At 44.1% G+C, this 60,828-nt stretch overlaps 1 protein-coding gene across 2 annotated transcripts; it reads left to right on the forward strand.

Moving 5' to 3' along the window:
- Positions 1-21,236: 21,236 nt before the first annotated feature.
- On the forward strand, positions 21,237-46,128 carry lrrc3 (leucine rich repeat containing 3). 2 transcript variants are annotated; one of them, XM_043694557.1, is made up of 2 exons: positions 21,237-21,382; positions 45,066-46,128. In XM_043694557.1, exon 2 carries the CDS (start codon positions 45,165-45,167, stop codon positions 45,948-45,950), a length of 786 nt encoding a protein of 261 aa, XP_043550492.1. In that variant the 5' UTR covers positions 21,237-21,382; positions 45,066-45,164; the 3' UTR covers positions 45,951-46,128. The 2 variants fall into 2 exon arrangements, with proteins under 2 accessions (XP_043550492.1, XP_043550491.1); XM_043694556.1 differs by lacking the exon at positions 21,237-21,382 and adding an exon at positions 32,988-33,045.
- Positions 46,129-60,828: the final 14,700 nt, after the last annotated feature.

A 60,828-nucleotide genomic window follows, 5' to 3' on the forward strand; every position in this document is an offset into this window, starting at 1 on the left:
TCTAAAAGTAACCTTTTTTTTAAAAAAAACTAGGTCTAAAGAATAGAACAAGCAAAATGCAGCACTTACCTACTTACCACAACGGGTCTTATTATTAGGTTAGAGGAGGAGGGCGGGTGGGAGGCACTACCTCTGTAGTGCCTCGGGTTCCTCTCCTGCGCGCTTTTATAGGGAAAAAAAACCTACCCAGGTAAGCTTGCGCTACACCAGCTTCCAGGTCCGCTCTGCGCTTTTTTAAAAAAAAAACTTTCAAATTTAAACCGTTAAACAAACATCACCGAGCCTTCAAGCAGCCACTGCCAAACACCCCTTACCTGCTCCGCTTCTTCCCACTTTTATCCTAGATCTCTTGTTACCATGGATTCCCAACAGTGAGGAAGCAGGGCATTCAGCCCATTGACCCTCTGAAGGGCATCCCACCCAGACCACACCCCTGCATTGCCCATGGCCAGCCCACTGAATCTACACATCCCTGGACAGTATGGGCAACTTAGCATGGCTGATGAACCTAACCTGCACATCTTTGAACTATGGGAGGAAATTCGAGCACCCAGAGGAAACCAATGCAGACATGGGGAGAATGTGCAAACTCCACACAGACAGGATGGAATCAAACTCAGATGCCTGGTGGTCTGAGGCAGCACTGCTAATCATTGACCCACTGTGCTACCCATAGAGGACATGAGTTCTTTTTTTGATTATCTTCTGTGAATGACATTTTAATTATATACGTAACTGCACCTCCAGGTTTTTTTTTTGGACTGCACTGTTTCAAACTAACTAATAGTTTCTAACTAGTCAGAAAGACTCTTTCAGAAAAAGTTTACATTTGTTCACACTGAAATAAACTCATTTACCAGTTTAGCCCATTTGCTTCACCAATAGATATTCCTACAAATGCTATCTTTAATTTACACTGCCAGCAATGAGATTATTAGCCTCATGGAACAAGAGGAAATAGTTGCAGAGGAGCAACAAATCACACCTGGAGGATGGCAGATGAAGGAGGAGACCTCCGGCTGCAGCTGCAGCAACACCAAGATAGGCCAGACACGGCTGCAACCCAGCTCGGGGTGAGTGAGGAGCAGCAGTTCCTAGGCAGACACCCCTGGCCCGGACCTGCAGGCCAAGCTGAGGCTCCAGGCCTGCGGCTAGGCCCAGGCGTCTGAAGGAGCGAGCGGGTTGGTGGAAGGGATTGAGGAGCCTTATGTCCAATGGCAGTGTCTGCAGGAGTGTCAGATGGGGGACACGAGGTACGGAACTCGCGCACCCCCAAGCCGAGAGCACATTACAGACACCCCAGCTGGTGTCAAGCAGTGACTGGAAGAGCACTGGAGGAAGAATGAGAAGAAGAGAGAAAGATGGGCTCTATTGCTGTAAAATCTTACATTGTATTCAGTGTTTCAAGATGGCACCAGTGCATGGCGACACATTGACACATGAAAGAAAACATTTGTCATTGTATTTTTATATAACATGACAATAAATCTAATTCCAAAATGCTGTCTATTTGGAACAAATTCTCTGCAGACACCACTTGTCATTTACTGCCAATTATAAAGTATCTGCTTATCATCCTTATTCTCTGTCTCCTTCCACACAGCCAGTTTTCCAACCAGTTCAATAATTTGCCTTTAATTCATCTGTAACAGTCTGATGGACCTTATTAAATGCAATTTGAATATACATGTTCCTACTATTCATCGATATTTCTCTCTCCACTAGCTCAGCCATCACCTCAGCAAGTGCAATCAGGTTTGTAAGGTAGAATCCATCCTTTGCAAATCAAACCTGCTCTCTCGACTCAGCTGAAAATCCAATTGTCTCTCTATCCTTAATTATAGACGCTAGCAGTCTCTTGACAACAGTGTTATAACTTGCCAGCCTTTTATTCTTTTGAAACTTGAAAGTTAGGGCATCTGGAATGTTCTCATATATGTTTTTTTGGAAACCCTGGATGGAAACTGTCTGGACCTGAGGATTTGTCACTCCTTTGTGTATTGTTTTCTTCATTACTGTGTTTGTTTGTACAAGTCTTGATGATTGCTGTGTGATTCAATCCCTTTGGGATGTCTGGTAAGCTGATCTCTTCACCAAATGTAAATACTGACTCTAAGTAATTATTCACATTTACATTGACGACACAAACTGTGATCAGTTGTTAAGGGACATACATTGCTTTGAGCTATTGCATTTATTGAGTGTAATTTTAAAACTTTCAGTGTCAATTTTGTTATTGCTTTGCCGATTTCTCTTCATCCCTCTTTAATTGTGACATCCCAATGGCTCAGCTTCCCCACCCCAGCTCACAACACCCAGCACATTACCTGATATAACAGCAGCTGAGTAATGTGAGAGTGGCCATTTGATTATATTTTGGTCAGTGCAGTGATGACATACAATGGAGTTGAGTATAGTGTGTGATGAAATTGAGGGGTGGGATTGAAATTCGAGTTGGACATCCTCCAAGTGCAAGGCTCCTAATCAAAGGGTAAAGCCACCGTTGTCCTACAAGACCATAGGGCTGGTGTCTCATTACAGAGAGACAACTGGTGGTGGTTTAACCTGAGGCGAAGGGAGAGGTTAAGGAGAGTTCTTCATGGTAACTGTCATGATTGTAATGAGGTCATCCATCTGTTCCTCATAGAATATGAGTTCCCTGATTGGGGCTGTTAACATGGTCCAATCAGAGAGCCCTGGCTGACATTTTAAAAAGGGCATTTCAGAGATACTGCCTTTCTGATAGGTGCTTCTGAAGAGGCAGGACTAAAGTGAAGGACTGGTAATGTATAACTAAAGGGTGACTTGGTGAGGGGATACCGGCCTGTCTGTGGTTATTTCAGTAACCCCAGCCAGTGCAAGAGTTGAACCCACACTGTTGGTGTTACTCTGCATTGCAAACCAGGAGGAGAATATTTTTAAGGCAGAGGCAGATAGATTCTTGATAGGCAAGGTTATCTGGGGTAGTTGGGAATGTGGTGTTATCAGATTAACCATGATCGTATTGAATGGTGATGCAGGCTGGAGGGGCTGAGTGGTCTACTCCTGCTCCTGATTTGTAAGTATGTTATAATCTTGCAGTAGGGTTAGTGTTAGGGTTATGGATGAAAGAATGAACCAATTATTCCCTCTATCCTGTTCTTTCCACCAAGTCTTGCAAATTCCTTTTTTCAAATCTACAGCCTTTTCGAAAGTTACTCTTGAATCTGTTCCCACTCCCCCTGTAGACAGCTCATTACTGTATAAAAAGAACCCTCTCCTTTTCCTCTCTTAAATGTTAATATTTTATTATTGACTGCCAAGCTCTAAGACAGAGTACATGACAACGTCAAATTTCAAAGTAAATTGAACAATAAGCTGCAATGGGATTATGGAAAGTAACTGCAGCAGCAGGATATGTGCTTGCTCATTAATGGATTGGGCTCGACAAGTCATTAAATAACTTTAGCTGAGTACTGTTGGAGAAGGACATGGCTTGAGGGCATGCAACATCGCCAGTATCATTTCTGGATCATTAGTCGACACTTAAAAATAAATCATCAGTCACAAATGATATAGTGACACTGATCCCTCAAGTCTGGATGGTACAAAGTAATGTAGACTCTAAGGAGTAGCTGTGCACCAAGCGCAGAAAGAGCTTATTAATGCTAATGCCACGGAATACAAAGGATCTAGTCGTAGCAATCTCATCGCTGAGTCAGCTGCTGAAGTTCACAGTCCCAATGCAAAGTTGTAAGCACAAAATGTCGGCTGTAACTTCCAGTGCAGTACTGAGGGGGTGCTACATTGTTAGAGGTGCCATCTTTATAAGGTGAGACAAAGTCTAACCCTTTAACACCCCACAACACAATTCAACAATAAATATTGGAATCTTACCTGGTGCCCTGGCTAGTATTTGTCCCTAAAACAATGTCACAAAAATGATTTTATCTGGTAATTTTCACTTTGCTGTTTGTGGAGCATTGCTCTGCACAAATTGATGTTCTCTATGTTATGGCAATGAGTGTATGTCAGCAGTATCTAAATGTTTGTGATGTTTTCTGGATGGTTCTCACGTTGTTTCTGTACTGGCTGCTTATGTTTCAGTAGTGCCATTGGATCTTTTGCAACAACCTGCAAAAGTCGAAAAGGCATTGGTTCAAGCTATTATATGAAAGTGACATTTCTAACAATGCTTACTTTAGCACTAATGTCAACAGCAACTGTGTACGCAACCCTCTGGGCTGGAGACTGATCCACTTACACTATGGAGAGGGTGGCAGCCCAAACGGGAACCTGGACATTGCTCAAGTGAGCTTTGCAAAAGCTTTTTCAGCTTAGGCAGGTATTGGTATTTAACTTCTGAGTTTCCTGAGAAATCCACACTGAATAGTTAAAGGCTGTCCGAAGGGTGGGTGGGTGTTGGAATGGATCTGTTATAGAACTGTGAAGACAGATGAACAATGCTTCCGTTAACATGGTGGTGGAGTGGGGTTTTTGACCCCAGCTTGTCTGCTTTTCTTTTAATTTCTTTTCCTTTCTCTCCTCTCTTCTCATTTCTTTTTATCGTTTTACTTACCTCTTGGTGAAGTGCTCGGTCACGGTGACAGCATCGGCGATGGTGGGTGGGCCTAGCAGCACAGAGTTGAGTCAGCGAGTTTGGGTTCCCAGTGGCGTCTGCTTCCAAAGCAGAATCATGGAGGACGCGAACTTGGGCCCACTACGAGATCTGGAGGCATCAGCTGCAGCTGGATCGGTGAGATGTGCCCAAAGCAGACTCATGCCGGAGGAGCCAAGTTTGGCCAGTGTGATACCCGGTAATGCTTCAATGGCATTTGCATTGGTGAGGTCCTGTGGGGATTCACAGTGGTGAGGGTGTTGGTGGAGATGAGGTAGCACTGAAGAGTGACGACATTTGTTCCAGCGATGGCGGTATGGCGAAGGAGTCTCGTGCCCGCTACCAGGACATTGGCCCATGACGGAGCACTTTATGCATAGGAATGTAAAGTTGCACACTTTCTTTACTTCTTCATTTTTCTGCCTTTATGTTGTACGCTTTGGTTTACTTTTCTATGTTTTAAGATGACGCTGGGTAACAAGATACACGTGGCAACAAATAAATCAAGTTCAAGTAGAGTATCAGTGCAGGAAATCTCTTCTTCCCTGTCCCCAGCTCTTAGGTATCCCAGAAGGCCATGCTGGTAGACAGAAAGAACACACAAACAAAAATTCTTCCCAACAGGCAACAGGAAAAGACCATTCAAGCACACAAGTGACTCAGAAGGTCAGCAAGAAGAGTGTGGTACCCCACACAGGGAGAGTATCAGTTAGATTCAATGGCTATATCAAGGATGAAAGATAAGTTGCATCCCACTCTTCACACTCTGACTTTCACATCCTTCTCCCACACATTACTCCTCAGAGCAACATACCTTCCTTCCTCTCTTTCTCTCTCAAGATGCCTCCTTACATACCTATCTGAACAGTCACCCACTGACTGTCACCTTCCCCTAAGCAGACTGCCCATGCCCTGCACAAACACTCACCCTCCACACACGTTGTCTTTGATTCGCCACCGGTGGCTCAGTGGTTAGCACCGCTGCCTCACAGCGCCAGGGACCCAAGTTTGATTACAGCCTTGGGCACTGTCTGTGTGGAGTTTGAACATTCTCCCCATATCTGTACAGATTTCTTATGGGTACTCCGGTTTCCTCCCACAATCCAAAGATGTGCAGCTTAGTTGAATTGGTCATGCTAAATTGCCCACGTTGTTCAGGGATGTGTAGATTAGGTGCATTACTCAGGGGTAATGTAGAGTAATAAGGTAGGGGAATGAGTCTGGGTGAACCTCATCCCTGATGAAAGACTTATGCCCAAAACGTCAATTCTCCTGCTCCTCAGAGACTGCCTGACCCACTGTGCTTTTCCAGCGCCAATGCATGACCATTGGAGATGGACAGACAAGCCTGGAGGCAGAATCAGAAATCCCAGTCACGGGGCACACAGCACACGCCCATGTTGAGGCTACATCAGCAGAAACTGAAAAATGATCATCTGCAGAATATTGTCTATTAATTTTTTTCTGCTTGTCAGTTTGAATTGGTGCCTTTCATCTCCCAAAGGGCTTTTACACAAATGCACAAGCTGAGGCTGAGGATCCATAAGGAGAGGCCAGGTATTTGAAGGACACATGCTTGTTTAACTCATGCATTCCTTCCAGGTGACAGCTCCATCACACAAAAGTCTAAGACTGATATCCACATTGGCACAGGATCAGCCATGTTGAAATCCAACAGTGTCAAAGCGGGCCAATCAGCCTATCGAGTCCACACCAATCCTCCAAAGTGCATCCCACCCAGACCCAACCTCACCACCCTATCCCTGTAGCCCTGCATTTCCCATGGCTAACCCACCTAATCTGCACATCCCTGGACATTATGGGTAGTTTATCATGGTGAATCCACCTAACCTGCACACCTTTGGACTGTGAGAGGAAACCAGAGCACCCAGAGGAAACCCACACAGATACAGGGAGAATATGCAACTCCACACACAGTCCCCCAAGGCTGGAATTGAACCTAGGTGCTGTGAGGCAGCAATGCCAACCACTGAGCCACCCATTATCTTCTTCGAAATAATTGATGCATTTACAGGTAATCTGACACAATCCTTTTCGTAAGGACGTTGTAGCATTTAATCATTCAGCTATTGTTTCTTAGATGTTTATGCACTTTACTTAAAAAGGTGATTCAAATCTCACAAGAGAGCAGGAGCTGGGGTTGGAGGCTGTGTCTGCAGTGGGTAAGAGTTACCATCAGAGGGAACAGGAACCTCCAAGCTCTGCTCAGCTCAATATGGATGTTGAGCCTCAGGGCTGGTACTCCAGGGGGCCAGTGATCCATGAACTATTAGAGTCACAGAGGGCTGCAGCACAGAGAATGACCTTTCATCTTACTGAGTCTGCCCTGGTCAAAAACAGTGACAATACTGCTCCTTTAACCAGGTTATGTTGTCCTTGAATTTTTTTCAGAAGGGGTTGTAAAAGGCAAACGTTCTGATTTGTCTGGGCTTAGGACACTTTGCTAATGGCAATTAGATACTGCCAAAGGCAACAATCAGGGAAAAGGCTTTTAGATTTATTTTAAATCACTTGTACAATGAAAGGAGAGTGGCTAGTTCTCAGTTCAGGAATCTTTCTAGTTTGGTTTAGATTTTAGCTGGGGACCTAGAGAAAAAGCTGCTGGAGTAAAAAGAGTTTCCATTCAGCAATGATCCTTAGCTGATTCTCTCTCTCTTGTAAGAACCTGGGTTTGAATTTACCTTTTTGCCAAGGAGTGAGTTTAGATTAGATTCCCTACAATATGGAAACAGGCCCTTCAACACAACCTTCAACACCAACCCTCTGAAGAGTAACCCAGCCAGACCCAGTTCCCTCTGAATGATATACCTAACACTATGGGCAATTTAACATGGCTCATTCACCTGACCAGCACATCTTTGGACTGTGGAACGAAACCAAGCACCTGGAGAAAACCCACAGAGACACTCGGAGAATGTGCAAACTCCACACAGACAGTGGCCCGAGGCCGGAATTGAACCTGGGACTTTGGCGCTGTGAGACAGCAGTGCTAACCACTGTCCCATTGAGTTAACGGGATGTTGCAAAAATTCGGAACAAGTCTTTGTTAAGTTGCAGGGGGATATCATGTCAGTCGGGTTTTCAAATCATTATTATTCTAAATTCTGTTTTCTTTTGTTTGTGTTTCATTCGGTGGGATGTAAATAAATGCTGTTTTACTTGAAGCCGAGTGGTTTGATCATCCACATCACTCCTAGGATATCCACCTTACAGCTACCTGAAACAATTGGAACAGTTAGGGTCTGGGCTATCTTCTTAAAATGTTTTGAGGGGGTCTAGCCTGGTCCATAACAACAAGCACATAACTATTAAGAGCAAAGAAGAACAAAGAACAGTACAGCGCAGGAACAGGCCCTTTGGCCCACCAAGACTGCGCCGACACATGATGCCTTTCTAACTAAACATCTCTTGCCTCTATACAGTCTGAATCTATTCCTCTACTCTCTGTGTTTTCACATATCTGTCATGATGCCTCTCATTGCTACTGTATCTGCCTCCACCACCACCTCTGGCAGCACATCCAGGCACTGACTACCCTCTTCTGGATTAGTGGTGCTGGAAGAGCATAGCAGTTCAGGCAGCATCCAAGGAGCTTCGAAATCACTACCAAAAAACCTACCTCTCATATCTCATTTAAACTTACCTCCTTTTACCTTAAACCTCTGTCTCCTGTTAATTGACATTTCTACCCTGGGAAAAAGACTCTGACTATCTATTCTATCCATGCCTCTCATAATTTTGTAAACTTCTATCAGGTCGCCCCTTATCATTTGATGTTCAAATAAAAACAAACCACATTTGTCCAATCTCGCCTCATAGCTAATACCATCTAAACCAGGCAACATCCTGTACTCTCCTAACTCTCATCATCTTTCTGGTAGTTGTGACCAGAGAACATGCAATATTCCAAATGTGGCCTAACTAAAGTTCTGTACAGTTGCATCATGAGTTGCCGATTTCCTGACCAATGAAGAAAAGCATGCCAAATGCCTTCTTGACCACCTTATCGACTTGTGTTGCCACTTTCGGGGAACTGTGGATCTGTAAGCCTCAGCTGCTCTGCATGTTAATGGTTCTGCCACAAGAAGGATTCTGCCATTTGCTGCATACTTTGCTCTTGCATTAGATCTTCCAAAATGCAGCACCTTGCATATGTCTGGATTAAATTCCATCTGCCACTTCTCCACTCATGTCTCCAGCCTATCTGTATCCTGCTGTACCCTCTGACAATCCTCCTCACCATCTGCAGCTCCTCTAATGTTTGTGTTGTCCACAAACTTACTAATCAGACCATCTACATTCTTTTCCAAATCATTTATATATACATATAAGCACTGATCCCTGTGAACCACCACTGGTCACAGATCTCCAGTCAGAAAAACACCCTTCCACTACTATTCTGTCTTTAATGACTAAGCCAGTTCAGTATCTATCCCATGCAAATTCACGTTTGTATCTGCCTGCCATGAAGGACCCTATCAAAGGCCTTATTAAAGTCTGTTGCAACAATATCCACTGCCCTGCCCTCACCAATCATCTTTGTAGCTTCCTCAAAGAACTCAATAAAGTTTGTGAGACATGACCTTCCCAGCACAAAACCATGCTCCCTATTGCCTCTAAGTTCCATATTTTTCCAAAAGTGAGAAAATCCTGTCCCTAAAAATCTTTACCAGTAATTTCCCTATCACTCCATGACAAAGGAGGGAATTTATGTGTGGAGCCGGAGGAAGTGGACGAGATCCATAACGAATACTTTGCATTGGTATTCACAAAGGATATGACGGGTGGTGAATTGAGAGGGGTTCATTGAGATTCTAGGGCATGTCAAAATAAAAAAGGTGTTAGGTGTTTTGAAAAGCATTAAGGTAGACAAGTTCCGAGGACTTGTTGGAATCTATCCCAGGATGCTGAGGGAGGTGAGGGAGGCAATTGTTGAAGCCTTGTCCAAAATCTTTGCGTCATCTTTGGAGACAGGAGAGGTCCCAAAGAACTAGAGAATAGTCAATGTTGTTCCTTTGTTTAAGAAGGGAACCAGGGATAATCTGGGAAATTACAGACCAGTGAGCCTTACGTTTAACTTTTACCCCAGTCCAACAATGGCATCTCCAAATCAAAAATACAGAAATTTGGTCACTGTTCCCAAGATGCTTCTCCTCTGAAACTTTGATCACCTGGCCAGGCTCATTCCTCAATACCAGATCTGGTATGGCCTCTTCCCTAGTTGGGTTATTTGCATATTGTTTAAAAAAAAACCTGTACACACCTATCAAATTGCCCCCACCCAAGCCTCTGGCACGAAGCAAGTCCCAGTCGATATAGGGCAAGTTAAAATGACCCACCACAACAAACCTGTTGTTCTTACATTTTTCCATAATCTGTCTACACACCTGTTCCTCCATCATCTGCTGGCTGTTGGGAGGCCTGTAGTGATTGCACCCTTCCTAATCCTGAACTCTACCCATAAAGCCTCACTGGATGAGCCCTCCAATGTACTCTCGCTCAGTATAGCTGTGAAATTCTCTCTATTCAGTAATACAACTCTCTTATGTTTTTACATCCCTCCTCTTTCTCTCCTGAAACATCTAAGTCCCGGAATGTTAAGCTGCCAATCTTGTCCCTCTCTCAAGCAGGTCTCTATAACAGCAATAGCATCATAGTTTTATGTATTAATCCAAACTCTAAGTTTATCTGCCTTACCTGTCTTTCTACTTGCACTAAAACAAATACACCTCAAACAGCCAGTCCCACGGTGTTCAGTAAACTCCCTTGTCTGTTCTTCCTTGTAGTCTTTACTGGCCTTAGTCTCTGACTCCTCCTCAGTCAATTTATGTTGTGACATATTGCTCTGGTTCCCATCTCCCTGCCACACTAGTTTAAACTCTCTTGAGTGGCACTAGCAAACCTGTCAGGTTATTGGTGACTCTCCAATTTAGGTGTAACCTGTCCTTCTTGTATAGGTCTCACCTACCGCGGAAGACATCCCAATGAAGCCTTCCCTCCTACACCAGCTCTTTAACAATGTATTTAACTGTACAGGTCATTCTGCTATAACGTGTGTTTCAGTAACGTGAATTCACTATAACACGATTCACAAATTGGGGACACTATTTCTCATTTTGAGAAGATTTGTATTCAGGTTGAGGTTCTGGATGTAAACTTGTTCACTGAGCTGGAAGGTTTGTTTACAGATGTTTTGTCATTATACTAGGTAACATCATCAGTGAGCCTCCGGTGAAGCACTGGTGGTATGGCCCACTTTTTTTATTTATGTGTTTAGGTTTCCTTGGGTTGGTGATATCATTTCCTGTGGTGATGTCATTTCCTGTTTTTGTGTTATCATGATGGCATGATGATACCTCTTGGCATCATGGTAGCCCACAAACCCACAAATACACTAAAACAGCAACTAATGAACTTGAAAGACTCTGTACAGACAACAAGCAAAACTAACGACATTTACAAAATACCTTTCAAACTTAACAAACACTACATTGGACAAACAGGCAGAGAACTAGCCACCGGGATACATGAACATCAACTAGCCACAAAAAGACATGATCCACTCTCACTAGTATCTTTACATACAAATGAGGAAGGACACCACTTCGAGTGGGACAACACATCCATCCGAGGACAAGCCAAACAGAAACATGCACCAGAATTCCTAGAAGCTTAGCACACCGACCAGAACTCTATCAACAATCATATTGACTTGGATCCTATTTACCACACCCCCAAAAAAAAGAACAGGAAATGATTTCACCACAGGAATGGACATCACCAACCCAATCCTTCCTGAAGAAGGACTTATGCCTGAAACGTCGATTCTCCTGTTCCTCGGATGCTGCCTGGCCTGCTGTGTTTTTCCAGCACTACACTTTTCAACTCTGGTCTCCAGCATCTGCAGTCCTCACTATCACCAACCCAAGGAAAGCCAAACACATAAATAAAAAGTGGGCCCATACCACCAGTGCTTCACCAGAGGCTCACTGATGAGGTTACCTAGTATGGTGATGAAACGTCTGAAAACGAACCTTCAAACTCACTGAGCAAACTTACATCCAGAACTGTTTCTAATGGCAAACTTTTAAAACATGTGTTGACTGTAACACGATTACATCATCAACCCTTTAAGCACTGTTTCTAAAGCACAATCTTTCTATAATGTGGTGGTTGCACAAGAACGCAACCATCACATTATAGAAGAACTACCTGTAGTATCTTCGTATTCCTAGCCTTACTGGCACATGGCACAGGGAGTAATCCTGCTTTTCAACTTCCTACCTAACTCCTTGAGCTCCCTTTATAGGACGTCATCTCTTTTCCTGCCCATGTTATTAGTACCAAGGTGTACCCCAACCTCTGGCTGCTCACCCTCCCTTTTGAGCATATCCAGTGGCTGCTCAGAGACATCCCAGGAAGGCAACTCACCATTGCTCACAACCACAGAGATGCCTATCTGAGTCCCTTACTGTCAAATCCCCAATTGCTACTACTCTCCTGCACTTTGACCTTCTCTGCTGGACAACAGAGCCAGCTGTGACCCCACTTGCCCTATCTGTGCTGTCGCCGACAGGTGATCCCCTCCAATGGTATCCAAAACGGCGTACTTGTTAGAGAGGGGGAATAGCCACAGGCGGCTCCTGCACTGTCTGCCTCCCCTTTCCAGCAGTCACTCTAATCGCATTTTCCATCATTTAGCTATTCGAGAGTAGCAGCCGATTCTGTCAGCATTTCCAGAGTGGGTACACACTACTGGAGAGAAATTAGGGGAGAGTTCTGAGCACTAAAGCTTATGAAGGTATTGCACAGGTTGCAGAGAAGAGTTACAAAGACAATAACAGGAATATATATAAAGTATATCGGATTAATATGCTGAGTCTCCTCCCACTTGAAAACAATGAAGGGCTGATTAATACATAATTGAAAATTATGTAAAGTGAATCCACAGAGAATGATTTTTATCATCTGAGGAAGAGGCATACTAGATGCCAGCAATGTAAGAGGGTCACCAAGCAATCCATAAGGAATTCTGAGGGAACATCATCACTCTCAGAGTGGTGAGAGTGTGAAAGTCACTACCATAGGGACTGGTTAAATAGCGTTGAGGAAATAGAAGTGGAAATTAGAGAGGGAGAAAGGAATAAAGAGGATAAATAGGAGGAGCATAAATGCCAGATTTGAAATTTTGGGTTGAATGGCCTTTCTGTCTCCTGTGTGTCCTATGCATTGATTGATTTATTTACTCCTAACATGAGGGCCATGATATATCAGATACATACCCATGTCCATAGATGGAGTTCTTGGCTGTAAGGAGCATCAATTACCACAAGTGATTAAGCGCATTCAGATTCTCATCAATGTCCTGCAACTCAGTTTGATTGATTTATTGTTGTCACATATACCATGATACAGTGAAAATGTTGTTTTACGTGCTCTGCAGGCAGATCGTACCATATAAAGTGCATCAGGGTAGCTGACCAGAGTGCAGAATACAGTGAGACAGCTGCAGAGAGTGAAATAAGAATTAATATTTGAGAGATCATTTCTAAAGTCTGATAAAAACAGGGAGAAACTGTTCTTGAATTTGCACATGTTTTCAAACTTTTACATCTTCTGCCCAATGGAAGAGGATGAGAAAGCATATAAGCTAGGTGGGGAGGGGCCTTTGATGATGTTGGTTGCTTTCCTGAGGCAGCAGGAAGTATAGATAGAGTCAATGGATAGTAGGCTGGTTTGTTTGATGGACTGGGTTGTGTTCACGACTCTGTAGCTTCTCGTTACTTTAAACAGAAAAGAGAACAAAACCCAGCTTTATCTGATCAGTGCATCATTCAAGTAGAACTCTCCAGCTTCTGGCTAGCAGGATTGTGCGGGTGGGCTGGGAGAGGGAAGACGGGAAAAGGGCACATGGAAGTGAGCTCTCTGCTTGTGCTTTCCAACTTCTCCTCCCTCAGTCAGAGTCCGACAGGCTGAATCCTGCCCTGATGGTTGAAGCTGCCATGGTTGAGGTGCAGGTGGGGCAGTCTTCAAAATGCAGAAGCGAGTGTCCATGTGATGTTAGAAAGGTAACGCTCAGCCCACTTCCAGCGCTGATCAAGTCACAGAGGGCACACCATGTTAAAACAGCAGGGGAAGGAAGGATAAAACTTTATCATTTCACACCCGAGGAATCAATTAGCTATTTACTTGTAATGACGGTCACTATTAATGAACGTTTAGCATTATTTTAAATCTCCAATGTTTGGTCACCTCCATTATTGATTCTCACCTGCCAAGTGGCCATGATCCTTAAGGAAAGTGATAGGACGAGCATAGGATATGGACAATGAGTGTCAGTGATTGCTTACAGTTGGTTTATGGAGCTGCAGTAGTTCCCACCCTCCTGTATAGACATGGACTGTCCACAGCAGACATCTCAAGGCACTGGAGCAGTACCACCAATGCTGCCCATGCACGATCCTGTGAATCTAGTGGGAGGACAGACAGACAGTATCTTCAATCCAACCAGCATCTCCAGCATCAAGGCACTGACCACTTTTAATCGGCTACGATGGGCTGGGAGAAAAATGAGGACTGCAGATACTGGAGATCAGAATCGAAAAGCGTGGTGCTGGAAAAGCACAGCAGGTCAAGCAGCATCCGAGAAGCAGGGGAATTGACGTTTCAGGCATGACCTTCAGGAATGTCATGACTGATGATGAAGGGCTTATGCCCGAAATATTGACTCACCTGCTTCTCGGATGCTGCCTGATCTACTGTGCTTTTCCAGCACCATACTTTTCGACTACAATGGACTGCGCATGTCTTCCGCATGGCCAACATGAGACCCCCCCAAGCGCGTGCTCCATGCCCAGCTCTGAAAAGGCGAGCAAGCCCCAGGTGGGCAGAGGAAGCACTTCAGGGATATCCTCAAGGCCTCATTGGCAAAGTGCAGCATTCGCACGGACATCTGGGAAGTGGAAGACGAGCATCCAAACACCTTCAGACTTACTGTTGGGAACAAGCAGAAACCAGGCAAAATCAGTGAAAGGAGAGGGCAGCCACAACACCCCCCACCCATCCCTTCCTGCAGGCACACCAACACCCCACCCATCCCTTCCTGCAGCCACACCAACACCCCACCCACCCCTTCCTACAGCCACACCAACGCCCCACCAACCCCTTCCTGCAGCAACCTTCTTCCCCAAGTGTAACAGAGCCTGTGGAAGCTGAGTCAGAGTGCAGAGCCACCTACAGATTCACCCTGAGACTGGAAGAGAGTCATTCAATGAATGAATGACTGTTGGATTGGTGCTCTGGTGTGCCACAAGGCTTCACGGCCCTGGTTACCCGAAACCTGTGTAAATGTTGGAGGAACGTCTGGTAGCCAGGTGGAAGACAGCAGGTGGGGGAAGTACTGGACTATCCATTTGATCCTGGGTCCTCTGTTGCTGTTTGCAGCTCTTAGGTGCTCATGGTTTATTATCACTTGATAGTCCATTAGTGTTCATTGATGAGTGGAGAGATTGGGTGGGGTTTGACACCTGACTGCCTGTTTAGGGGAATAAGACCTCAAAGATCATTTGTATCTGTGTACATAGTAGAAGCACAAAATGTAGCTCAGGCATTATACTAAGAGACACCATTTTCTAATATTCAAATTCTGAATGCAAAAACTGTTGAGAATCAAATTTAAGGTTTTTTTTACAAGAAGCTAGAAGTCAGTTCTCTTTGATACTCAGCAACTCACTTGCTGAAATGAAAAATAGTGGGTTATCTGGAAATTCGGAAGATACCATCCAGTCAGCTGTGGGATAGATTCAGACTGGTCAGATAGTGTTGTACACCTTTCACTGGCTGTGTGGTTCCTGCCTATCTTGCTCAGGGAGGTTAAAAGGAATCAAAAGAAGCATATTAACCTGATGTTTTTGGTTCTGAGGCTTTCTACTTCTATCTAACCCATCTTGGTTCAAGTCTCATCAGCCTGGTTGTGAAGAGAACTCTTCGTTTTGTACTCGAGGGGTGGCTAGGTATAGCACTTGGGGCGAATGGGACCAAAGGTTATGAGGAGAAAGCAGGATTAGGCTATTAATTTGGATGTCAGCCATGATTGTGACAAATGGATCAGCAGGCGCAACAGGCCGAATGGCCTCCTCCTGCTCCGATCTTCTATGTTTCTATGTTTTCATTCTTTCACGGTATGTGAGCCTCATTATCATGGGCAACATTTATTGCCCATTTCTCAATATTCCTATGGGAAAGGTGATAGAGTCATAGAATCATAGAGGTAAAAACAATGACTGCAGATGCTGGAAACCAGATTCTGGATCAATGGTGCTGGAAGAGCACAGCAGATCAGGCAGCATCCGAGGGGCTCCTCAGATGCTGCCTGAACTGCTGTGCTCTTCCAGCACCATTGATCCAGAATCATAGAATCATAGAGTTGTACAGCACAGAAACATATCCTTCAGTCCAACTCACCCTTGCCAAACATATGCCAGCATTTGGCCCATATTCCTTTAAACCCTTCCTATTCATGTGCCCATCCAGATATTTTATAAATGTTGTAACTGTATCAGCCTCCACCACTTCCTCTGGCAGCTCATTCCATATAAGCACCACCCTCTATTTGAAAATGTTGCTCCTTAAGTCCCTTTTATATCTTTGCCCTCTCATTTTAAACCCAAGCCCTCTAGTTTTGGACTCCCTAGTCAGCTTCCTTCGTGAACTGCTGCACTCAAAGTGTTTTTTTTTTATTTCAAGAATTTATTTTATTCATAAAATATCTTAAACATAGCAGCTCATTCCATATAAGCACCACCCTCTATTTGAAAATGTTGCTCCTTAAGTCCCTTTTATATCTTTGCCCTCTCATTTTAAACCCAAGCCCTCTAGTTTTGGACTCCCTAGTCAGCTTCCTTTGTGAACTGCTGCACTCAAAGTGATTTTTTTTAATTTCAAGAATTTATTTTATCCATAAAATATCTTAAACATAGTCACTAGAGCAGTTTGATTCTGTACACAGTCTTTATATATGTCAAAGAAACAAACCCAAGTTATACCAAACTGTATTTATATATATATGCTGGGAGGGTCTGATAACTGAACAGACCCCCATTTAAGTTTGGCAAAAAGACCTTAGATGGTGGCCCTTCCCCATTGCACCTTGGCAGCTGCTGCTCCAAGCTTTAGTGCGTCCCTTGTCAAAGGGTTTTTTCATTTCAAAAATATACTTTATTCATTTTAAAAAATCTTTATATGCATACATAGTCACTAAAGCAGTTCAATTCCATACAGTGTTTGCATTTTGAGAACAAAACAAAAACCCAAGGCATTTCTTGTTTATACAAGATTATATTTACATCCATCTGAGGCACTGGGAGGATCCAGTAACTGGACAGGCCCATGCACTGACACTGCTGTTAGGCAGTGAGTTCCAGGATTTTAACTCAGTGAGTTCAGCCAGTGTGGAGTGATAGTTGGTCAGGGTGGCCTCACTGTGAGTTGTTTGGAGAGAGAAGACAGATATAACCTGAACAATCTGGGACTGAGAGAAACGTGTGTGCAAAGTCCAATCTGAAATTCTGGGAAATGTATTAAAGTCTGGAATAGAATGGTGCTGGAAAAGCACAGCAGTTCAGGCAGCATCCAAGGAGCAGTAAAATCGACGTTTCAGGCAAAAGTCCTTCATCAGGAATATAGGTCGGTATTCCTGATGAAGGGCTTTTGCCCAAATCGTCGATTTTACTGCTCCTCAGATGCTGCCTGAACTGCTGTGCTTTTCCAGCACCAGTCTATTCCAGAATCTGGTTTTCAGCATCTGCAGTCATTGTTTTTACCTAAATGTATTAAAATGTCAGCATTAAGATTTTCTGGGATTTATGCAAATCCCTTCAGTGTTTTATGATGGTGTCAGCTATGGCTCAGTTTGAAGCTGCCTCACATCAGAGCCCAGAAGGTCCTACATTCATTTTTCACTCCAAAGATTTAAATGCAACCTTTAGGTTGAAGCTGCAGTGTAGTAGTGATGGGAGTGCTACACTGTCAGAGGTGCCATCTCTCTGATGAAGCATTAAATCAAGACCTCTATTAAAAATATAAAACAACTTGCAGCACTAGTTAAAGAATTGAAAAGGTAGCATCTCAGTTGACTGTTTTTCCCTCAACCAACATAATAAAGCAAGTTACCCAGCAATTCTCATATCATTGATGCAAATTGGCTATAATGTTTCCTGTATGAGTGACTACACTTTAAAAGTACAGCAAATGTTTTACTAACCGGCAGTTATGGGACCAGGAATGTGCCAATTGATCAAATATTCCAGATAATCAAGAGGTCCACATACTCAATGTAAAACCACACACTAAGTAATAGAAACTCAATGCAAGGGTATACACATCACAGTTATTGTTTACCTACAGCATAAATTATTTTAATAATAATGCAACTTTAACTGAAATATAACTTACCAGCAGAGAGCCTTCTCGCTCGCACTCTCAACTGACAATTTGGACATCGTGGCATATTAGGAGAAATTGACTCCAAATTGAATCAACTGTTGATATTTTGCATGGCCAATCGATTGAACAACACATTGAGGTGGATAATTTTATAAACTACATTAACTGGACAGAATGATACAGCAAACATCACGGTATTTGAGGTATATAATTTTTGCCGATTTATCCAGAGCGCCAATTCATAAGGAACCAGTTAAAACAAGGTTTGCTGTATTCCATTTCCTGGAGGGGGTTTGGGTCATCTACCATTACCGTTGAGCTTTGTGATCAACACTGGTTACACACAAAATAGAAGCAGCAGTCAGTCATTAGTTTCTCAGGCCTGCTCCACCATTCAATAAGATCATTGCTGACCTGGTTGTGTTTCAAATTTCACATTCCTGTCCCTCTGATAACCCTTGATTTCTCTGCTTCCTAAGAATCTATCTACCTCATAATAATATTCACTGATCCTGCTTCTACTGCCTCCTGACGCAATTCCAAAGCCACACAACACTCTGGGCATTGATAGGTGGTTCGCACCACTGCCTCACAGTGTCAGTGACGCGGGTTCAATCCGACCCACGGACGATTGTCAGTGTGGATTTTGCATCTTGTCCACGTTGCTGCGTGGGTTTCCTCCGGATGCTCCGGTTTCCTCCCACAGTCCAAAGATGTACAGGTTGGGTGGATTGACCATGCTAAATTGCCCATAGTGTTCAGGGATGTGCAGGCTAGTGGATTAGCCATTGGAAATACAGAGTTACAGTGAGAGGGTAGGGGGATGGATCTGAGTGGGATGGTCTTTGGTGAAGAGTGTGGGGGGGCAGAATGGACTTGATGGGCCTAATGGCCTACTTTCATATTACAGGGATTGTATGATTCTATAGCCAGGCCAACATTTATCTCCTGTCCTAATTACCCTTTTGAATTGAATTGGAGAGGAAGTTCCAGGATTTGGACCCAGCAACACTGAAGGAGTAGCAATATATTTCTAAGTCTGAATGATGAGTGGCTTGGAGAGGATCTATCAGGTGGTGGTGTTGCCATGTATCTGATTCCCTTGTCCTTGTAGGTGGTACTGTCAAAGATGCTGTCAAATGACCCACGGTGAGTTATTGAAGTGCATCTTGTACATTACACACTCTGCTGCCACTGTGCATTGGGAGTGCTGATGAATGTTATCCTGGTCTTGCTGCATTTGGACACGGATTACTTCAGCATTGGAGGGGTAGCTAATGGTGCTGAACATTGTTCAATTCTCGCCTCAGGCGACTGACTGTGTGGAGTTTGCACATTCTCCCCGTGTCTGCGTGGGTTTCCTCCAGGTGCTCCGGTTTCCTCCCACAGTCCAAAGATGTGCAGGGTCAGGTGAATTGGCCATGCTAAAAATTGCCCGTAGTGTTAGGTAAGGGGTAAATGTAGGGGTATGGGTGGGTTGCGCTTCGGCGGGGCGGTGTGGACTTGTTGGGCCGAAGGGCCTGTTTCCACACTATAAGTAAGCTAATCTAATCTAGAAAAATCTAATCTAATCTAATTGTGTGATCATCATTGCATACTTCTATGTCAAGAAATAATTTATACTGTAAAGGCTTTGGATCATAGAGGCACAGCAATGTACAACACAGAAACAGACCCTACGGTCCAACTCATCCATACCGACCAGATATCCCAACCTAATCTAGTCCCACCTGCCAGCACTTGCCCCATATCCCTCTAAACCCTTCCTATTCATATACCCATCCAGATGCCTTTTAAATGTTGCAATTGTAGCAGCCTCTACCACTTCCTCTGGCAGCTCATTCCATACACGTGCCATCCTCTGCGTGAAAAACTCCCCCCTTAGGTCTCTTTTATATCTTTCCCCTCTCACCCTAAACCTATGCCCTCTAGTTCTGGACTGCCCTTTTCTTAACCCTTTCAAGTTTCACACCATCCTGACAACATTCAGGCAATGATGAACAAACGACAGACATAGCGAAGCTGTTCCAGTACAGATACAACACTGGTATTTAGCTGGTATGCTAACTTTGCCCAGGCGTCTCCAGCGACAAGAAGCAAGACAAATCCAAACCAATCAATTACTGCCCCATAAATCTACGCTTAATTATCAGTAAAATGATGGAAGGGGGGTCAGTGCTCTCAACCAGTACTTGCTCAGTAAAAACCTGCTCACTGACAGTCAGGGTTCTGCCAGGGTCACTCAGCTCCTCACTTCATTACAGCCTTAGTCCAAAGGCAGACCAAACATCTAAACTCCTACACTCCAAGGACTGCAGAGGTTTAAGAAGGCAACTCACCACCAGCTTCTCAAGACCTGTTTGGGACGGGCAATGAACGCTGGCCCAGGCAGCAACATCCACACCCCATGAATCTATAGAAAAAAGTGAATATTATTCTTGATCTTTTCAACAATGAGCCTCTTCCCTCAAAATGATAGGAGTTCCTTGAGTCAACACAGCTCGTGAAGAACAAAAACCTGCTCTGTGTAATTGGGGTTGTGGGATTTATTTATAGAAAAAAAATAGAATATTGGGTAGTTGGGAGTTGTGTGATGACAGTGTGAGCATTAATTTGGTGGATAACGGAATAAACATTGTTGGCTGTCTGAAATGTGTGGAAATGAAGTAACTCTAGAGAACTGGTTGTGAAGCTGCCTGGTTAGCTCTTCCAACGAGCCAGCACAGTTGGGATGGGCAGAATCGTCTTGCACTGTGCTCATTGATCCCTGATGATTCATTTTCCGTTCACTGTGTTATTCTGAAGACTTCTAACTCGGCAACAAGCTTTGCTGTAGGGAACGGAGATGTGATGCCAGTCTTTGAAGTCTTGCCAACAAGTTGGCAATGATGCAGCTTTTTTTTTGGCAGGGTCCTTCTGTAAGAAATAACCTCTAGTATCACCCACAAAAAAAGAACAAAGATTGCAGGGTTCAGAAGGGAGGGTGGAAAGCAGATATATCTGACAGAAACCTATGCGACACTTGAAATAGAACGTATTTATCAACACAATTCATTCTGCCCAGCTCTGCCTTGATCTCAGTGGCACAGAGTAATGCCAATCGAGAGCTAGCCCTGCTGCTATTGGATGGGAAATGGAATAGGGCTGTCCAAGGCTAGGGAGGCTGGAACAAAGGGGAGGCACAATCAAGTGAAGAAGGTCTGTGACAGAAGGAGTGTGAGAATGGAGACGCGAGGGGACAAAAGAGACAGGGGGAATTGAGATATCATCAACAAGTAGGAGTGAAGATCAGTTAAAGCAACTGCAGTCTGCTGAGGACAGGTACTGTGACCCAGTGTGCAGCTTGTGTGAGCAGACGAGAAATTTTCCTGCTGAATGTAACTGCTGAGGTGGTTTGGTTCCTTGCTGATAATTTGAGCAAGTTAGCAGTTGTTATGAGCCAGAATTTCTGCCCTGTAAATTGTGGATAGTTCTGCTTATTTATATCTGGAATGAATGCAGTTTTTAAACATTCAGTGTTGTTTTGCCGTGAACCCGATTTAGTCTGTGCATCTGGAGATTAGGATTTTATTTGCAGATGAGGAGATTGTTAGAATTAAATGGGCTTATCGGGATGCTTTGATTTGAAAGCAGAGTGAGCCTTGACTTGCTCGAAGGGGGAAGAGAATGTATCAGCTTGTGTTGTGCTGGTCCCTATCACTGTACCTGCATCCTGGGAATGCTCACTGCCAGCAAGAAGCAAGCACTGCTATCTAATGTGCACAAATGCTCCATTTGGGGCTGGGAATGCGGTTCTGACTGATATTCCATACATCCATCCAGATGTTACCAGCATGACCTTGTCACTTCAGAAATATGAGGGAGGTGCAGTGGGAGGTGGGAAAGGTGTGTCCCAGGGTAGGAAGGTTATCCTCTCGCCAGTCACACGTTCTTAGTTTCAGTTTTGTCCAGCTTCCCCCACAAACTTACTATGCTGTTTCCAACATTTGTACACTCCCGTTCTTTAATCCGGTTGGGAAGGAGCTGGGGCACAGAGTGGAGACGGGAGCTCGGACTGTCCCTATGGACGTGTGATAACATGGATGAGTAATCATCCGAGCATTGACATGCCTTCTGGCAATGGATAATTCTGATCACGCAAGTGATTGATGAGAATAATTACGTTAGTTCCCTTCCAATAAGTAGTCAGCGGGTCTGCCACATTTCCTCCAGATAATTTAGTAATGCCTTTTTGATTGAATGGTAACTAAAGTTTGCCACTAATTGTTGATGGTTATTAACCTTTGCCTTAACATCCCCTTTCCCAACATTTCAGTGAACGAGTATCACCTCTCTGAAAAAGGGATAGAGAAACCTCAACATGTGCTAAGCTTTCACCTGTTCATGTCAGTTCCTCTTGATGGTCTTTCTTCATACACTGATGTGGGACAGGAGGTAGTCATTCGATCCATCTAGCCTATCCCGGCTCTTTGAAAGAACAATCCAGGAGGCCTCACCCTTCCACTCTTTCCTCACAGCCCTGGAAAGTTTTCTGTTTCAATAATTTATCACACTCCCTTCTCGAAGGGTACATTTGAAACTGCTTCTACTGTCCTTCCAGACACTGTGTCTCTGTGATCAGAGGAAGAAAACTCCCTCTGTCTGCCCGCTGGTCCTACGCCAATTAGCATAAACCAGTATCTGATTGCCCGCTCTCCTGCCAGAGAAAACCATTTCTTTCCATCTCCATTCCTATTAGTTTTGAACATCTTTCACTCATGCATTATTCACACAGGTATTTTCTTTCGGAGGTTGAAGGCATGGATAAAGTTCTCCCATTTTCAGTAGTTATTTTTAAATCTTGTTTTCACATCCATCGGCAGTCACGAGTTTGGGTCTTCAGCTTTCAGCAGCGACCATTAATGGCCCCCACTCCCAGTGCTTCACAATCTTAAGATGCCTAATGGATAGATGGCCTCAAGCTCAAAAGGCTGGAGGGATGGCAAGTTATTGCCAGTGCTGTATAAAACAGTGCTCACACTGCCTCTGGAGGACTGGGTTCACTTCTGCGCCCTGCATCTCAGGAAAGAGACACATATCATTTTTGGAATTGTTGCCTGCAGATTCGCCAGAGTAACGTGAGGTGAGGTGGGGGGTCCGGATTTGGGGGTAACTCATAAGTGTTGACCTGAGAAGGCTGAGTTTCTTTGTTTGTGTTCCCATGAGCATAGAAGGAGAAAGTGAGGACTGCAGATGCTAGAGATCAGAGCTGAAAAATGTGTTGCTGGAAAAGCGCAGCAGGTCAGGCAGCATCCAAGGAGCAGGAGAATCGACGTTTCGGGCATAAGCCCTTCTTCATTCCTGAAGCAGGGCTTAAGCCTGAAACGTCGATTCTCCTGCTCCTTGGATGCTGCCTGACCTGCTGCGCTTTTCCAGCAACACATTTTTCAGCCATGAGCATAGAAGCCTCAGGTGTGATGACCATTACACAATGCAGAATATTCAGTGATCAAAAAATAACCTTCGCTTATGCGTCCCAGTGTTCACCTCTCGGTGTGTAGGTGAATAGGTAAAAGCTTCAGAGGGGCCTTGAACAGGTCCACAATAAAAGGATATATCACCTTGTTGGGGAATCCAGAACCTGGTGCACAGTTTCAGATGAAGTGTTTTCCAAAGATGAAGAGGAATTTCTTCTCTTAAGTGCTGTTTGTCTTTGGAATTCACTTCCAAGAGAGGAATAGAGGATGCGTCATTGAATATATTCAAGGCTGAATAAGGCAGATTTTTTTTTGGTCTACACTGGAGCAGAGGGGGTAGGCAGGAGTTAAGACCTCATGATCTTATTGAATGTTGGAGAAGTTTCAATGGGTGAAATGCTTTGATTTCTTCTGATCAAGGTGGAAGATGGTTTATCTGGAGCAAGCAAGAAATTGAACGTAACATCTTTTACTTTTTTTCACTCACAGAATGAGGGTGTCATAGAGTCATACAGCATGGAATTCAGACCCTTCGGTCCAACCAGTCCGGGCCAAACATAATCCCAAACTAAACTAGTCCCACCTGTCTGCTCCAAACCTTTCCCATTTATGTATCCATCCAAATGTCTTTTAAACATTGTACCCACATCCACCACTTCCTCAGCAAATTCATTCCACACGTGAACCACCCTAGGTGTAAACATTTTGCCCCTCAGTCTCTTTTAAATCTCTCTCCCCTCATCTTAAAAATGTGCCCCTTAGTCTTGAAATTCCCCATCTTAGGGAAAAGACAACTACCATCAACTCTATTTATACCTCTCATTATTGCTACAAACTTCTATAAGGTCACCTCTCAACCTTCTATGCGCCAGTGAAAAAACTCCCAGCCTATCCAGCCTCTCTTTGTAACTCAAACTTTCCATACCGACAACATCCTGGTTAATCAGCTCTGAACTATTACTCTGGACAGCTTGATAATATCCTTCCCAAAACTGGGTGACCAGAACTGGACACAGTATTCCAGAAGAGGTCTCACCAATGTCCTGTACAATCTCAACATAATGTTCCAACTCCTACACTCAAAGGACTGAGCAATGAAGGCAAGTGTGACAAACGCCTTTTTAACCACCCTGTCTATATGTGACGCAAACTTTAAAGAATGATGTACCTGCACACCTAGGTCCCTCTGTTCTATAACACTTCTGCAAGGCCCTATGCTTAGTCATATAAGCACTAGCCTTGTTTGTTGTACCAAAATGCAATACCTTGCGTTTATCCAGATTGAACTCCATCTGCCATTTATCACTCCATTGACCCATTTGACCAAATCCTTTTGTAATCTTAGAAAACCTTCTTCACTGTCTGGGCTAGCATTTATTAAAGAGGCAACCACATTGCTGTGGGTCTGAGTCACATGTAGGCCAGACCAGGTAAGTATGGCAGATTTCCATCCCTACAGGACATTAGTGAACCAGGGGCACGGTGGCTCAGTGGTTAGCACTGCTGCCTCATAGCGTTAGGGACCTGGGTTTGAATCCAGCCTCGGGTGACTATCTGTGTGGAGTTTGCACGTTTCCCCGTGTATGTGTGGGTTTCTTCTGGGTGCTCCAGTTTCCTCCCACAATCCAAGGATGTTCAGGCTAGGTGGCTTGGCCATGCTAAATTGCCCACATTGTTCAGGGATGTGCAGGTTAGGTGTATTAGTCAGGGGTAAATGTAGACTAATGGGTTTGGGTGGGATACTCTTCAGAGGGTTGGTGTGGACTTGTTGGGCCTGTTCCCACACTGTAGGGATTCTATTTTAAAAATGGGATTTTCCTGACAATTGTTCTTTGTCATCATTAGGGTCTTAGGGACCTGGGTTTGAATCCAGCCTCGGGTGACTATCTGTGTGGAGTTTGCACGTTCTCCCCGTGTATGTGTGGGTTTCTTCTGGGTGCTCCAGTTTCCTCCCACAATCCAAGGATGTTCAGGCTAGGTGGCTTGGCCATGCTAAATTGCCCACATTGTTCAGGGATGTGCAGGTTAGGTGTATTAGTCAGGGGTAAATGTAGACTAATGGGTTTGGGTGGGATACTCTTCAGAGGGTTGGTGTGGACTTGTTGGGCCTGTTCCCACACTGTAGGGATTCTATTTTAAAAATGGGATTTTCCTGACAATTGTTCTTGGTCATCATTAGGGTCTTAATTCCAGATTATTCTTTATTTAATTCAATTTCTACCATTTGCCATGGTGGGGTTTGAACCCCGGAACATGAGCTAACTTTCTGCACTAATAGACTAGTTACAATACGTCTAGGCCATCACCTCCCCTTAAACTGATGCAAACCATGGATTGCAAGGTGTTGTAGTGTTTATGAGAAAAATGCGTCCACCAAGTATTTCTGCTGGGTGACATGACGCCCCTGAAATCTGGCTTTTGAAACACAGGCAACCCTATCATTTTGGTGCTTAGATTCCTGATTCACTCATTTGTCCTGTTTCTCCAAATAGAACCCAAGGTTTCTTTATCATCTGTAACTCAGGATCTGAGAGACTTTAATGGAAGATGAATTGGTACACAAGGACAAGTGTGAACACACCCATGGTACAAGGTCTGAACAAAGGCTTGATTCCTCTGATCATGCTGAGAGGAGACCAAGTGCATTTTGTGGAATGGAGTTCTGTTTGATTGAAAAATCAGCTTGAAAAATGTTGGCATGGGGAAGGGCAGAGAAAAAGCCTTCCATTATATACGTGATAATACAGCTGACATTTCTCTATTTCTCTTTCTAATCTCATCACTCTTGCTCTCACTGACCTCTCTTTTTCTCTTTTAACCCTCATCTCTCTTTCCACTCCCTTTCTTTCCTTCTGCTTGCCCTTCATTCTCATTTCCAAATTTTTGTTTAGAGTTCACTCTCAACATGTGTGATCATCAGCAAGGCCAGCATTTTTTTTATTCTTTATTGGGATTTGGGCGTCACTGGCTAGGCCATCATTTATTCCCCATTGCTAATTGCCTTTGAGAAGGTGATGGTGTGTGCCTTCTTGAACTTTGACAGGTTTAGATAGGGGATCTGGATCGGCACAGGCTTGGTGGGCTGGAGGGCCTGTTCCTGTGCGGTAATTTTCCGTGCTATGTTGTCCATTAAGTAAGCTCACAGTGCTGTTAAGAGGGGAGTAGTAGAATATTGACCCAGTGACAAGGAAGGAATGCAATAGATGGGTGGCAAGGTGGCTCAGTGGTTAGGACTGCTGCCTCACAGGACCAGGGTCCCAGGTTCGATTCCAGCCTCGGGTGACTTCTGTGTGGAATGTTTGCACATTCTCCCAGTGTCTGCGTGGGTTTCCTCCGGGTGCTCCAGTTTCCCCCCACAGTCACAAAGATGTGCAGGTCAGGTGAATTGGCCATGCTAAATTGCTATAGTGTAAGGTGCATTAGTCAGAGGGAAATGGGTCTGGGCGGGTTACTCTTTGGAGGGTTAGTGTGGACTTGTTGGGCCGAAGGGCCTGTTTCCACACTGTAGGGAATGTAATCTATAGCACAAGTTCAGGTCGGTGTGTGGCTTGGAAGCAAACCTGCTGATGGTGGTGTATCCATGGATCTGCTGCCTTTGTTCTTCCAGGTGGTAGTGGTCATGGTTTGGAAGGTGCTGTTGAAGGCCTTTTTGCAAACTGCTGTTGTGCACCTTGTACATGCTAAACATTGTGTTGGTGCTGAAGTGAGTGAATATTTAAGCTGCTAGACGGGGTGCTAGTCAAGTAGTTTGATTTATTGTGAAAGGTGTTGAGCTTTTTGAGTGCTGTCAGAGTTGCAGTCATCCAGGCAACTGGGGAGCATTCCATCACATTCTTGACTTTTGCCTTGTAGACAGTGGCCAGAGTTTGGAGAGATGGGAGGTAAGTTATTCGCCTGGGGAGTTCCCCTTTGTCAGTGTCCTGGGGGATGGTGGTTGTGAATTTATCTTTGAGCTACAGGGTTGTAGTTGATTTGATACAAATGAGACGGAGATCCCACTTTGGAAGGCAGTTAAAAGCCAACCACATGGTCATGATTAGTAAATGCAAGCTCATCCTATGTACTGATTTAGAACTTCTGTTTGAGAGGGACAGCATCAAATGTTGTTGAGGGAACTGTAGCTCCATCACTGAGACTATACTCCAGAAGTGTTCATTTTTAGTCACACTGAGTAAGGTTCAGATCAGACAAGTTAGGGAAGCTCTGTGGTTAGCACTACTGCCTCACAGTGCCAGGGACTTGGGTTAATTCCAGCCTCAGGTGACTGTCAATGTGGAGTTTGTACGTTCTCCCCGTTACTGCTTGGGTTTCCTTCCAGAGTCCAAAGGTGTGCAGTTTACGTGGATTGGCCAGGTTAAATTGCCAGTAGTGTTCAGGGATGTGCAGGCTAGGTGACTTAACCATGGGAAACGCAGGATTATGGAATGGGTCTGGGTTGGATGCTCTCCAAAGGGTCACTGTGGCCCAAATGACCTGCTTCCACATTATAGGGATTCTATGAAGTTGTCACTGAATGAACCAAAGCTTATATTCTAACAAAGGGCTGCTTTCTAATGAAATCTGTATTTTGTTGATTCTAAGGGCTTGATTTTCATCATCAAGGCAGGGAGCATGAGGCGAGGAAGTTTCCCAACTTCATGTGCATAGCCATGTACATACATCATTGTCTCCAACTCTCAGTCCTCTCAGTGGGCACCCTTACTCACTCCCATGCCACCTCCCTGCTCCTTCCATGGCCCCCTGCATACTTCATGCTCATTCTCCCAGCATGCACTAGAGAACCAATGAACCATATAATAACAACGGCACACCTTGAAGTACTATTGAAAGAAACACTCAATCAAAAACCACTTTGAATAAAAGACAGTTCTTATAATCCTATAACTTGTCAATCAAACAGAACCATTGCAGTATTAATAACAAAAGCTTTATCTCTCCTTCCACCTCTTAATCCTATCTAAATAAACATACAGGCATTCAGAGAGTACAGTTCAAAAATGTAAAACTTATTATAACCTCAAAAATTTATCAGAGTGAGAAAAACTGTGGGTGCAACAATGAGCCTGTTATTTCAGAGCCAGGCTATTTCTGACCTCTTCTGTTGTAGATCACAGGTTGAGATTAGGAACTGTAAAGTTAAGCACATTTTTGAGAATTTGAGCTCAGCAAGTATATGTACACATCCATCCTGTGCTCAATATTGTGCCTGCATCTAATCACTATTCAAAGTGCTATGTAGACATACAGTCATTCTTTCCACCATAGGGGTCTCAGCCAACTGTTGTGTCAACTGTGGCTCAATGGTTGCTTTACTGCATTTGAGTCTGAACGGAATGGGCTCAAAAGACATTGCAGAGAGCTGAACCCAAAAAGTAGGCAGTGCAGTGCTGAGGGAGAACTGCAGTGTTGGAAGTGTGGATGAGATGTTAAACAAATGCCCCAGCTGTCCTCTCAACAGGATCTTAAGGTGCTACTTCACAGTAGGGCAGGGGAGTAGGCAGGAGGGGGAAGGTGGGTGGGAGGGATTGCTTGGTGTCCTGGACAATATTTATGTCACACACCAACAGTCTGTTCACCATACTCCTGTCTGTCGGAGCTTGCCATGCACAAGTACCTGTAAGTGTCCTTCATTCAAGCAGTAACTACACTTCAAAGGTATCTCATTGGCGGTAACTGCAGGATGTCCTGGAATTGTGATAGGTGCTACAGAAATGCTGGTCTTTTTATTGGTTGTAACGAGGAGCATATGTGGGTGTGATACTGGTTAACAGTTTTGGTCTTTATCGGCACTCCTCCAACTGAGTCCTGAACATATCCCTCCCAGTTCTGTGACTCAAATTCCAAATCCCCATACACCCCCCACCCTACAGTTCCCTCCCACCCCCCTCCCCAAACAAACACACACACACACACAAACACAGACACCAAAAGCCCCCAAACTGTGAGCTCACAGGCCGGTTGAAATTCAATTGCCCCCCTTCCAAGACTCCTGGAATGAATGCTGTATTGTCGCTGCTGCTCCCCCATTCTAATTCCTGACTCTACATCGGCATCTTCTCTGCAGCAAATACAGTGGAGCAGGTCCATCAGCATTAACAGCTCAGTGTTCAATACATGGTGGAAGTAGAACTCTCCCCTATTAGACTGAATATTGGTGAGGGGTGCATGGAGTGGGAGACGGGAATCCAATAAGCCCTTTGAAATATGCAGCCGGTAACCAGGCAACGAGGGTCTTCAGCTCATTGACATCACTATGTGCAGGCTTGCTTCCTGTTTTGTTCCTCTGTAGCATTTGGGTTTTGGAAGATTGAATCTGCATTGAAGTTTAATTTTCTGCAGTTGTTTCTACAACACATAAACACAACCACATGTACTGTACATACACAACCACACACACATAAATACAGACACACATACTGTACATTCACAACTGCACACATATAAACACAAACACACACACTATACATACACAACTGCATACACATAAACACAGCCACACATACTGTTCATACACAACCACACACACATAAATACAGACACACACTCATAAACACAACCACACATGCTGTACATATCCACACAAACACAATCGCAGCCACACGTACATGACCACACACATATACACACAGACTTATATCTAAACACACGCACAAACACATATATAAAGCCACATATAGACATGCTGACTAATATGCAAACACACATGCAAATACATACAATCACGAAGACCTACACGCACAGATATGAACAGACACATTATTTGGTGCAGTTTTCCCTGTCTGGAAGTGGCGAGGTAGTTCATGACAAGGCAGCTATTTGGGTAACTTGGCCATGTAGATATAGTTGTCCCTTCTTGCCAACTTAGTAATCAATTCATTGGGTGATTTTCTCTACTTGCCAGCAATGAAGGCCCTTAAAGTGGTCAATTAACAGCTACCTAAAGGGCCACAATTGACACTGGCCTGATGACCAAGCTTCCTGGCAGGTGGGAAAAGCCCCTGGGTCGGTGTCTGGGAAACTGGGACAATCAGCCTACTGGGTAGGTGAGGGGATCCATTTGCCCCAATCAGTGGCAATGGGATCGCCGACCCTTGCCTCCGACTCTAGCGTCTCGCTCCCTGTGACCCTCACCCCACGAGACTCAAAACAAAAAACATCCACTTGTCCTTTTTAAAAATTAATTTCCAGAATGTGGGCATTATTATCCTGGCAGGCATTTATTGCTCATCCCTTATCGCCCAGAGGGCAGTTAAAAGTTCAACCCTATTTCAGTGGGTCTGGAGTCACATGTAGGCCGGAACGGATAGGACAGCAGACGTCCTTCGATAAAGGACATCAGTGAGCCAAATGGGTTTTTTATGACAGTTGACAATGTTTTTGTGGCCTTCATCAGATTCAGATCCAGATTTTTTATTGAGTTCAAATTTCACCATCTGCTGTAGTTTAGCTATAACACCATTGCCTCCCCATTAGATCCCCTAAAGACTGGTCTTCATGTGACAGTCTCTCGGACCCAGAAGTTGCCAGTCCCTGAGTGGGTTAGACAAGACTTCACTGGTGAGCCCTGTGATTGGTTGAGAGGCATCCAGGCCAGCTGTCCCCAAGCTCAGCTTGGGAGCCCCATACTAGTGGGGCAGAGAGCCAGTCGGCACTGAACACAATACCCTCCCCCTCCTCACCCAACTGCCATCAACACTAAGTGTTGACCTTCCATTAAAGGGAATGGTTTAAAATGGTAGCAGTGTTGGATTGACACCATTGACACTCGGCTTATAAATCTCAACAAGGCTAAACACTGCTTCTAAAAGAGTTAAGTTATGAAGGTTACAATCACTCCTCAAGTCCACTGAAGCTCAGTGGTTAGCATTGTTGCCTCACAGCATCAGGGACCCAAATTCAATTCCACCTTTGGGTGACTTGTCTGTGTGGAGTTTGCATATTCTCCCTGTGTCTGCATGGGTTTCCCCCCACAATCGAAACATGTGCAGGTTAGATGGATTGGCCATGCTAAATTGTGTAGGCTAGGTGGGTTAGCCATGTGAAATGCAGGATTACTGGGGTGGGGGAATGGGTTTGGGAATCTTTGGAGGACCATTGTGGATCGAAGGGCTGAATAGTCTGCTTCCACACTGTAGGGATTCTAAGATTAAGAGTTATTGCTGTATAGAGAGGGAGAGGAACAATTTCTCCCCAATGGGAGATGTCCAGAACAAACTTAAATGAGGTTGAAATCAGCCCTGATGGAAAAGAAACACAGACAAAGTGGAAAGGAGCTATAGCTCAATTTTCATCTGGCACCTAAAGTTGAGATTACCACCACTGCAATAATAGCTTTTTCAATACTTAATACAATCCCTTGAAATGGCACAGTTGCCATCCCCAATCTGGGTAAACTGGCTAACGCCTCCAATAAAAGAAGAAATTTCACGCAAATCTATTAAACTCAACATCAAGAAATGTGTGACTGTAAAGTCGCTAAGCAATGGTATCTGCCTTACTGTAAATTTTGATTCATTCAGTCCCTCACTTAGAATCACTGTTAATGCCTTGGACAGCACTTATCAACAAAATCACTGAAAAGCAGGTGATCTGCTCATGACTATATTGGGATCCTGCTATGCACAAATATTTCCATGCTCCCTACATTACCGTAGTGACTCCACTTCAAAAGCAAGTCATTAACTGTATGAAAGCCCTGAGGGACCTGTAGCAGTGAACGGTGCTTTATAAATGCAAGTCTTTCTTTCTGTGCAGTAATGTTGACTGTTTCCACACATGACTGCAAAATCGCAATTGCTAAAGGTATTAATTGGATTATAGCTTGCTCTGAGCTCCTCTCACAAAACTCATCCCACTGGTGCGGCAATGAGAAGAAAATCAGCGACAAAGGAAAGAATTCAGGTTGTGGGATTGGATGTGATACAGGAATCCAGATTACGTTACAATAGGAGTTAAAATGAGCTCTGTACTTAAAGCTCTGGTATCCTGTTGAGAGTCACTTTAAAGCATGTGTTATGCAGTGTCGGGCTGCCTGGTGAGCCATGACTTATATTCCTGCATTACTAACTAGTCTTAGCCCATTAAACAACCTCAATTTACCAACCTTAACGTCAAGGAATGGTCTATTATGAGATTGCTAAGCAACTATCCACAGCCTGCTGGAAACTAAAAATGGCATGGAATCTGTTAATGCACCCTCTTGCTAGTGCATGCTGTGACCATACTTTGACTTTAAGAGGTGTATTTTGTCCCAGGCTTTTTATCGTGAAGCAAGGTTATACAGAAGGAATGAACAGTCTGCTCAGAGCTATTAAACAGTTTGTGAGGCCTTGGGTTCTTTTTAAGTCAGAACAATAAAAGCTGCCTGAATGGGTGGGGCAAGCTCTGACAGAGCCAGGAGATTTAGTTTTTCCGTAGTAGTTGTTGCTGGGTCTCGAAGCTGGGTAGAAGCTGCAGTTCACCTCTCCCTGCTGCTCTCTCCTCAGAGTTTTCTACTGATGTTTTTCCTCCTGGACTGGAGAATTGCCTGTGAGACAATCTATTTTTTCTGAAATTACCTTTGTTTATGGGATGTTACTGTTTTTGAACAATTACTGTTTAGTAGTTAATAATCTATTATTCTGTTAAGTTGTCCAATAGAATTAAGTTATTCCAATTTCTTTTCTTTTGTTGTATTTCAACTATAAGGTATGAATTAAGCGTGCTTTGCTTCAAATCTGTAGTCAAATTGCATCCGGAATGCAATGTCTCACATTTGCCTTTAAAATAAGAAAAAGTTAGTGTCTAAGCTATCTTCTTAATAAAATTTGAGAGGGTTTGGTCAGATTTGTAATACTGCCACCAAAGTTCACAGCATCACTTCGAGCATCAGTTTGTCACATTTTAAAATAAGTTCTTTAGGATTTCAGATGTCTATACCTTCGAAAGAAACGATGTAAATTGATGGCCCAAAAAAACGATACTTAAAACTTGTTAATATCCTTGCATTAAAAACAAATTCTGCACTCCTCCTTTGAAGGTACTGATTCTTGCCACATTATGAGTGTGGCCTTTATAGTCAGGGGATTCTTTAGCTCTTGAATCTGGTCTACCAATGGTTGATTGCATCGCAATTCTTTCTAGGTTCACTTTTTCTTAAGCCATTATAACTAATAGTGCTCCAGTGTGGCACAGTGGCTCAGTGGTCAGCACTGCTGCCTCATAGCGCCAGAGACCCGGGTTCAATTCCCGCCTCAGGCGACTGACTGTGTGGAGTTTGCACGTTCTCCCCGTGTCTGCGTGGGTTTCCTCCGGGTGCTCCGGTTTCCTCCCACAGTCACAAAGATGTGCAGGGCCAGGTGAATTGGCCATACTAAATTGCCCGTAGTGTTAGGTAAGGGGTAAATGTAGGGGTATGGGTGGGTTGCGCTTCGGCGGGTCGGTGTGGACTTGTTGGGCCGAAGGGCCTGTTTCCACACTGTAAGTAATCTAATCTAATCTAATCTAATCTAATCTAATCTAATCTAATCTAATCTAATCTAATAGTGCCAGGGACCTGGGTTCAATTCCAGCCTTGGGTGACTGTGTGGAGTTTGCACATTCTCCCTGTGTCTGTGTGGGTTTCCTCCCACAGCCTGCAGATTAGGTGGATTGGCCGTGCTAAATTGCCCATAGTGTGCAGGCTAGGTGGGCAAGCAATGGGAAATGCAGGAATAGGGTGGGTCTGGGTGGAATGCTTTTCTGAGGGCCAGTGTGGACTGAATGGCCTGCCTCACACTGTAGGGATTCTATGATCAATCTGTCTCACTTTTCAATATTTTTAGTTGAAGCCCAGCCTGGAGAGCTTCTCTGGTCGTTCATCCATCTCATTGCTTATCATGTGTTAGCCAAGGTGGGGGATGACCAGCTATATGGCAGTGAAATGATGTCACGATGGAGCATGATCCTGATTTAACCTGGCACTTCAGAAATAAACAGAAGGTGTTTCTGATGATGGAGCACCAGAATAATGCATTCCTCGCTCTCAATTTGTTTCTCACTGTCCTGAACAGAGTGTGATGTTTGGAAAGTATCTGCATTTCCTTTCAGAACCTCAAGCAATGTTAAAGCATCCTACAGCCAAGAGAATAATTTTTGAGGTGTAGTCACACCAATGCAGGTAACAGGGCAACCAATTGCTCACAGCAAACTCCTGCAAGCAGCAACATAATGAAAATCAGGTAATCTGTTCGATTTAGTTGAAGAATAAGTACTGTCCGTGACAGCAGGCAAAATATCCTTGGCTCTTTGAAATAGTGCAATACAATCTTGTACATTACCCCCTCTAGGGGAAGCCTAGTTTAAAATTCTCATCTGAAAGACAGCACCTCTAACAGTGCAGTACCACTTCATTTCCTGCATTCAAGGTGCTGTATAAAGAGGCTGGGGCTTTTTTCTATGAGGGGTCACCTGATAGAGGGTTTTAAGAGATGGATTAAATAGCTTGTCGAAATTTGGAAGTTATTTCCTGCTAGTGAGGTAATCCAAAAAGAGGAGCCTTAAGTCACTGTTAAATCTCATAACCAACACAGGAGAAACCTTTTCCCCCAGATCATGTTGAGAACTCACTACCAGTTAGCATTGTTCAGGTGAATACCGTAGGTGCATATTATGGGAAGTTTGGTAAATATATGAGAGAAAAGGGAATAGGAGGTTTTGATGAAAGAATGAGCTGAAAAAGGGCTGGCATTGACTAGTTAGGCTGAATACTCTCGCTGTGCTTGTATGTTCAGTGTGATTATGTCAAAGTGTGAGTTGTTGTTGTCATTTAGTTATTGATTTAGTTTGATCTGATTTGTTTTATTGTAGTCACAAAAGTGAATCAAGAGAAAAAAAACTCTTTATACAAAGAATTGGAGCACTGCCCCAGACCTCCAGAGAATAAAAGCCAAAATGGGGCACTATTTGTGGATTCGATAAGCACATTTAGATGGAGCTGCCAAAGTTAATAAAATATTGCAGTACATCAGATGGGCTGAATGGCCTGCTCCACGTTCCACAATCCAAAGCTTGCGCATGTACTTCTCTTGAATTTAATGGTTGTGTTCCTGACTGATTGAAATTCCAAATCTACAGCCCATTAAAATAAAATAGGTGCTAATTCATGTGACAGAAAATTCAGGGAAGCTTCTTTAGCCAGAGAATGGTTAAACTGTGAATCTCGTAGATAGGGAACAGTTGAGGTGCTAATCACATAGATGCAATAAAGAGAGAGAGAAAGAAATAGAAGGATATGACAATTGACTGAAATAGGATGGGAGAAGACTCATGTGGAGCATAAATACTAGCATAGATTAATTAAGCTGAATGGCCTGTTTCTGTGCTGTGCAATTCTATTTAATTCTGGGAAAAAATACAGTACTGGGTTGCAAAGCCTTTGAGAATTAGATTTGAACAGCAGCCCAGGCTGATGGGTGGAAAGTGTTATTTCCCTGTAGACTGTGAGTTTTATCCTTTAATGAAATTGGGAAGTCTGTATTCCTTGCAGATGAGCATTGGCAGCACAAAACTGCGTCAGGAATATTGGAAGGTCTTGCGGACATGATTCGGATTCTGTGCTTTTAGTTTGTTGCAGCCTGTGCAGAGTGTGAAAATGATTTTGCATGTCAGCCTGGTAATGCCATCAGTTCTGAATCAGAAAAACTATGGGGGTCAAACACATGGCCAGTACTAGAAGATAAGCCTCTCATGCTGTATTACCAAGGGAGCATAATGTCAGCTGGAAAGGTTTTTGGCCAACAGTTGTAAAGCTGGCACAGTCCTCCTAGACCATAGGGCTGCTGTCTCATTAGAGAGAAATGACTGATGGTGGTTTAACCTGAAGGTCACCCAACTTCAGCTGAGCGGAGGGGTTGAGAAGAAGAGTCCGTCATGGTAACCACAGCTGGTGCAGGAATTAAAATTCAACCTATAAAGTCGGTCACTGTTGCAAAGTAAGTCTATGCTATATGGGCTCACAAGTCCCATTCTGGATCAAAGAGACAAAGTGGGAAACCTGCGATTTCATGCCCTTCTTAACCCCTGGCCACACGGTGGCTTATGTGATCTACATCCCACCATTCCCACCTGCCTCTTATCTAGTGACTTGATTTTCCTCTCCGGCTATGGCATGTACAGGTTCCACACACTGGTCAAATTCGCAAAGTCTGTTTGCGAGTTATGTTCAATTTTCAGACATTTTTGCATGTGGTATTTTACAGTGCAGGAACGGACAATATGCCTCACCTCATTCATGCCAGTGTTTGTCGGATACTCCATTTCACTCCCTCTCCCCTCGCCAACGTTGTCTCATCCAGTTAGCATATACATTTGCGAAGGCAAGGTACACAAGGCCATGGGCCAAGTGGTGCAAAATGGGATTGGAGTAAGTTAGGTGAAAGTTTTTGATTGGCACAGACTCAGTGGGTCAAACGACCTTTCTTTGGCACTGTACATCTCTATAACTATTCTCCTATTTCTTTCTATTTAACATAACTTTATCCAGTTTCCCCAAAAAATGTATCATGAAACACAAAATGGTTAGAGCACAGGAGACCATTCATATCATTGTATCAGTCTTGGCATTCTGCAAGACTATTGCAGTCTTATCGCTCTTTCCCTATAGCCCTGCAGTTCTTTTATCTTGATTATAATTACCCATTTATAAACACTCTAATATAGTAACCAAATGATATAATCGATGAAGTCTGCCTCCATCACATTCTCAGGCTGCTCCCGATGTCCAGATCTTTACCATTATTACTTTGGAGAAATTCCATGTATTACCATTTAAAATTTCCAGGATGTGTTGTTTAAATAATCTTCAAGTATTCGGCACATCTGCAATGTTCAGCTTGAAGGTTTATTATTTATCCATTATATTCTGGCATATTAAAAAGGCAGGTGAATTTATGTTTAAAACATCGCTGAAAAACAACATTTAATAGCCAGCATCTCCATCAAAGCTTTGTTTTGATTACTCAGAACAAGCAACTTCTAAAAAAAAAATCCCCATCTATAAATAAATCTATATCCTATTTGCTTCAACTACTCATTTTGGGAGTGAGTGCCACATTTTAACTGTTCTCTGGGTAAAGATATTTTCCCTGAATTCTCTACTGATCTTTTTCCTAGGGTGGGAGAATCCAAAACTATGGGGCATAAGTTTAAGGTGAGAAGGGAAAGATTTAAAAGGGACCTGAGGAGTAATTTTTTCATGCAGAGGGAGGTGTGTGTATGGAATGAGCTGCCAGAGGAAGTGGTGGAGGCTGGTACAATTACAGCATTTAAAAAGCATCTAGATGGGTACATGAATAGGTAGAGTTTAGAGGGATATGGGCCAACTGCTGGCAAATGGGACTAGATTAATTTAGGATATCTTGTCAGCATGGACAAATTGGATAAAAGGTTTGTTTCTGGTTGTATAACTTCATGAATCTGTGACTCTAACCCATGGTGTTGGCATCATTCTGCATATGCAGACAGTTGTCCAGCCAACTGATCTAACTGACCCAATACCAACAGTGGCAGCACTCTTACCTTTGAATCAGAAGAATTGAGAACTTAAATCCCATTCCTAAGGCTCATAATCTTAGCCAATATTCCAATGACACCTTTCAGATGAACTATTAAATCAGGAGGATCTGCCCTTTCTAGAGGATGTAAAAGACTCCTTGGCATTATTTTAGTAAGGAATATAGCTGTTCTCCCCAGTGCCCTGGCCAATGTTTATCAATCAACCAAAATCTCCAACAGGGATTAATTAGTCATTGATCTCAATGCCATTTGTTAAAGCTTCCTGCGTGCATATTGATTGCTGTGTTTCCTTTATTTCAACAGTACAACAGTTTAAAAGGAATACTCTACTGGCCGGAAAGTGCTTTGGAATATCCTATGGTCATGAAAGAAACTGCAATATCTTTTATTACTTTCTTGTTGCATTGTTGAGCTGTTTTAAACTGTCTGTCTAATCATGTGGGCTCATGTGGCAAGTCAATTCCCCAACTAATGCTGCAGAGACAGATTAGATGGCTATTTGAGGACATCACTCTTACAAGAAGCAGCTAATACATCTAGTCACTGCATAGCATTATAACTAAATTATAGGATCTATTTTTCTGAAGTTCTGGAATTCCTCCTTAACCCCCTCTGTCACCTCACTTCTCTCTTTTCTAAGATGTATCTTAAAACCCATCAATAGGCTGGAGTACAATGTGGGCAAATGTGATGTTGTTCATTTTGGAAGGGAGAACAAAAGAACAGAGTATTTTTAAATTGCAAAAAACTGCAGAAAGCTGTGACACAAAGGTACTTGGGAGTACTTGTGCATGAAACACAGATAGCTAGCACAGCGGTACAGCAGGTAATCAGGAGGGTTCATGAAATGTTGGCCCTTATTCCAAAGGGGTTAGAGTGTAAGAGGAGGGAAATCTTAACTGCAACTGCACAAAGTGCTGGTGAGACCACATCTGGAGCACTGTGAGCACTTTTGGTCCTTTTATTTAGGAAAAGATATCATTTCATTGTATGCAGTTCAGAGAAAGTTCACTAGGATAATCCATGGTATGGAGGGATTGTTTTATGTGCTCCGGTTTCCTCCCACAATCCAAAGATGTGCAGGTCAGGTGAATTGGCCATGCTAAATTGTCCATAGTGTTAGCTGCATTAGTCGGGGGTAAATGTAGGGGAATGGGTCTGGGTGGGTTACTCTTCAGAGGGTCGCTGTGGACTTGTTGTATTGAAGGATCTGTTTCCGTCCTATAGGGAATCTAATCTAATCTAATCTAATCTAATCAAAGGTTAACCAGTTTGGGACTGTACTCATGGAAGTTTAGAAGATTGAAAGGGGATCCTATTGAAATATATTGGATTCTTCAGGGACATGACAGGGTAAACGCTGAGAGGATGTTTCCCCTCATAGGCGGGTCTAGGAACAGAGGGCACCAACTCAGAATAAAGCGGCATTAATTAAAGACTGAGATGAGGAGGAATTTCTTCTTCATGAGGGTTCAGAGTCTTTGGAACTCCTTGCAACAGACAGCTGTGGGAACAGAGTCTATATTTAAGGCTGTTAGATAGATTCTTGTTCAGTAGGGGGATCAAGGGTATGGGGAAAGGACAGGAAATTGGATGTTAGATAGATGTGATCAGCCATGATCTTAACGAAGACCTACTCCTATTTGTATTTCTTATGGCCTTATGATAATTGGACCAATTGGTTCAGCTTGTCTAATATTGCCTTACGTCTAGGTGTTGCAAATACCAAACAAAGTGGGATGTAACTACAATGACTGATTTTTTTCCCCTCATCTATGCTGAGTTGAATTAAATTGTAAGAATGGATTTTGACAAACAAAAGAAAATATAGGCCACACATAACCTTTTGTCTTCTTTCTCTCTGCGTTTTAACTAAAAGACTCTATTACCTCAATGGAAATGTTTTGACTCAATGTAGATGTTAACTAAGCTGAACTTTGCTGAAATGAGACTTCAGTCTCTTTGCTCGGTTTATTTATGTCTCAAAGACCAACATTACAAGTTAATTTAAAGATACTGTCAGTGAAAGCTTCACGTCTACAAGGCTAGCTTGCAATCATAGGTTTTAGTTGCTCTCACATATTAAAACCCAGTTCGTTTGATCTGCTTGGCAGCATCAAATAAAAAAAGTCAATACATTGAGTGAGATGTGTCCTTTCACCCCCACTAAAAAATTAGCTTTAAGCAGCAAGAAGCACATTTGTCAACTTAAGGTAATGCTGTGTGGGAAATGTGATGAGCGTACCCTCCCAACCTCTGAGCCACAGTTAACAAGAGCACCTTTGAGACAATCACATGTGTATAGTCCATTGGAGAAGCTACCATGATGAGAATACCAGGAGGTCCACAGTGATTAGTACCCAGGCATCTCCGCACCCATCGCTAAATTCTCCCATCCTCAGTTCCCAGCAAATGACAAAGTGCGCCTTTGGGAGTGGATCCCTGCACCCGATTCTGGGACCATGGCTCAATCAAGTGTAGCTCTACTCTGGGAGCTGAATCAAGTCTAATATCCTTACTGTCCTGAGACATGGCTAGGACATGAGGAATGTCGAATTAGCCATGATTCTATTGACTGGTGGAGCAGGATTGAGGGATGAATGGCTCACTCCTGTTCCTATTTCTTATGTTTTTATCATGGGAGAATTGATAAATGCTCTCTGCCCCCAATAGACTGTAGTCTCCATCCCTTTGTTTCTGGTTATAAAATCAGCTTGGGGATCATGGGAAGATGAGAAACAGGAGCAGGGGCACCACCGTGGCTCAGTAGTTAGCACTGCTGCCTCTGATCGTTAGGGATACGGGTTCGATTCCAGCCCTAGGTGTGGAGTTTGCATGTTCTCCCTGTGTCTTTGTGGGTCTCCTCTGGGTGGTCTGGTTTCCTCCCACAGTGTATTGGTGAGGTGGATTGACCATGCTGGATTCCTCATAGTGTCCAGGGATGTGGGTTAGCTGTAATAATATGGGTTAAGGGGATGGGATGGGGGACTGGGTCTGGTGGTATGCTCTTTGGAGTGTCAGTACAGACTCAGTGGGCTAAATGGCCCTCCGAAGAGCATTCCACCCAGAGCTACACTATCCCCACATTTCCCATCACTAATCTAGCTAGTTTGCACATCTCTGGATGTTATGGGGCAATGTAGCATGGCCAGTCCACCTAACCTGCACATCTTTGGATTGTGGGAGGAAACCAGAGCATCAGGAAGGAACCCACACAGACAGTCACCCAAGGATAGAATCAAACCAGGTCCTCAGCACTGTGAGGCGGCAGTGCTAACCACTGAGCTACCATTCCACCTGTGGTTCATAGAATCCCTACTGTGTGGAAACAGGTCATTTGGCCCAACAAATCCACACTGACCCTCCGAACAGTAACCCACCCAGATCCATTCCCCTACCCTATATTTAACCCTGACTAACGCACCTAATCTACACATCCCTAAACACTTTGGGCAATTTAGCATGGCCAATTCATCCAACCTGCACATCTCTGGATTGTGAGAAGAACCCATGCAGACACAGGGAGAATGTGCAAACTCCACACAGACAGTCGCCGGAGGTGGGAATCGAACCCAGGTCCATGGCACTGTGAGGCAGCAGTGTTAGCCACTGAGTCAGCGTGTCCTTGTCTCCTTATTTTGGAACCATGCCCACCTCGTCCCAGTTTCCCTTACATGACTCTCTCAGTATCCACTTTGTCAAGTCCACTTAGGATTTTTGATACTTCAAAAATTCTTCTAAACGCACAATGCTTTCCTAGTAAGATAACCCCTTCTTCCTAGAGATGAAGACTATTTCTTTGATAGAGCACAGAATTTGCACACACATAAGACAGGAGCAGAGGAAACCTCCATGGAATAGTGCAATTTTCACATAAGAAAGTTTATTTTAAGTACTGGCATAGCACTATAAAGATTGAAAATTTTGTAATTTTTCGTCGGAAATTTGATCTCAATTCTGCTGATGCTTCTAAGCGTCTTCAATTTTACACAATTGGTTTCTGAGATCGAATTATCAGTGTGTAACTGACTGCTTTTGTGTTTTATTTTCTTTGCAAATTTAACTTGGACAGTTTCAAAGAAAGATTGTTTTTCCTGAAATTACCATCCCTAAACCTCTCCACCTTTCTCTCTCTCTCTCTCCTTGTTCAAGATGTCCGATATATTCTATCCCTTTGACCAAGATTTTGTCACCTGTTCCAATATTTCCTTATTTGGCATGGTGTCAAATGTTGTTTTATTGTTCAACTGTGCAGCAGCTTCATGTTGTTTTTACTGTGATAACAGGTGCAATATGAGTGCAAGTCATTGCTGGCTTTCATGATTTTTCCCTTTAATTTTCTGCTTCGAGACAGAATCAATGACTTTAGACAACAGGAGAGGATTGATGGGGTTAGAGCAGTTGGCGTTATGTCCATGGACTTTTAAAAGACACCTGACAGAGAGCTATGTATAGATTTGTCAGCAAATTAGAACCCATGCTTTTCAAGGGTACAATGATGGTGTGGGTACAAAATTGCGTGGCTGTTCCTGAGGTAAGAGGGAGGTATACATTGGTGTTCCCTAGAGGCTGATATTCCCTGTCATCCATCAGCTCCTCTAGGACTTGGAGGGCAGACTGCCATCTTAGCAAACAGGCGGCTCTCTAGTGCCCCTGCTGGTACAGGCTGCTTTTGGCCATTGCTTCCCCTCCTGGCCTCCAAAACATGGCAGCTGGCTTCCAGCCACAGGCTTCGGTCAGCTATTCCCAGGAACTGGCTCTTTGGCTCTCAGCAACCCCCTCACCCCCTCCCTCATCCCCAGACTTGGATCCACCTCTCCTGACCCTGAACTTTTGAATCTTGCCTCTCACACCGACTGGCTGTCCAACGTTTACCAGACTCAGGAGCAGGCCCAAGAGGAGGTCCTCGATTCCCAAAGATCGGGAGCGTGTGGCTGAAATCTAACCAAAATAACAAAAAAAGATTTAAAAATCAATTACCCCTCGCCATTTTATTTAGGAGGGGTGAATTGCCTCTGATTGGTCCCAATGAATGAATATTTCTGAGTGATTCCAGTACCTGCTGCCTCCATTGTAATCTGAGCATTATCAGTGCAGAGATGACAATTTGCAGGGGACTTCCAAATGAACCATCCATAAATATAATCTGGTCCTAGCTAATAAATTCAACAAAGAACTCAAAAGAGTAGTTTACACTCAGAGAGCAATTCCAAATGGGGAACTTGCTGTCGTTTTGTGTTTGAAGTGAATAGCACAGATACAATTTAATGGAAACGTAATAATTAGATGAGGGAGTATGCAGATAAAATTGGGTCATCTTGCCGTGAGGATAAACACCAGTGAAAGGGTAGAATTGAAGGAAATCAGTATTGGCACAAAAACAGTGCTGGGGAATTAATAGGGTTAAAGGCTGACAAATCATCAGGACCTGATATTTCTGCATCCCAGAATACTAAAGGCAGTGGCTCTGGATACATTGGAAAAGTATTGAGGACCCATTTAGAGTTATAGAGTCATACAGCACAGAAATAGACCCTTTGGCCCAACCAGTCCATGCTGACCATGTTCTCAAACTAAACTAGTCCCACCTGCCTGTGCTTGGCCTATATCCCTCCAAACCTTTCCTATTCATGTACTTATCCAAATGTCCGTTGAATATTGTAATTGTAACTGCATCCACCACTTCCTTTGCAAGTTCATTTCATACACAAACCACTCTCGGTATAAAAAAGTTACCCCTCATCTCTTTTTAATATCTTTCTCCTCACACATGCCCTCAAATCTTGAAATCTCCCACCCTCGGAAAAACACAGCTGCCATTCCCCTTACGTAAGCCTCTCATGATTTTATAAATCTCTGTGAGGTGCACCCCTCAACCTCCTAAGCTTCAATGCAAAAAGTCTCAGCCTATCCAGCCTCTGTCTATGGCTCAAACCCTCCAACACTGGCAACATCCTAGTAAATCTCTTTTGAATTCTGTTTGGCTTAACAATAATCTTCCTATAACAGAACATTGGTTATGCCATTTGTGGAATACTGGTCTCCCTGCTATAGGTAAGATGCTGTTAAACTTGAAAGGGTTCAGAAAAGATTTAAAAGGATGTTGCTGGTGTTGGAGGGTTTGAACTATAGGGAGAGGCTGATTTGGCTGGGACTGTTTTCCCAGGAGCATAGGAGGTTGAGAGGTGACCTTATAGAGAGTTATAAAATCATGAGGGGCATGGATAGGGTGAATAGCTAAGATCGTTTTCACAGGGTAGGGGTGTCCAAAGCTAGAGGGTATAGATTTAAGGTGAGAGGAGAAAGATTTAAAAGGAACCTAAGGGGAAACTTTTTCATGCAGAGGGTGGTGCGTGTATGAAATGAGCTGCCAGAGAAAGTACCAGGTGGAGGCTGATACAATTACAGCATTTAAAAGGCATCTGGATGGGTATATGAATAGGAAGAGTTTGGAGGGATATGGACCAAATGCTGGCAAATGGGACTAGATTAATTTGGGATAACTGGTCCGCATGGACAAGTTGGACTGAAGGGTCTGTTTCCATGCTGTACATGTCTTTGACTCTACGGCTGTGTGACCAGAACTGGATACAGTATTCCAAAACAGTCCTGTACAACCTGAACATGACGTCCCAACTCCTGTACTCAAATGTCTGAACAATGAAGGCAATTGTACTGAACATCTTCTTGACCACCCTATCTACATGTGACTCAAAGGTCAAAGAATTATGTGCCTTGACCCCTCTGTGTCTCCTTGTTCTACAGCATTACCCACGGCCCTCCTTGTAATTATATAAGTTCTGCCCAAAACACAAAATCTCGCATTTATCCAAATTAAACTCACTCTAACAGTCCTCAGCCCAATTGATCGAGATCTCTTTGTAATTTGAGATAGCCTTCTTCACTGTCTACTACATCATCAATTTAACTGTTTCAGTGCATTAAGTCCTAGATCGTTCGATGGAAAGAGGGAATGGTTGTTGGCCTATTCTTCTCACTGTCCTATTTTCCTTTAGTTCACAGAGTCTCTGCTGGTGCTGGCCCCTCGAGTGACTTGGCTGCTCTCGGAATGGATGAGCTATTCTAATGGGTGGCATTGAGACCTTCTTCTCACCATGTCACAGGGCAGCTTGACATGGCTCCGGTTCAAGATCGAGCAGTCAATGGCCTTGGGTAGTCTCCTACTGGTCTTTTCTTTGCTTCAGGTGGTCACCAGCACGTGCCCAAGAAGCTGCCAGTGTTTCGACAAGAACGGGAAATTTGTGCGCTGCACTGGCAAGAACCTGAAGGAAATCCCCAAGGACCTCCCTGCTGACACCGTGACCTTACATCTTAACTCCAACCGGATAACCAAAATACCCAGCAATGCCTTCAAAGACCTCTACCTACTCAAGGAACTGGATTTATCCAAAAACGCCATTGAGTCAATAGATAATGAAGCATTCAAAGGAATCCCTGAGGGCCTCAAGATGCTTGATCTGTCGAGCAACAGGATCCAGAGTGTGCCAAAGGAGGTCTTCAGTAAAATTAAAGCAAAGATCCGACTCTCAGACAACCCATGGCACTGTGAATGCTCGCTGCAGCAGATCATCGAGGAGCTGACCCTTGACCCAGAAACGGTCAATGACTTCATCTGCCATTCCTCGGTGCAGGAGGAGTATGCCGGCCAGCCACTCATCCAGATCCTCGATTCAGGTATCAACTTCTGCAACATCCACCAGAAGACGACCGATGTCGCCATGTTCATCACCATGTTTGGCTGGTTCACCATGGTCATCTCCTACATTGTGTACTACGTGCGCCAGAATCAGGAAGATGCCAGGCGTCACCTCGAGTACCTTAAGTCGCTCCCAAGCACACAGATCACCAAGGAGTTTGACACGATCAGTACTGTACTGTGAGATCGATTGTGTGACACCTATGCGACCTTAATATTGGATGAGTCAGCACCGCTCCTGGCTCAACCACAAGTGCCTCATTTGCTAATTAGAGATTGTACGCCCTTTGACCTTTTCTATGATTTTTTTTCTGTGCATTTGAAGTTCCTAATAAAGCTGTCAGAACGAATGAGCTGTGGTGACTTTGGTAGACGATGAAATATGACTGTCTTCTTTCCTGAGCATCGGGCTTCAATCCAAGTCAGATTTGTGAAGGGTGTGGGAAGGTGGCAGATTCCTCAAAAGCCCTGGGAAGCCTTAAGGTTATGGTGGTGCTGCAGATCGAAGGGTTTTAACATTCAGGACCAGGCTGGAGGCCCGTCCACAGTCAGGGAGTGGCATGGTAGGCTGGGGGGAGGGTGTAGAGGGAAAGGTGTACTACTGAGCACAGTCAATGGAGGAGGTGGGTAGGTGAAGGTTCCTTAGCAATCATGAGATGGACAGGGATAAAGGGCATGGGGAGTCATAATGATTGGGTGGACAGAGAGGGTTTTGCATGTCCCATGTACCTGTCGAGACACTAGAGGAGGGTCCTTGGCAGCTAGGAATCAGGCCACTGTAAAATTCCAACTTTGTCGGCAATGCACATGTGAGCCAGGATATCCATAGGGTCCTGATGTACATCAGCCAGTTCTCTTTCCTGATGAGACAGGAAGACTGGGACCAATGCCCAAGAAGGCAGCACATTCAAGGGCAATTAGAGGTTGTCAATAAATGCCAGTCTAACCAATGCCATTCATATTCCAGTGAGGAGTGAATACTTGGCTTGTTGGTATATGGTGGACAACATCTCAGGTCTAGTCTAAGTTGAGGCAGTTATGATCTCTTTAAACGCTACTGTTCCGCAAGGAAAATTTTGGTTTGTGTGTAATCTACAGCTTGGGTTATATTTAGGAATAACAGCAACTGACTGATGTTATCAGAGGTTAAGGACGGGGAAGATTTATTGTAGCGATTCTGTTTATACCTCACAACATCTCGGATTGGCTGCATGTCAAGAAGCTGTGAATTGAATTGGGAGGTAATTTAATTTCTATTTCCAATTAAATATTCAGGACAAAGCAAAGCTCCTACTTGTCATGTAATTTTAAAAAATAAACACTTCGTACAGCATTGAGTGAGATCCTGGTCAACATTCACTTTCAAGCACCCTCTAGAGACAGGCAAATTCTCCCTCGTGTCCTGATCGATATTTATGCCTGAATCAACATCATTAAAAATGATTATCTGGTTCATTATCATGTTACTGTGTGTGTAAATTGGTAGCTCCCTTTCTTACAACACAACAGGAGCATACTTCAAGGTTATTTAGTTATCTGTAAAGATGCTTTGGGATTTGGGAATGGTGTTATATAAATGCAAGTCTTTTCCTTTTATGCACACCACAGTCTCCCCATGAAATGAATCATTAGGAACTTATTGCAATGGGTCAAGCAAGCTCCTCATGTGTGAAACAAAGCAGCCATTACGAGAGAAGACAAGTTCTACAAACAGCTAATGAGATTTGTGACAGGCTAATTTTCTGTTCACAAAGGGAGCAATGTTAGATACTGGGAGAATTTGAATCCCTTGACAGATGCCTAACATCCAGCAGATTACAGTTAATTTTGGCCAGTTGTCTAAAAGATACCATTTTCTATAAAAGCAATGTTTCATTATTTTTATAATTAATTAGGCAAGATACCATTTTCTATAAAAACAATGTTTCATTATTTTTATAATTAATCAGGCTTATGTTTATGCACTGCAATCAGACCTGAGCCTGCAGTTTCTGCCTCTGTACTACCCGCAGAACTAAATAAGCAATCATTATGCTGTGGGAGCGACCAATGATTGATTGTGGAGTACAACATTATGACATCTGGGTCACAGAGTTACAGAATCATACGGCATGAAACCAGACCCTTCAGTCCATACCGACCATAATCCCAAACTAAACTAGTCCCACCTGCCTACTCCTGGCCCATATCCCTCCAAACCTTTCCTATTCAGGTATTTATTCAAATGTCTTTTAAACATTATAATTGTACCCACACACACCACTTTCGCAGGAGATTCATTCCACACACGAACCACTCTCTGTGTAAAGACTTTCCCCCTTGTCTTTTTTAAATCCTTCTCCTCTCACCTTAAAAATGGTCTTGAAATCCCCCATTCTTGAGTAAAGACACCTACCATTAACCCTATCTATACCCCTCATGATTTTATAAACTTCAACAAGGTCACCTCACAACCTCCGACGCTCCAGTGAAAAAAGCGCCAGCCTATCCAGCCTTTCTTTATAACTCAAACCTTCCATACCTGGCAACATCCTGGTAAATCTCTTCTGAACCCTCTCCAGCTTTAATAACTTCCTTCCTTTCACTTAGCAACCAGAACTGGACGCAACATTCCAGAGGAGGCCTCAGCAATCACAAAGTAGAGATAACTTTGACCTTTTGGGATGGTGCAAAGTATCAGATTAATGATAATATTTTGGTACCCAGTTGCTCCTCAGGGTCTGATTAACTCCATGCGTTAGTTTATTGAAAACATTATAGCACAATATAAGTTATGAAGTAGATAATACAACAATCCAACTGGCTTCTGTAAGCTTGAGGAACCACTGCAAACCAAATACCAGGCAGAATCACAACATTGTATACGCACACAACATGGTGTCCCTTTAAGCTAAACTTCTTTGAAAATGACACAGAATGTTTATTCAGACTGTTTAACTTCTCCCTTGATGATTTTTTTCCACTATCTGTCAATTTCATCTTATTCATTTCATACCATCACAAAGGATCGGAATTACCTCCAAGCATTTTTAAAATCAGGTTCACAAAGTAGTTAACACACACAAACCAAAATTATGTACAGTCATTTTGTCTATAGCATGATAGTCGCATTCCTGTGTGACCCTGGGCTGTACAAGAATCGTGCAATACAAATAACACTTAAAGCGTTGGCGATGCGATCGTGCTATAGTCAACACACATTTTAAACCTTTGCGCTTTAACAACATCCGGTATTCATCACTTGTGTTAACGTGAATTTGCTTTGCCGAAATGTATGTTGGAGCAGAATGACCTGTACATTGCACAATGCAGGTGCAGGCCATTCGGCCCAACTAGTCCAGACAGGCGCTTATGCTTCACACAAGATCCTTCGCACCTTACTCCATCTCGTGCTTTAACCTATCCCTCTATTCTTTTCTCCTTTCTCTGCTTGTCCACTTTCCCATTAAGTAAATCTGTGCTTTTCATCTGAATTACTCCATGAGGTTGTGAGGTCCACCTTCTAACCATTCTCTGAGTAAAGACATTTCTCTTGATTATTAGTGACTTGCATTTTGTTGTGCTGAAGAAGAGTCTCACTGGGTTCGAAACATTAACTCTTGATTCTCTCTCCACAGATGCTGCCAGACCTGCTGAGTTTCTCCAGCACTTTCGTTTTTCACATTATATTGTTGGGCCTTACTTTTGGGTCTGTCTCAGAAGCAGAAACATTATCTTGCTAAAATTTAACAAAGGTGTAAAGACCTTTGAATTTACTCAGAAGTGTTCTCAGCCAAAATATCCCTCTTAGCAGATACTGACTGACTGGCTGTACATTTCTGGCATTCCTGAATTTGGAAGGATTTCTCTCCAAACTGAGTGTCTAATTACAATGTTGACAACATATTTTGCTCAGCACACTATTAAGCTCATGTAACCAGCAGTCAATTTTAGTTTTAGTTTAGTGCTGATGGCAGATGTTCTGTAATTGGAGTTTTTTGCTTCAGCCACATCAATGTGCTGTCACATACCAAGCCCTAATCTAAATTAAATGTCACCTAATGAGAATTATTCCCAATGAGGTGATTGGTTCCTCAACTCCTTTAACCAATGTCGGCCATGGGAGATGTTCCACAAAGGGGTATGGAATTACAGGGTGATAGGATATTGTGAGGTTCCTGAGACTGCAGAGGGGACGGTATGTACTGGCATTGGCATGTTCATATTCAGCAAGACCTGGACAATACCAAGGTATGGGCTGATAAGCGGCAAGTAACAGTTGTGTCATTCAAGTCCCAGGCAATGACTATCTCCCACAAGACAGAATTTAACCATCGTCCCCTGACACTAAATATCATTGCCATCACTGAAACCCCCACTATCAACAGCCTGGAGGTTACAATTAACCAGAAACTGAAGTGGACTAGCCATACAAAGACCATAGCTATAAGAGCAGGTCAGGGCTAGGAACACTGCAGTGAATAACCGACCTCTGTATTCCCCAAAGTCTGTTCACCATTTACAAGGCACAGCTCAGGAGTGTGATGGAATACTCTCCACTTGCCTGGATGGATACAGCTCCAATAATGTTTGAGACATGCAACACCATCCAGGACAAAGCAGTCTCTATGATTGCCACCTTAATCACTACCTTCAATATTCACTCCCTCCTCCACCGACACACAGTGGCAGCAATGTGAACCATCTCCAAGATGCCCAGGAGGATCTCACAAACCCCCTTCAATAGCACCTTTCAAATCAATACCCTTTACCGCCTAGAAATATTGAGGTATATATTGGAACACCACCACTTGAAAACTCCCCTCTGAGCCACTTGCCATCCTGACTTCATAGAATCATTGCATCCCTACAGTTTGGAAGCAGGGTATTTGGAACATCAAGTCCACATTGACCATCTGAAGAGTATCCCACCCAGATCCATGCCCCTCACTCCCACCACATCCACCCCCCCCCCCCCCCAAAAAAACTACCCTATTCCTCTAACCCTGAATTTCCCATGGCTAACCCCTCCAAACCAGGCACATCCCAGAACACATATGGGCCATATAGCATGGCCAATCCACCTAACCTGTAGGAGGTTAGACTGGAGCACCCAACGGGGACCCACGTAGACACGGGGAGAATGTACAAAGTCCACACAGACAGTCACCCGAGGCTGCTATTGCACCTGGTTCCCTGGTGCTGTGGGGCAGCAGTGCTAACCACTGAGCTACTGCCAACTTGGAAACATATTGCCATTCCTTCAACGTCACTGGGTCAAAATCCTAGAACTTCCTACCAGCACTGTGGCTGATCCTGCACCCTAAGGACAGCAATTGCTCAAAAAAAGCAGCTCACCAGCCAGTCCTCAAGAGCAATTTAGGAAGAGCAATAAGTATTGTGTTAGCCAGTGACACCCATGCCCTGTGAACAGGGGGAAGGGAGAAGTCAACAGTGGGCAATGTTGTGGGGTGCTGAAGTGAGATTATGAGAGTTTGAGATTGACAGGGGTGGACTGTCATACCTGACATCGGAACAAAGGCAGAAATGATTTAGAAGCAGGAACAGACCATTCAACTCCTTGAGCTTGCTCTGCCGTTCAATAGGATCGTGGCTGATCTGATTGTAACCTTCAACCTACATTCCCACCTGTCCCGATAACCTTTCACCTTTTGCCTAACAAGAATTTATCGATCAAGAATCTGCCTTAAAAAATAGTTGAGGACTCTGTATCCACCACTTTTTCAGAAAGCGAGTTCCAAAGATTTATGGCCCTCTCGAAGACAAATATTTCACCTCATCTCTGTTTTAAATGAGCAACTGCTTACTTTCAACAGTCAATTCTGGTTCTAAACTCCGAGGAGAAAGTGAGGACTGCAGATGCTGGAGATCAGAGCTGAAAATGTGTTGTTGGAAAAGCGCAGCAGGTCAGGCAGCATCCAAGGAACAGGAGAATCGATGTTTTGGGCATAAGCCCTTCTTCAGGAATGAAGCCATTCCTGAAGAAGGGCTTATGCCTGAAACGTTGATTCTCCTGTTCCTTGGATGCTGCCTGACCTGCTGCGCTTTTCCAGCAACACATTTTCAGCTGGTTCTAAACTCCCCCAAGTCAGGAAACATCATCTCCACCCCAATCTGTCATGGCCTCTCAGGATCTTAGATCTTTCAATCAAGTTGCCTCCTACTCTTCTAAACTGCATCAGATACAAGCCTAGCCCGTTCAACCTTACCTCCAATGTGAGATATTAGCCAAATAAACCTTCTCCAAACTGCTTCCTTAAATAATGAATCCAACTCCATACATGGTACTCCAGATGTAGTTCACCAATGCCCTGTATAACTGAAGCCTAACATTAGAATAGAATGGAATAGTCTTCATTGTCACATATACTCAATGAGTATAGTGAAAAGTTTACACATCACCAATTACAATGCCAACTTCGATACAAATGTACCGAGACACTGCCTCTTTGGTTACAAGATCTTAGACGATAGAGAAATAAAATGTCCAGCTTTACAAAAATAAAATTTAGAACAACAGACCATGCTGGAACCTAGCTTCCAGTCTGTACTAGGATCTCACTGCACTAAACACCACGCTGGGAAGCTCCTATGGGAGGAGGTCGCTACACCAGGCCGGGAGGTCGCTACAACAGGCCGAGAGGTCACTACACCAGGCCGGGAGGTCACTACACCAGGCTGGGAGGTCGCTACACCAGGCTGGGAGGTCGCTACACCAGGCCGGGAGGTCGCTACCCCAGGCCGGGAGGTCGCTACCCCAAGCTGGGAGGTTGCTACACCAGGCCGGGTGGTTGCTACCCCAGGCTGGGAGGTCGCTACACCAGGCCGGGACGTTGCTATACCAGGCTGGGAGGTCGCTACCCCAGGCCGGGAGGTCGCTACACCAGGCTGGGAGGTCACTATACCAGGCCGGGAGGTCACAACACCAGGCCGGGAGGTAGCTACACCAGGCAGGGAGGTCGCTACACCAGGCTGGGAGGTCACTATACCAGGCCGGGAGGTCACAACACCAGGCCGGGAGGTAGCTACCCCAGGCTGGGAGGTCGCTACACCCGGCTGGGAGGTCGCTACACCAGGCTGGGAGGTTGCTACACCAGGCAGGGAGGTCGCTACACCAGGCTGGGAGGTCACTATACCAGGCCGGGAGGTCACAACACCAGGCCGGGAGGTAGCTACCCCAGGCTGGGAGGTCGCTACACCCGGCTGGGAGGTCGCTACACCAGGCTGGGAGGTCGCTACACCAGGCCGGGAGGTCGCTACAGCAGGCTGGGAGGTCGCTACACCAGGCCGGGAGGTCGCTACCCCAGGCCGGGAGGTCGCTACACCAGGCCGGGACGTTGCTATACCAGGCCGGGAGGTCGCTACACCAGGCCGGGACGTTGCTATACCAGGCCGGGAGGTCGCTACCCCAGGCCGGGAGGTCACTAGCCCAGGCTGGGAGGTCGCTACACCAGGCCGGGAAGTCGCTAACCCAGGCCGGGAGGTCACTACCCCAGGCTGGGAGGTCGCTACACCAGGCCGGGAGGTCGCTACAGCAGGCTGGGAGGTCGCTACACCAGTCTGGGAGGTCACTACCCCAGTCTGGGAGGTTGCTACACCAGGCCGGGAGGTCGCTACACCAGGCTGGGAGGTCACTATACCAGGCCGGGAGGTCGCTACACCAGGCCGGGAGGTCGCTACACCAGGCCGGCCAGGCCGGGAGGTCGCTACACCAGGCCGGGAGGTCGCTACACCAGGCCGGGAGGTCGCTACACCTGGCCAGGAGGTCGCTACACCAGGCCAGGAGGTCGCTACACCAGGCCGGGTGGTTGCTACCCCAGACTGGGAGGTCGCTACACCAGGCTGGGATGTCACTACCCCAGGCCAGGTGGTCGCTACCCCAGGCCGGGAGGTCGCTACCCCAGGCCGGGAGGTCGCTACACCAGGCCGGGAGGTCGCTACCCCAGGCCAGGTGGTCGCTACCCCAGGTGGGATGTCACTACCCCAGGCTGGGAGATCACTACCCCAGGCTGGGAGGTCACTACCCCAGGCTGGGATGTCACTACCCCAGGCTGGGAGATCACTGGGAGAACCCATGCCAGGAGGTTGCCATCCTCGTGATAAGCGACAACATTCTACTAGCTTTCCCGATTACTTGCTGTACCTACATACTAACATTCTGGGATTCATTCACCAGGGGACCTAGATCTCTCTGCATATCAGAGCTTTGCAATTGCTCACAGCATGCTTTTTTTTTAATATTTTCTGCTAAAATGGACAATTTCACATTTTTTCCATGTTACACTCCATTTTTACCCACTCACTTAACCTGTCCATATCTTTTTGGGGCCTCCTTTCTGTCCTCTTGGAGTTTAGAAGAGCCAGGCCATCAAGGGGGTGACGTCAGGGATCATTTATTCACACAGGGAGGTGGGGGATGTGCAGCCTGCAAGGAGAGAAAGCAGAGACTTACGAGAGTAAGGGAAAGAGTGCTCAAAGAGAAAGAAACGGCGTCATATCTGGAAGGGGATTGTGAGGGTGTGTGTGAAGTGGTAGGAAGGTGAAGGTGGGTATCGTTGTTGATGGCAATATGAGGAGGTGCCTGGAGAGGGAAGATTGAGTGGGTATTTGTGTCGTCAGTGCATTTAGCAAGTATAACCTCTGTCCTGTCACCGAAGTGATTTTAATAAATTGTAAACAGTTGATGTCCCAGCTTTGATTCCTGTTGGCACACCACTCATTGCTTCTTGCCAACCAGAAAAATACAGATTTGTGCCTACTCTCTGCTTCCTGTTAACCAGCCAATGTTCTAACCATGCCAATGTGTACTCCCTACACCATGAGCTTTTTTTTTCCTCAGTAATATGGCACTACACCAATTACTTCAGAAAATCTAATTATATCACATCCACTGGTTTCCCTTCCATGGCATACATTACCTTCTTATAGATTAGTCAAATAAGATTTCCTTTTTGCAGTCAGTAAATTGAGTACAGGAGTTGGGAGATCATATTATGGCTGCACAGAACACTGGCTAGGCCACTTTTGGAAAAATGCATTCAGTTCTGGTCTCCCTGCCAAAAGGAAACATATTGTTAAATTTGAAAGGGTGCAGAAAAGATTTACAATGATGTTGCCAAGATTGGAGGGTTTGAGCTACAGGGAGAGGCTGAATAGGCTGAGGCAGTTTTCCCTGGAGTGTCAGAGGCTGAGGGGTGACCTTATAGAGGTTTATGAAAGTTTGAGAGACGTGGATAGGGTAAATAGTTAAGGTCTTTTTTTTTCCGAGGGTAAGGGAGTCCAAAACTACAGAGCACAAATTTAAGATGAGAGAGGATAGATTTAAAAGGGACATAAGGGGTAACGTTTCATGCAGAGAGTGGTGTGTGTATGGAACAAGCTTCCAGAAGAAGTGGTGGAGACTGGTACAATTACAACATTTAAAAGGATATATGAATAGGAAAGGTTTAGAGGGATATGGGCCAAATGCTGGCACATGGAAGTAGATTAATTTAGGATATCTGGTCGGCATGGACGAGTTGTACCGAAGGGTCTGTTTCCATGCTGTACAATAACGTCTCTAAAACCATGTGGACTCTGCTGCTTATCTTGAGCTTATCTAAATGTCCTGCTGTAACTTCTTTAATAGTAGCTTCTAACATTTTTTCTATGACAGATGTTAAGCTAACTGGCCTGCAATTTCCTGCTTTCTGTCTCCCTCTCTTTTTAAATGAAAGACCAATGTTCGGTACCTTCCAATCAAATGGGACCCCCTCCGAATCGAGAGAATTTTGGAAAATTAAAACCAATACATCAACTATCTCACTAGCCATTATTTCTAAGACCCTAGGATTTGTCTCTCAGGGTTCAGGCACTTGTCAGTCATAGCTCCAACAAATTACTCAGCACTGTTTGTCTGATGATTGCAGGTTTCCTGAGAATCATAGAATCCCGACAGTGTGGAAGCAGGCCATTTGACCCATTGAGTCCACACTGACCTTCTGAAGACCATCCCACCCAGACCCATCCCTCTATCCCTATAACCCTGCATTCCCCATGGCTAACCCACCCATCCTTGGACATTATGGGCAATTTCCCACAGTTAATCCACCTAACCTGCACATCTTTGGACTGTGGGAGGAAACCAGAGTGCCCGAAGGAAACCCATGCAGACACTTGGAGATGTGCAAACTTCCCAACAGTTACCCAAGGGTGGAATCGAAGCCGAGTCCTGTGAGTCAGCATTGCTAACTACTAAGCTACCTTACTATCCTGTATTTCCTAGTTTATCATAGAATCATAGAATCCCTACAGTATAGAAACAGGCCATTTGGCCCAACAAGTCAAAACCGACCCTCTTTGGAGGGTCCCATGCAGACCCATTCCCCTATCCTATTATCCTACATTTACTCCTGACTAATGCACCTAACCTATACTGTGGGCAATTTTCCAAGGCCAATTCACCTACCCTGTACATCTTTGGATTGTGGGAGGAAACCCACACAGACACGGGGAGAATGTGCAAACTTCACGCAGACAGTCGCCCGAGGCAGGAATCAAACCTGGGTCCCTGCACATTCCTGGATGCTATGGGCAATTTCCCACAGCTAATCCATCTAACCTGCACGTTTACTTATGGTTCTTGTAAAAACTGCACTATAGATTTTCTATTGGTCTTGAGACTGAAAAAGTTGAGTTAAACAGCTATGACAAAGCCCCCTTTTCACACAAATTGGTTCCCACTGCAAATGGGACAGTAAAAAAAAGTCTGCCCTGCAGATACAACATGTACTAGCAGGCACCAATAAATATTGATGCACTCAGTTATCAGCATGGTGGCACATTCCGTTGCTGTGTATCTGCCCAATTCACTCTGTCCGTCTGAGGTTTAATAGTCAACAGACTGGGCTCATTACGGCATGTTTGAGAGCACAATCTCCTTCAGAACGCATGTACAGCATATTCAGCTTGAGTTCATGAATTGTAGAATAATATTTAATTGCATATTCAATTGGGAGTGAATATTCTCTGACAGCACAGCCGAACATAGAATCGCTACAGGACATTCAGCCCATCTAGTCCACACCAACCCTTTGGAGAGCATCCCACCCCTGCATTTCCCATGACTGGTCCACCTAGCCTGCACACTACAGGAAATTTAGCATGGCCGATCCACTTAACCAGCACATCTTTGGATTGTGAGAGGAAACCAGAGCAACCCTAAACAGACACAGGGTGAATGTACACACCCCATACAGTCACCCAAGGCTAGAATCAAACCCAGGTCCCTGGCACTGCGAGGTAGCTGTACTAGCCATCCCTAAACAGGCTGAAAAGGACAGAAAGAAAAGACTGAGATTTCAATGACACCTTCCACGATCTTTGATTGCCCAAAGCTATTCTACAGCCAATGACACCTTTTGAAGTTCTACTGTAGTATAAGATAGTAAGCCCAATTTACAGAAAGGAAGTTCCCGCAAAAAACAAACACAGAATGACAATGATCAGCTTCTTACCATGCCGGCTGAGTGATAAAAACTAGCAAGTCACCAGACAAAATTTCCAGTTCTTTTCTGAAGTGGCGCCAGGGCAGTTTCTTTGATCCATCTGAATGGGAAAACATGGCCTTAGTTTAACACTTCATCTGAAAAACCTGCACCTTTAGCAATGCAGTGCTGCCTCAGTATTGTGCTGCATTGTTGGCTGAGGCATACAATGGAGGCACCACTTCAAAAGGGCTGAACTGGCTGTGAAACACTTTGTAATCTCCCAAGGTTGTGAAAGGTGATTTATAATCCAAGCCGTTCTTTCCAATGTCTAAAATACAGACTCAGAAAGGCTCTTAGACGCAACAATGAAGGCCCTGGTGTCTACTGCTGACAGAAGGAGGGAAATTGAGTAAGAATTTGCCCTGGGACAGAAAACCTTCCACATGGCACCTCAACTGCAGTGGGAATAGACTGATCTCGGAGCTTAGTTTCCAGAATGTGACTGAAATGCAGGAAGGAGGCCCAGAGCCTCATCAATGTTGTCAAGCTAAGTTGTCAAGTGTCTTCATCCAGTTTATTCCTTTCTCCCCTGCAAAAGCAGTGCTCACAATCCTCCTATTCCTGGCTCCCTTCACTCCCAGGTTAGAGAAACGCAGCATACTCTGTCTCCATACACACTGCACACCTTGCATTACTGTTGCCATGCCTCATTAGTTCCTGTTTCCTAGTTTATTAAGACTTAAATGTTAACTATTACCTTATTTCTTTATTTTTCAATGAAGGTAATGCTTTACTTTTCAACTCTATTTTCTTTTATTACTTTGGGTTTTTGCATCTAGGTGCCTTTGTACCTAAGATAGCGCTGTGTGTGGTGACATGATACATTTTTCACACTACTCCTGTACTTCTGTACTTGAGTACATGTGACAACAGAATCTAACTATTTCACTGTGACACACACTGTGACCTCTCACGAGGTCTTCAGTAATACACTCCATTCTTCGTTGCAGGATGAATTTCACAAGACAGTAAAAGACAGAACTCTCCACTTCCCCCCACTTTAGGCCTGTAGAAGTCACTTGAACAGGGCTTCGTTGAAGTCCTGGCAATGCTGAAGAAGATGGGGCACAGGCTTTCCTCATACCCAATCTTCCTTCTTCATTCTCCTCCATCTCTCTCTCTCTCTCTGATTTCTCACGCACCCAACAAGAAAGATTGCACTTGCTTTCATTTATCTCACTCTGTTCTCCCTTCACCTGTCACTCTCTTTCCTGAGCTGCTTCAGAAAGCAAAGTAATGGTGGCTTCATGACAATGCCAATATGCCAGCAATTCAGAGACCCAATGTAATACTCCAAGGATGAGAGTTCAAACCCCACTGTGGCAGCTGCTGGAATTTACATTCAATTGAAACAAACATGCAACTTAAAGTTAGTCTTTGGTGACTGTGAAACTATGGCAGACTGCTATATTTTAAGAAAAACATCTGGTTCACAAATGTGGCAGCTGGCGATATTTAAATTCAACAAAATAAAATCTTGAATTAAAAATGAATCGATTAGAGTCAGACAGCAGGGAAACAGACTCTTCCATCTAACTCGTCCATGCTGACCAAGTTTCCCAAACTAAACTGCCTACGTTTGGCCCATATCCCTCTAAATCTTTCCTATTCATGTAACTATCCAAGCAATAGTGATTACATGGTTGCCATTAGAATGCCTTTTAATTCCAACTTTTTTTTTGTTGAATGCAAATTTCACCATCTGCCGTGGTAAGGATTTGAACCCACATTCCCAGATTATTTAGCCTGTGGCTCACGGATGTTACCGTTACACCACTGCCTTCCCTACCCATACTCTGGGTGGGCAGCAGAGGTGGTCCACGGATAACATCTTCATCCAATGAAAAGTAAAGGAAAGAAATGTCAGCTTTCTTGAAGGATAAAAAACAAGAAATTACAACAATGCCAGATGTTTGCCAAGGTTTCCCAAAATCAGGAGAATACTCATTTAAATCAGTTTTCAGTAAGTCTCAGAAACCTGGATAACTATAAAGGTCCCTGGGAGAAAACAGAATCTTTTGAAATATGGTTGTTAAGAGATGCTTTGAAACAGCAAGACCTTAAAAGACCTCTGTAAAGCAATATCCAGATCAGAAAATGTCATCATTTTGCCAATTCTGATCAGAAAAGCTGCAGACATCTCTCCGGGAGGGTAAAGTAAAGAGTAGCAGAAGGAGAGGTTGACCGAGGTGTAGGTGGATAATGGGTGTCACAGTGTAGTTACAGGCAGCCTACAGTAAATGTGTGAATGTGACACAATACAATTGACTGTGACAGCAGATCTCCTGCTCGGAGTAAATACAAATAGCAAGCACATAAGGAGTATTGGGACAGGAGGCCAAAGGCTTGGTCCAAGAGGTACAGTTGAAGGAGTATCATAAAACAAGAGGCATAGAGCAATGGAAACAAGATTTAGGGTTTACCATTTTACACAAAGGAGATCATCTCAACAATGCAACTCTTCACCAAAGCCTCAGTCTGTGGATGTGCTGAAATCCAAAAGCAGTTTCTGACTCAGAGTGAAAGCATTACTAATTGAGTCAAGGTGACACATACATTACTCAGATTATAAAGCATGGAAATGGTGCGATTTGCACATTCAATTATAAAACAGGGAAAAAAAAGAAATTGAGATTTCTGAGAGTCATAGAGATGTACAGCATAGATACAAACCCTTCAACCCAACTTGTCCATGCCGACCAGATAACCTAAATTAATTTTAGTTCTATTTGCCAGCAATTGGCCCATATCCTAACCATTTATAGATCCATCCAGATGCCTTTTAAATGTTGCAATTGTACCAGCCTCCACCACTTCCTCTGGCAGCTCATTTCATACATGCACCACTGCTCCAGGTCAAAAAGTTGCTCATTTGGTCTCTTTTAAATCTTTCCCCTCTCACCTTAAATCTATGCCCTCTAGTTTTGAACTTCCTTACCTTAGGGGAAAAGATCTTGACTATTTACCCGATTCATGCCCCTCATTGTTTTATAAATCTCTATAAGGTCACCCCTTAGCTTCAGACGGTCCCGAGAAAACAGCCCCAGCCTGTTCAGCCTCTCCCTATAGCTCAAATCCTCCAACCCTGGCAACATCCTTATAAATCTTTTCTGAATCCTTCCTATAGCAGAGAGACCAGAACTGATCGCCTAACCAATGTTCTGTACAGCTGCAACATGACATCCCAGGTTCTGTATTCAATGCAATGACCAATAAAGGCAAGGATATCAAACACCTTCTTCACTACCCGTGACTCCACTTTCAAGGAACTATGAATGTGCACGCTACAGTCTCTTTGTTCAGCAACACACCCCAGGATCTTTCCAATAAGTGTGCAAGTCTTGCCCTCATTTGCCTTACCAATATGAAACACCTGACATTTATCTAAATTAAATTCCATCTGCCATTCCTTGGCCCATCTGATCAAGGAGGAGAAAGTGAGGTCTGCAGATGCTGGAGATCAGAGCTGGAAATGTGTTGCTGGAAAAGCGCAGCAGGTCAGGCAGCATCCAGGGAACAGGAGAATCGACGTTT

The sequence above is a fragment of the Chiloscyllium plagiosum genome, chromosome 7 (genome assembly GCF_004010195.1).
Source record: "Chiloscyllium plagiosum isolate BGI_BamShark_2017 chromosome 7, ASM401019v2, whole genome shotgun sequence".
Taxonomy (NCBI): domain Eukaryota; kingdom Metazoa; phylum Chordata; class Chondrichthyes; order Orectolobiformes; family Hemiscylliidae; genus Chiloscyllium; species Chiloscyllium plagiosum.

Excerpts from the sequence above, each read along its gene's own strand:
- lrrc3 (XM_043694557.1), top strand. The coding sequence starts at position 45,165 with ATGTCACAGGGCAGCTTGACATGGCTCCGGTTCAAGATCGAGCAGTCA.